The following is a 72,089-nucleotide window of genomic DNA, read 5'->3' on the forward strand; positions in this document are numbered from 1 at the left end:
CCGAAACCCATTTTTGAAGTTAATGATTTTTTGAGCTTGTTAGTATATTGTTTTGATCGCTTATTTAACTTTGTCCTCATTCTTAATTATTATTAATAAAAGAAAATGCAACTTTTTTTTTTATCTTGGTTGTTCGAAGAAAATGAATGGTTATCACAAATCAATATAATATAATCTGTGTGTTAAATTCGTTTCAAAAATATTTATAATGTTAATTTGTAAGCCACAAGTTTTAAATATATAACACTTTATGCATAATACATCAATGTTTATTATTTAGCATAGTAAAGTTCGAGTATGATCACAAACTACATTCTCTTTGTTCTAATTATTTGAAATTCTAGACAATATCTAACGATCAAACAGTTTTAGTAAAATATATGCAATATCAAGTATTACATGGCTTTAAACAAATAATAATAATAATAATAATAATAATAATAATAATAATAAAAAATTGAACTAGTTTATTAAGATATATAAATATAACTTATAAATAATCATATTTTATGATATATTTCATAAGTTCTTATTTCTCCAATAAATATTATTTCCATATATAATAAATTCTCAATTAGTCATGAGGCGAATTACCCGACGCATGACCTAGAGTTAGGGGCGGTTGTTTTTGCCCTCAAGATTTGGCGACACTACCTCTATGGGGTCCGTTGTACCATTTACACGGATCACAAGAGTTTAAGGTACTAGATGGACCAGCCAAATCTGAACATGAGACAACGACGGTGGTTAGACATGGTGAAGGATTACGATTGCGAGATCCTCTACCACCCGGGGAAGGCTAACGTTGTGGCCGATACACATAGCCGCACGACATTCGTGGCCCCGCTCAGAGACATCTGCCTGAGGATGACAATAGTGACTCCGATTTTGGAGCGGATTCAGGAGGCCCAACAGGAGGCTATGAAGGAGGAATGTCGGAAGAGTGAGCGTATCATGGGCCAGATTTCCTCCTTCGACTATGATAATCACGGGCTGTTGACACTCCATCGCAGAGTGTTGATTCTGTACGCGGGCGGTGTGTGCCAAATCCTGATGGAGAAGGTGCACAAGTCCAGATTTTCCATCCACCCCCGGGTGACGAAGATGTATAGAGATCTCTGTCCTGATTACTGGTGGTCCTGCATGAAGCAGGATGTAGTCTGGTACGTCGAGAGGTGCTTGAACTGTAGTAAGCTCAAGGATGAACACCAGAGACCTCACGGGAAGACGGAGTCGTTGGATATCCCTGTGTGGAAATAGGAGGATATTACTATGGATTTCATTTTGGGTCATCATAGATCGGTAGACCAAGAGTGCTCATTTCATTCCAATTCAGGAGAGCATTTCGACCGAGAAGTTGGCTGACATCTACATCAGAGAGGTAGTAGCTCGACACGGGGTGCTAGTTTCCGTGATTTCTGACTGAGATCTGCGGTTCACTTCTAGATTCTTGAAGAAATTTCATGATGAGTTGGGTACTCATTTGCACTTCAACATGACTTTTCACCCGCATACGGATGGTCAGAGTGAGCGGACCATCCAGACCTTGGAGGATATGCTACGAGCGTGCGTTCTAGACTTCGGTGGTAGCTGGGATACCTACCTTCCCTTGCAAATGTTTTCCTATAATAATATATACCACGCCAGCATCGACTGTCCTCTCTTCGAGATGCTTTATGGGAGGAAGTGCATGACCCTGATATGTTGGGGTGTGGTGGGACAGAGGGTAATGGGGAGTACCGAAGTGGTACTCAAGATGACATAGAAGATCCAACAGGTCTGGAATAGACTCCAGACGACCTAGAGTCGGAAAAAGAGCTACGCCGATAGAAATCAATCAGACCTAGAGTTTCAGGTAGGTATGGGATATGGTCCTCCTGAAGGTGTCACCTTGGAAAGGTGTCGTCCGGTTCAATAAGCATGGCAAGCTGGGCCCCAAATACATTGGTTCTTTCAGGGTCTTGGCTCGGGTGGGCCAGGTTGCGTATCGAATGGATCTACCAGCCGAGCTTAGTCAGATACACAACACTTTTCATGTCTCCCAGCTACAGAAGTGTTCAGTGGATGACTCTGCAGTTGTGCCTTTAGAGGATATTTAGGTGGATGACAGCCTGAACTACATCAAGAGACCAGTAACCATCCTCGACAGGAAGACAAAGGATCTGAGGAACAAGAGGGTAGAGTTGGTGAAGGTGCAGTGGCAGCACCGCAAGGGCTCAGAATGGACATGGGAACCAGAGGACGGGATGAGGGATCCCTACCCAGAGCTATTTCCATCCGCAACAAACTTCGAGGATGAAGTCTAAGATAAGTGGGGGAGATTTGTAATGCCTAGTTTCTGGTACGTATTTAAAATCATAATTTATTCACTTTCATTGAGGATCTCGACGAGTTGGGAGCCCCAGACTCGTCGAGTAGGAATAATTTGGGATGCGGGTTAAGAAACCTACTCTACGAGTTGAGAGGCCTCAACTCGACGAGTAGGCTGGCAAAAATGAAACCCTAATTTTCAGGGTTTTGCACCCTATTTAAAGGCCTTAATGTTTCATTGTGGCCTCCCTCATCATCCCCCAGTCCATAGAAAACCCTAATCGTGCCTCTTTCCCCATTTTCAGTGTGTGTGAGCCTTAAGAAGTGTTCTTTGGTGCTTTTCTTGAAGGAGTGTGAAGTTGGTGGTGCAAGGTTGAAGGGAGAAGCTTTAGATCTGGGATTTTTAGTGTTGGTATAACCATTTGGAGGTATATAGTCGATACCTTGACTATTTATTTGCTAGATCTCTTATTTGAGAAGTTTATGGCCTTTAGTAGCTTGTTTTGGTGTAATTTATGGATTTGAGCATTTTATGAAGTTATGACCTCAAATCTAGACTTTTCATGGCCTATTGAGACTTACTGTTGCCAGCTTTATTTTATTGTATGGGCCTAGACACCTAATCCAACAGTCAACACCCCACTCTTTGGTCAAGATCTTGAGTACGCTAAGCATACATGCTGAGTATGCTGGCATACCCAACTAAGTCAACTCGGTTGACTTTTTGACTTTTAGCCTTGACAAGATTTTAACCTAGTATAATGTAGGGGTATTTTGGGTATTTTGATTTATAGTTAAGTTTGGTCATTTTCCCATGAATAGGTGACTGGTAGAGCTGATATTTAGAGCAATGTCCTGTTCAACTATCTTTTCAGACTAAGATGTGACTTTTTCCTTATTGTACTTGTGGGTCGAAGGTGCTAATGCCGGCCCACTGAGTTCTGTATCCTAGTTAAGAGGATGTTGGTATGTTGTATTCAACTGTTAGAACTGATTCCTGGTATATAAGATGTTGTTATACGGTAGTGGTCTGTAGATCTTCCTGTGAGTTTTTTGACTGCCTATATGATTAAGTGTTTGTTGAATATTTGTTATCTTTTATATGTCGACATAGTGTGGTTGGGTTGAGACTGTACTACTTTGTGCGATCAGTTAATATACCCGGGGAAATCCAACCGGGAGGTTGTGGGCCAGGGCAATCCAATCGGGAGGTTGTGAGCCAGGACAATCCAACCAGGAGGTTATGGGTCAAGGTAGTCAAATCGGGAGGTTGTGGATCCAATATGAATTACGTAGGGTAACTGTGACAACCCGATATTTCGAATCAATGTAACGACCTAAAAAATCAAGAATTGTAATCTCTTTTGATATAATGAAATTATCGTCAAAAATAAAATGTTCAAAAGACTCTACTGGATTGCATAAATGATAGATATCGTGTCAAGGGTTTCAGAAATATAAAGAACAATAAAATCCGAGTTATAACGAAGAAGTTATGACAAATCTAAGAGTCACAACAAAACCTTCAATACTGTTAAACGTAAAACGCGAAGTTTCAATACAAACATTTGTAGCCTTAGGTATCTAAATGAAAATTGTAGATATCATTAAACCGTAAACGTACGTGAAAAGAGCGTCCATGTCTTACTGCTTATGAGGAAGTTATGATTTTTCCAAGTTCCGGGTATAGTAGTAGACAGCTAAAAACTCGAAATAAAGATCGAGAGACTTTTGGCCGAAACAACCTAAATGAGAATCGAAGAAATCAACAATAGTAGCGCAACGGTAAAAAGTCTGACGAAAACGCACGTCGGATGAAGAAGTTATGGATTTATGACGGAGTTTTCGTGTCCTGGCCTGTTAAAAATAATTAATTAAAAATAAAGTCAAAATTAGTCGATGAAGTATAAACGATAGTTGTAGAGCATATTCTCACCTACGCGTGCATATATAGAACGTCGAAAACGGAGCTTGTACGTGCAAATTATGGATTTTACAAGTTCGAGACACAAAATCCGAGGTTGTCAGGCTGGCCACGACGTGGCACAGATGGTCACGACGTGGGTCCATGACTGATGGGTTTTCAGGCTTGGCAGCAGACGTCTCGTCCATGGAAGGGGATAGGATCGACTCCACGACGTGGGCAACCCTTTTGCCACGATGTGGGACCAAAAAATTGGGCTATAAATAGAGCTCAAAGGGTTCTGGGTTTCATTGCTCAATTCTCTTCTTTCTCGTGCCGAAGCTCTGCATTTAAACCCTCGAAGCCATCCCGAAGCCCCGGTCTTCACATCAAAGTTCCGAAAGAAGCTTTTACACTCCCGAGATTCCCAAGATTCCCGAGAAATCAACTTTCTCAAGTCGAAGTTCTGCCCAGTTATCGTCTCACCTTCTTCAATCTATGAAGTGAGTTCATACCCCTATAACTACGTTTTCAAATGTTTTGTAAATGCTTTTATACACTTTTAGGGGGGGTGGAATACAAGTACACACACGGTTATCCTCGTGTGAAAAACATCAATCTTTTGCTATACTTTTGTTATATAATAAATCATATGTGATTTATAACTATCGTACGAAAACGTTCTCATACAACATATCATGATAACACTTGTCTTTTTGGAATGAAACATGTTGTTATATAAATATCAAACACTTTATTTATATTTTGATTATATAAATGTTCAATAATGTTATTACAAATGTTATACTTTACATACAAAGTCGACACTACACTAGGGTTTATCATACGAACGAATCAGACTTTTGGAAAAACTATAATAGGTATAGTTTACTAGATATTCATGAGATGTCACATACTATAAGTACTATATCAAGGAAATACTTTCATACACAAGAACGAATGGATTTTTCATACGTAAATCTATTTGATACTAAGTTTTGTGAGACATTCAACTTCATGTACTTTCAAGTATGCAGTTAAAGTCATGTATTATATACTATAATCTCTTGTAGGGAGAGCATGATACTTGTGTATAGATCTATACGGGATTGACAATACCGCACCTAAACTGTTAGCTATAGTTTGACCGACATATCTGGGGTGACACACATCATAACATTCCAACTCCTGAAGAACGTTGTTACAGGCAGTCTGGGTCAATAGCATGGTTATAAAACTCACATGGAGTATTAAAATCACGTTGATTTACGGGGTTATGAAATGCCTTAGTGATTTTATACGTACATAAATCTACTATTCTAGGCATGAAAAACACTATTGCATTATAGTTTTGGAACTTTTAAACTACCACACACTTATGGAAAAATATAGGATTTCTAGAAGCAAACATTCAAAAAAGTCGGGTCTTGGTAGAAGACTACTTTTATAATAGTAGGGAATATGGGATTTTCTAGGAGTTTTCAATCATCTACAAACAATTTCATTCAAATTTATACAAACATTGACATCAAATACTTATGAACTCACTAGCTAAAATGCTGATCTACTCTTTCAAATCTACTTATGTTTCTCAGGTATTCAGTAATACATGTAAACTTCAGCTTTTGGAGAAGTGACGCTAAGGCTTCGGTTTAAAACTCATTTTGTCATCATATTGTAATTTGTTTTGAAACAAGTATCATTCAACAATGTAACTTTTCAATTATATATATGATGGTTGTTTTACTTTCTTTACTATGTATTCAACTGTTACGATACTACATGAAGTCATCCGCCCTGAAACGATTCCGCCGTTTTGGTTTGGGGGTGTGACAGATTGGTATCAGACTATTGTTTATAGTGAATCAAGTGTATCAACCCATAAAAGATATACAAACTATAAACACATCGGGATTAAAAATACTCTGATCAAGAGTTTATACTTTTAAATACTAAAATATTCAACCAAGTATACATACTTGCATTTAGACTAAAATCAGTGTCACTAGGACAGAACAAAAGTATTACGATTTTTGAACATCACAAGTAGACTCGGGGATGTATGGTCAGTTCTAGGAGTGACATAGCCTGATCAACTATATTGGACCGAGAAGTGATTAGCATATGCCCGAGAATGGTTGTGATGTGGCAACAAGTCTAAAAACTTACTAATACTACTACAATGAAAACATTAGAACAAAACATAAACCTAAAATACTATAGGAGTATTTTGTGTTACCATAATTACTTACATGAGAACTAAAGGTCTTCATTAGTAGGTCAATAGTTGCTAAGTGGATACGCTAAGGTTATATGTCACTAGGATGGCATAGACTTAGAATCTGTGACCTTTGCTTTACTCCCTGCTCCTTGTGGATTTGGAGTTAGGGTCACTTATTCGAAGGTCTATCATGTTTTTATTACATATAACTGGTATGCGCTATACAAGTATTGAGGTAACTGATAAAGATCATCTTATAAGTATCCAATTAGTACGTTGATTAATTATTTCTTTATCCCCATTTCTCGCGAAGATAACATGGTTGGATTCCATCCCCACGACAACTCGTACTTCCATAACCAAGGTAATGGAGGATGGTCTGAAGCAGAGCCAGAGGATGATCACCCAATCCCTTTGGATGATCACCAGGCTGAAGGCTTTTCTGATGGTTCGGACTCCGAGCCTGAGGTCAATAACCTACCTCTGGTGGCTCCTGTCCCAAATCCTAACCCTTGTACGGCTTTTCAAGGCCCGACGCCTTCATGGGTGGAAAGCATGGAAACATGGAGCCAAGAGCATAATCAACCCACGCCATCCAATGGAGACTGAAGCTTTTATGACCTGAGCAAAGGAGGCTCAGCAGACAAAGTCTTGCCAATCCTGGTCCATAGAGTTGCCCGAAACGAAATACAGGGCAGGACAGCTCTCCATCGAATCACGGAAGTTAACGCCAATGTGAGAATGCATACCATCCGCACCACTCAACTGGAGGATGCTCATGAGAGATCTAGGGGAGACCACGAGGCCCTACAGCAAGAGCTAGCTGAAACTCGAGCTGAAGTCATAGAGCTCCGAGTACGCCAAAGCATGTACGAAAGGCACCTGCTTGATGTGGAGCATCAGCTGGTTGAACTAAGGGTTCACCCGAGGGATAACCGTCACCAGTAGGAGATATTCTACCTTTTTTTCCCTGGTATAAGGAATCGGCTTCCTATCTATGCTCCAAGTAGCACTTTTCTAAGTAATTATCCTTGTGATGTAAGTACTTTTAGTTAGGCCTTTATGCTGTCAAAACTTTTCTACTTCAGATATGATGTAAGACCTACTCCAAGGTCATTTTTCCCAAACTCATTACATCCTAAATATCAATGATATTGACAGTCGGCAAATTTCTGATGGGTTTTGAGCATTCTAACACCCTTAAGTGTACATGCAACCCTAGAAAAACCTTGGATCTATGTTTGTCTAAAATACATGCAAAATATGATTTCCAAGGTTCATAATCCTATCTAGCATACATGGGGAACTTTTATCCTAAAAGGATGGCTAGAATTATATACCTTGTAGTTGATTTTGATTCCTTGAAACCTTGTGAGCCTAGCACCCCAAGTGTGATGCCTCAAATGCTTCACACAACACCAAATTCCTTGGAATGACTTTTGAGAGAATGCACACACTTGTAAAATATGCCTAGCCCTCTTATGTTATTGTGTAGCCGATTTTGGTGGAGAAGGTGTTACTTATATAGTGTGACACATCTAGGGTTACACCATGTAAACCCTAATGTGTCATGACTCTTCATTTCCATGACCCATGGGTTTGTAACTCCCATGGGACATCCATGGAGCATCCTATGGGTTTAACCCAACTTGATAACCGATGGAGCCTTTTAGCCCACTATACAAGTTATGGATGATTTACATAATCAACCCACATATTTAATTAGTTATCTTTTGATCACTTAATTAATTCCAAATTAATTCTTGATCAATACTAATTAAATAATACTATTAATATATTAGAACTTATAATATATTAATAAACCACAAGTGTTATTTCTCTCATTTAGTCTATCCAAATGCATGATGCCATGCAACCCAAATGGACCATGCCGGGTCGGGTTAAGTACATACCAGAAATAGTTATGGACTTAGACACCTTATCCAACAGTCTCCCACTTGGATAAGTCTAATAACTATAACTTCAAGTATGAATTCAGGAACCGATCAGCAATCGTAGCTCTTTCAAGGTCTCTCGGAACTGAGAAGATGATGACACTCCATTTAAGATACGTGATCATATAATCCTCTCTTCTAGATATTAGCCGGACAAATACATGGAACAATGTCTTACTTATTGTCCAGTAGTTTGTTTCCCAATTTCTATTTGTATGACAAAGAACTTAATTGAACACATCAACTTAGTTCTGACCGGGCCGTGTACATAGGTCAAAACAAAATCATCGAGGGGCCCAAATATCAGCTTCTAATCCAAGAAGGAACAGATAAACTTCGACTCATATGTTTTCTCTACTACTTACTGAATTATACACAAAAGCAAGTTTTATAACATCGAGTTACCAATGCGTTTTCGTACAATCAATGCATAACCAACTCATAGGCAACAAATCATATCTCTAGGTTTGAAGACTTATATGATATTACCGTCTCACGATCACTTGAGATAAATTCCATGAAGTGATACCAGTGAGCGTGGGTTGAGTCCAATGCTTAGAACTTATGAGCACTCATGAGTGTTGTAGCCATGTCCAACAACTTAGACCTCTGCAACCAATCATGACAGTCTTGATTCATACCTACTTCCAACATATGATCGACTATGGAGGTTCGAATAATATGATATACCAAACATAATTATTCTGGAAGTCAAAACATGCAAAAGAAATATAGTAAACGATTGACAAGAGATAGCAACACTTTACTAATAAATAAACACAACTTTTATTCATCATCAAATGTCAATTACACTTTACAAATTTCAAAATTATCTAACTACTAAAACTAATATCATCCTTCAGCCCTATGCTCTGAGCATGCTAGAGATGCTTAACCCGAGTCAGTCCCTTCGTGAGGGGAACTGCTGGATTCTCATCCGATGACACCCTCTTTGCCACGAGGAGTCCTTCTTCTATTCGATGTCTGATGAAATGGTATTTTCTGTCAATGTGTATGGATCTCCCGTGATCCCTTGGTTCCTTGGCTAAGGCAACTGCACTTTCACTATAACAGAAAATTTCCATTGGCTCCTTTATAGCTGGTACAACTCCAAGGTCTCCAATAAAGTTCTTCAGCCATATCGCCTCCTTTGCTACCTCGCTTGCTGCTATATACTCTGATTCGCAAGTTGAATCAGCCGTTGTTTCTTGCTTGGAACTCTTCCAAGAAATTTCTCCTCCGTTTAAGATAAAGACCCAGCCTGAATGAGAGTGGAAATTATCCCTATCAGTCTGAAAGCTCGCATCACTATACCCTACAACTCTCAAGTCATCACTCCCACCGAGGGTAAGGACCCAGTCCTTAGTCCTCCGTAGGTATTTGAGGATATTCTTTACCGCAGTCCAGTGTGCCTTGTCAGGGTTCCCCTGATAGCTGCTAACCATGCTTAAAACAAAGGCTACATCAGGTCGAGTACACATCATAGCATACATGATCGATCCTACAGCCGAAGCATAAGGTACTCGACTCATTTATGCTATCTCAGCCTCAGTACTTGGGCTTTGTGTCTTACTCAATCTGGCGTTACTCTGGATGGGTAACTCTCCTTTCTTGGAGTCCTGCATGCTGAACCTCTTCAGCACCTTATCCAAGTAGGTACTCTGACTAAGTCCAATTAGTCTTTTACTCCGGTCTCTCAAGATCCTTATCCCTAGAATATAGGCAGCTTCTCCTAGGTCCTTCATAGAGAAACACTTCCCAAGCCAGGACTTAACTTCCTGCAAAGTTGGGATGTCATTTCCTATGAGTAGTATGTAATCCACATATAATACCAAAAAGCTAACTATACTCCCACTAGCCTTGACATATACACAAGATTCATCTTCACTCCTAGAAAAGCCAAACTCTTTGACTTTCTCATCTAATCAAAGATTCCATCTGCGAGGTGCTTGCTTTAATCCATAAATGGATTTCTCAAGCTTACACACTCTATTAGGGTACTCTGTATTGACAAAACCCTCTGGCTGACTCATGTAAACATCCTCAGCCAACTTTCAATTAAGGAAAGCGGTTTTTACATCCATTTGCCATATTCCATAGTCATGAAATGCAGCTATGGCTAACATAACCCTAATAGACTTAATCTTGGCTACTGGAGAAAAGGTCTCATCATAATCAACTCCCGAAGTTTGAGAGAAACCCTTTGCAACCGGTCGTGCCTTATAAGTGTGTACATTACCATCCATTTCGGTCTTCATCTTGAAAATCCATTTGCACCCTACAGTCTTACGACCTGGTACATTCTCAACCAAGTTCCAAACTTGATTGTCATACATGGACTGTATCTCGCTGTCTATTGCCTCTTTCCACTTGGCTGACTCAGGGCCTGCCATGGCTTCCACGTAACTGTTAGGTTCATCCAAACTTACCAATGTCTCATCACTGATAAGTGTCTCACCTTCCGCAGTAATATGGAACCCATAGTAATGTTCAGGTGCATTCCTAACTCTCGTGGAACGCCTCAGAGGTATAGACTTGTCAATTGGCTCAATAGGAGTTTCCTCCTCAGGTTGAGTGCTAGGGTTTGAAGTTCCTTCACCACTTGACTCTTGAATTTCTTCAAGGTCAACTTGCCTCCTACTGTTTCCTTGGCTTATGAACTCTCTCTCTCTCTCTCTCTCTCTCTCTCTCTCTCTCAAGACAGCCCTCGTAGCTACAAAGACCACATTTGCACTAGGTCTGTAGAAGAGGTAACCAAAGGATTTATGTGGGTAGCCGATGAAAATACACCTCTCACTTCGAGGTTTGAGCTTATCATGAGTCTCGCGTCTCACGAAAGCCTCGCAACCCCAAATCTTGATGTGGTATAGTTTGGGTACTTTACCAGTCCACATCTCATGAGGAGTTTTGACAACTTTCTTTCTAGGGACTACATTAAGGATATGGGCGACAGTCTCTAAGGCATACCCCCAAAATGAGATTGGTAGCGAAGCTCGACTCATCATGGAACGGACCATATCCAACAAGGTTCGATTACGCCTCTCAGCCACACCATTCAACTGCGGTGTCCTGGGAGGTGTCGATTGTGAGAAAATCCCACATTCCCGTAGATAGTCAAGGAAATCTGAACTAAGATACTCACCACCTCGACCGGATCGAAGCATCTTAATGTTCCTGCCCAATTGATTCTCAACTTCCTGTTTAAATTATTTAAACCTTTCAAAAGTCTCTGACTTATGCTTGATTAGGTAGACATATCCATATCTACTGTAATCATCAATGAAAGTCAAATAATAATGATTAGCATCCCTTGTGGCATGTTTGAAGGGTCCACACACATCCGTGTGTACATGATCCAACAAACCTTCACCCCTCTCACAAGTACCAGTGAAGGGTGACTTTGTCATTTTTTCAAGTAAGCATGATTCGCAACTATCATCTGACTTTAGGTCAAATGACTCCAAGATTGCATCCTTTTGGAGTTGGCCTATGTGTTTCTTGCTTATATGTCCAAGACGACAATGCCATAATGATGCTTTATCCAAGTTATTATCATTAACATAATCAATACAAAATACATTATTTCCTAAGTTATCAACCACAAATACAGTTTCATACACACCATCACAAGGTAATGCTTTAAAATAAAGAACATTATTAAAGAAAGCATTAATCGAACCAACTTCATTATCAAATGAAAAAGGTGAAACCTTGTTTATACAATGCATGAAAGGAAATAATATTTCTTTCCATTTCTAGCAAGTAACAACATTTATTCAAATCTAAATTAAACCCACTACTTAGCGATAAAGTATAAACTCCAATCTTGGTGACAGGTAAAGCTTTCTTATTCCCCATGATTAAGTTTATTCTTCCATGCTCCACATTCTCACTTCTTCTTAGTCCCTGCAAATCAGAACAGATATGAATACCGCAACCGGTATCAAGGGCCCAAGAGTTAGAATATGGTGAGTTATTAGATAAGATAGTGTAAATACCTGCATGGTTGGGTTTAACTTTCCCATCCTTCACATCTTGCTGGTTCTTTGGGCAGTTCTGCTTCCAATGAGACTTTTCATGGAAATAGAAGCATTTAACCTCTTTTGGGTCAGAAGAAGGAGTGATGAAACCTTTCTTGGTTCCACTTGAAGAAGAGCCATCAAGGGTCCTAGCCTTGGTACCCTTCGAAGAGCTCTTCCTATTCTTCCTTCTACCTTTCTCGATTGCCAAGACATGGGCAGAGTTTGGAGTAGGAGTAGGAGTGTTAACAACTGACTTACCTTTAAGACCTGTTTCTGCGGTCTTGAGGAGTCCCTGAAGTTTGCTGAGTGTGACTTCTTCCTTATTCATGTGTTATGTCATGCATAATTGATCATAGCACGACGGTAAGGAGTGCAAAATGATATCTATTGCAAGTTCCTCAGGGAAGTTCACATTAAGCTTCAACAAACGATCCACATACCTTTGCATTTTCTGCGTGTGGCTCGTGACAGAGTCTCCGTCCTTCATCCTGGTTGTTATCATGGAGTAGATGATTTCATACCTCTCTTGTCGTGCACTTTGATGGTATTTTTCCATCAAATCTTGGTGCATTTCAAAAGGGTAGAAGTCCTCATAGGACTTTTGGAGTTCTGTTGTCATGGTGGCCAGCATGATGCATGCCACTTTGGTAGCATCCCTTTCATGTGCTCGGAAGTTAGTGATCTCCTAGGGAGTTGCAGTGGTCTCATCAATCTCCTTAGCTCCTTATCGAGGATATATTCTTTGTCCTCGTAGCGGGTAATCATCCTGATGTTTCTGATCCATTCATTGAAGTTGGATCCATCAAAAGTGACTTTCCCACACAAGTTCATATGGGTAAAGGAGCCATTAGGATTAGAGCCAGAAGCAGCATTGTTTGAAGACATCTGAAAGAAGAGGACAAGATTAGTTTAGATATTAAGAGAGTCCTTAATAAAACACTCAAATGTAATATTAAGGCTAGGATCCAATCACAAGATATTATAACTTAGAAGAGGTATGTCGTAATCCAAGCTATAACATATCTGAAAGGTAGGTGAATGACGATTCACCAATTTCCACCATGAAAAACGAAATATAAATATTAGGTTTTTAATTGGTTCTTAGAAATTCCTAGATTCTTTTGAGATTCAATGAACTTTTCAAAGATATGTTTCAATCTCGAGTGTGCCCTCCAAGTTTTGTGACTGGGATACCGAGGATCACAAAACGAGGTGTGAAGTAACCATGCAAATCACTTGGTACCCTTAAAATTCATCACTCAATCGATGTGCCGGTTAACCACACACGCTCTGCCGATACTATGATAAACCTTAAGTCACCCTTTACCTCCCTTGTTAAGTCCAAGTTAGTGTGCCGGTTAACCACACACGCTCCACCAACGACTTAAACAAAGTGTAAAGTGTAATTTCATGGATTAGCACCTTATTCACATTTTTCCTAAAGTAACTAAGATTGGGAATTTAATAAAACATTTAGTTACTTTATAATATTCATTATACTTTTAATGAAAGTTTATAAGTCCTTGTCCTACCCATTCGGCTAACGACCCTCCACCGATCAAGGAAGCGGTGGGTGAGAGTGGACACCCATTAAGTTGCCATTTTATAGGCAACAACCTTATACCCCCCTTATAGACCGACTTCGTGAATGAGGCATACTAGCGGTAAGACGACTTGATCTTATATATATATATATATATATATATATATATATATATATATATATGTATGTATGTATATTATTAACTTATAATATTATAAAGTATAAGGGTTTATTTTTAACTTGTAAAAATCTAAGGGTTGGAACTAAAGTTTATTAAGTGACTTTACATGTTCCAAAACGTGAGGGCAAGTTTTGGAACTTTACAAAACCTTTCACATTCATAACTTATTAGTCATTAAAATGAAGACTCTTCATTTTATAACTTATGTGTTCTTTTAATGGCTTTTAACACAAAGAGACTTTTGGTTATCCACTACTAGAAAGACAGCCTTTTACGACGCTCATTGCGCGTCGTAAAAGGCTCAGACGACACGCAAATGCGCGTCAATGAAGGCCCTGTCATAAAGAAAGACGACGCACATTTACAACGCTCATTTACGACGCGCAGTTACGACACGCGTTTACGACACGCAATGCGTATCAAGGAAGGCCATGTCATAAAGGAAGACGACACGCATTCGTGTGTCGTAACCTTACGACGCGCGTGTTAATGACACGCAATGCGTATCAAGAAAGCCCCTGTCTAGAAAGGGCATGTCATAAATTAAGATGACACACATTTTTGCGTATCATAATTTTAAATGTTTAAAAAAATATATTTTTTATAGATTTACTAATTTTCAAATTAAATTTGCATTTAATGCCTCATAATAGAAAATAAAATATCATATACAAAAAATATAATTCATTTCATAAAATTTAATGTCATACAAAATATCATATACAAAAAATAGAATCCTTTGCATAATATTTTATTACAAATTTGACATTTTTTTGTTTCCGTACTTTGACAATTTGTGTTGCTGCTGATTCCGGAGCCAATCCGGGACTGCATTCCAGAGCTGATTTAGTGGAAAGAGCATCCCAGACTCCATCACTTGAAATTACAAGCCGCCCACCAGCAGAAGATAGCTGAAGATCATGAATAAATAAAAGTTGTTAACAAAGTGAGGAATAAATTGAGTTTAATTACTATACTAACCTTCACTTGTTTGACATGAGGGACTGGAATAATGAACTCCCCAACATCTCTATCTCCAATAGATCTTGAAAGGCATAACCCACCTCGCCAACATTTTAAAGGACCAATCTATCATAAATATAAAAACATTGGTAAATTAAGTGAAAACATTGGTAAGTTAAGTAAGATCCCATTTAAGTTGTAGCATATGCAAGAACAATTTGACACTATCTATGGAACTCTAGGATAACAAATTTTCTACAATTACACAGTTATTCTGTATCTATAGTCCTGCTTGCTCTGCAAGATTGATGTTTTCATAAAAAAAAAGTTGGGAATTTAGAAATTTTATAAATTATACCAAGTATTGATGTATATATCTGAACAATGTGCTTGGAAAAGGCCACATCTATGGTAGGAATTAAAAAATTAATACACTCGCACAAGATTATTAAAAGTTAATTTAGAAATTTTATAAATTATACCAAGTATTTGATCTATCTGGTCCCCATATGCAACGGTTCACAGATACTGCTGCATCCTTTACCAAAGTTGTCTAGACATGAATTTGATGATAATTCATGTTAAAGTTACGCCAGTTTACAAAATAGTTAAAAATGATAGAATAAGTAATAGAAGCTTACCTGAAAAGGCATTGAACAAGTAGATAAATCCCAAACCTTGAAGGGTTTATGCACCATTCTTTCTTGAGTTCCAATCTCCCAAATGCTTATTTCACCAACATTTTTTCCAGCTTAAAGCCATGAACAATCTCATTACCTCTGTTTTTAAAGGAAGGAGGATACAAAAGATTAAATCAATTTGAGAAATTGTTAGGAATTGAAGCAAATAGATTGAGGACCAACCTAAGGGAATAGTTTGGTGTTGAGGATGGAAGTCCATTGACATGACATTTGAACCCTGGTTAAGTAACTGAACCACAGTTTTTGGAAGATCATCTAGTGACTATGAATTGGGAGGATGAGTTGAACCAGAAAACGACACCTATTCAACATATTAGATGATATCAGTTTTGAAGGAAATATAACAAAGATTAAACCAAAAAGGGAATCTTTTTTTCTTCATTTTTGGTCCCTATTTCGAGGTCTTTTTTCGGTAACTCGGTTTTGTAAAATGACCATTTTGCCCCTACTTTTATAACTAGAGTAAACTGCAAATTTGGCCCCTTTGGTATCTAATTTTTATATAATTATTTACAATAGTTGTTGAGTTTATAAGGAACATACCAGAAGGAAAGTACGATGCTGTAATCGTTGATTCTTCTGATCCTGTGGGTCCCGCTCAAGAGCTTGTGGAAAGGCCTTTCATTGAGATGTTAACAAAACCTTTAAGGCCTGGTGGTGTTATTTATAACATGGCAGAAACAAAAAATAAAGAAAGATATTTTTTTAATGCAAGTTATTTGGTTATGCAGTGGTGTAATTGGATTCATGTGGTTGTTGTAGGGATTCTTGAAATACAGCCATCAAGGGGTGTATACCTATATAAAAATGAAGATGATGATTATCATGATGATGATGATGGTAGAAAAATGATGTCATCTACCATGAAGTTTTTGCATGTGCATCCTCATCACATATAGGTGGATTTTTTACTTTACGTGATTCATAACAGGAAGAAGCTTTTTGCCACTACTTTCCAGCAAATAGATTCAGTCAGAACAATCATGGCTGCAGGAATTTTAAAAGAAAAAATTTAGGATAACAATTTATTAATGAAACTACATGAAAAAAAACAAGTTTAGCGCAATTTGTATACACACATTCCCAAACTTTTTTTATCTCTTTCATCATCACGATAGACTGGTGTAGCAGACCAGATAAAAACACCCCCAGGCCTTAGAATCCTGTTTAACTTCAACAATGGTTTTCCACCTGTAAATTTATTAGCAATCAACATTTAATTTTAATGGTGCAAAACTTATTATTTAAAAAAAAAAGAATGAAAGAAGTAATCAACTGCAATGGCCTCGAAGTTTGTGATGGTGGTAACTAGGTTTCAGGGGCGGAACAGGAGTCGTCGACCACATAGATTACAAGAAACAGGAGCAGACGCGGCAACTATGGTTTTGGCTAAGGTTTCATGAACAGAGGCTCTGATACAAATCAAAAAAATACTAGGAAACCCTATACTTTAAATATATCTAACAGCATGTATTATTACTATCTACTTATCCAGTAATGACCTCAATTTATATACAATCTTTGGCAATATACTTTACTTTACCCATATAACTAGCAATGTGTTATCATTTTCTTCACACATAATAAATAGCAATGTACTTATAATTATTATCCAAAATAGCAATGTAGTTACAATTATTTACCAATAATAGCAATATCAAACAAATAAAGTACAAAGCCTATATCAGTAGCAAAATATGTAAGTGCATGCTATTATAGTAGATAAAACAAAAGGTACATTTTGCTTTTGATTATAGAAATGTAAGTACATTTTGGAAACATTATTGTAACAATGACACAAGATAGTGAAAAAAGTGAGTGTAGGAAATATAAAATCACTACACGGCATCGGTGTTGTCCGGAAGCATCTATCCATAAAACACGAACAAGAACAATCTCTTGTTGTGTAGAGTTAAGCTCCTGATTATTGGACTTTTTTAAGGTGTCAGAAACATGTCTAAGAACCCTAGATGTGGCATCACTATCAATCTTGTAGAATTTTTTTGAATTTTCAGAAAAGATATCAGTAACAGCTTCAAGAGCTTCAGGAATCGAGAGATCACCCTCATTGCATGCATCACGTAGAATAGAGAAAAAAACTTCTCGTTCCCTCTTTGCACCTGTCATGCCAACATCTCTTTTAAATTCCTCTTGTTATATTCGCAAAATCCGGCGGAATTGGAATTCAAGATTCCATTCCATGGCGTTTCTAGTTGCCAGATGGACATAATTCAATTGTGTCATCAAAATCCTTCAAAGTACATGTTTGATGGATATCACTATTCCAATGGGAGGGTGGGAGATATTCAGTTCTGTTTTTTTATTTATATTAGAAGACCAAAATACCCTCGTTATATATGTACTGAAATAAATAAATAAATAATCGATTATAGTTCAGGTTTCACAAACCTAAGTAAAACGTTTCAGGAAATGCACATCCATCGGTGCTGAACATCAGTTGTATATACCATTTTGGTCCAACATAAAAAAATGAGTTTAATCAAATGACACGTATTCAAAAAGATAGACTTAAAACAAACACAAGAAATAGAAAAAGAAATGGAAACGGAAATAAATATTTTAAATGTAAGAAAAATCTCATTATCACCTTTTTTATTGGCGCTAACTCTAAAAGTTCTTTCACTGTTGATATCATGCCATGGACACTAAGCTTTGGAATTGCCAAACCAAAGTCAAGGTAAACCTGAAATCGATTATGCCACTTCTTTTATAACCTCATATATTGATCTCAGAATTAGGATCTCACTTATTTATCCTTTCATTTTAAAATTTTGACCTGATGATATATGGATGCCAAATGTGATGCTTCTCTTGAAAAAGGGTAGGATGCATGTAACAACACTATTCGAGAGTCCAAGAATCTAGGGTCTTTTAGAAGATTCTGAAGATGAAGGGGATTAGCCAGCCTTAAATCCAAATCTTTGTCTCCAAAGCTACCAAAAAAAATCAATACATTTTATTCAATCCTAAAATATAGGCACATTTGTATCTTGTAATCGTAAACATCAACCAAAAGTAAATGATTACCTTTTGCACTGGACAACAATAGACATCTCGAAATAAAATGAATCCAAAAAAGAAAGAAAAATATTTTCTTTGGTTTAGCTCCAAAAAGGGATCTTTTTATTACATTTTTGGTCCCTATTTCAACGTCTTATTTCAGTTTTGCGCCTCTCTCTCATCCCGTGAGTTGAAGTCCGTTAGACCCATGTAAAATGGCCATTTCACCCTTAAATTTATATTTGTTAAAAACATTTTATAAAAAAACATATAAGAGTAAGCACAAAGTAATCATTTTCCAAGGTTTAAAGGACTTCAACTCATAGTGCGAGTAAGGAGGAACAAAACCGAAATGAAACCTCAAAATAAGGACAAAACATGAATCTTTATGAGTCAAACATACCAATTTCCCTGAAATGACACAAAGTGATTCAGTGCTTACTGCCCTGCTTTCCCTGCAAAGTTAAACTCATCAAGTAGGTTTGGTTTGGCTATATCTATTTTTTCATGAATCTGTAGGAGTCAAACATAATCATGGAATTTGCAGCATCTGGATTTGCAAGTAGTTGTTTTGCAACAATGTATCCTGCAATTGACCATGTTTGAAAAAGGCGTGCTTGTTTCCCGATAAATCTTCCTCTTTTGGTGTCATAATATTTGGGCCATTTGTCTCTTTCTATTCTTCTTTCAGCAACTTTTACTGCATTTTCAGCAATTTCAGGCCTATTCATCTTTATGCTTGCCACAGTCAACTGAATAATAATAACACAAAGAAGAAAAAAAAAGTTAGGAATTTGTATAGAAAGGAATGAATGATTCCATTACTTCTTCAATTTCATCAATCCAAAGAATATTTTTTGGACGTTGTACACATTAGCCCATCTTCCTTCTTTGTACACGTGGGCTACATAATGCCCACACTGTATGTTGCTGCCTATGTGGCTCACTAGCCCAATGAGTCTATATTCTGCACACACACACACAAATTAAAAATTAAAAAAATAAACTAATTTTCCTAAATATATGCAACAAAAATATTTAACATCTTAAAGGAGAGACTTAAATAAACTTACTTCCATTTCCATCAGGTAATGTGGAGTCCACAGTGGTAGTAGTGGGTCCATCTCATTCAGTGCTGAGCGAATTGCTTCAGCATTCAGTCTGATGTTGTTATCATCTCCTTCAAGGAAACTACCAGAGCCCCCAATAGGAGATAAAGATCCTACAACAAGTCAACAACACTTTAATTAAACACAACATACTTAACTCTTTTTAATTTTCAACTTTTGATATATATATATATATATATATATATATATATATATAACTTAGCATCAACAGCAACCAACTTGTTATCAGAAATCTCAGCAATGGGACAAACAACTTCAACTATGTAATAAAGAAAGAAATAGATGGAAGAAGAAGAAGGTTGCTATATTTCTTGCACTTAAAGTAAAGTATAAAAGAATGTTGAAATTGTAGTTACATCTGGGATAAATTCCTTTAGCGGAGCATCAAACAATGAATCCTCGAAGGAATCGAAGAAGTCGGACTCTATGATACCGGTTTTATGGGCCATTTCAATCGAGATGGTTCTGCTTCTGTTTCTGCACCATACCCATCAGCAGGATGTGGCAGGATTACAATTCCAACTGTAGAAACTGGTATCAAAAGAAAGAGTAGTAATGGTATTTATAAAAACCAAAATTTTAGGATGTTTGTTTTGTTATTAGACCAAAAAAAGGAAATCTGAAACTTACTTACCAACATCAGGAGCATCAGATTCCCCTGAAGCAACAGCTTCTGCAGCACAGGCTTCTGCTTGAAGATTTCAGAGACTGATTTGTCCTACTTAAGATTTCGGAGATGATTTAAGCCCTCTGATGCTACAACTTGGCTCAGAGGAACCAATCTTTGCCTTGCACATTACATGATGATGATGTTTTCATCTTTTCTTTATTACTATTATTATTAATATTAATATTATGGTTCATTTTCTTTCTGCTACTGCTACTACTTTTTGTTTCAGCTCCTTTTCCTTTAGATATGCTATATCCATCATCTTGAGTAATTATGGTACTCATGAAATCCATCTCACCAAAGATGCTCTCTTCTTCCCTTTTCGACCTCCTTGAAAGAGATACTACAGATTCATTATACCACAAAATGAACATCAACAGATTTTTTATAAGGCTGCCTGTATTTCTTACAAGGACAAACTACGTCACTTATTTACTTTTGCTTATACCCATCCATAGCCAAACTATGTACACAACCCAACCCACTTGTTGCTGGGATGACAGGGCCATAACTATGCCACCATCACCACAATGCATTTCACACATTTTTAGTACATACATGTATTCTTCAATGAACTGTAAATCTAGAGGCAGGCACACACACACGTAATATATATATATATATATATATATATATATATGCGTATAAACAACACTGGAGAAACAGATCTTGAAGTCAACACATACGATTAATAGAAACTAATGACATACATGATTCTCTTAAATTTAACATTGAAAAGTTCACATAACATATTGCAAACACATAATCCAGATCCACCTACCCATGGTGGCAGGAGGTGTCACACACCGGCGACAGGAGGTCACCGGTGGTGGTCTTATGGTGGTTCACAGTGGTGGACAAAAAGAAAAAAAATCATGTACACACAAGCTAATGAATTAGAATATGAATCTGAATACCATACACATTATAGCACCCACACATACAAGCATAACCACTTAATGCTGATGGGTGGTGGCAGAGAAAAACGCCAGAAGCCTAGGCTGCCGACCATGGTGTTAGGTGGTGCTTCGCGGGGAAAACATAAAAGAAGGAGAAGAAAAGAATAGGCATCGATACCTTAGGCTGGAGAAATTTTTTTCCCGAGGTCCTCTTCCTTCTCCTCCCTCGACGGTGACTCAAAAATCCGATAGCCTCATACAAAGACTTGAACAACTCCTTTTCTAGCCGCCAAGACGAACGAACAGAAGATTAGGGTTGTTTTAGGTTGCTAAGGGTTTGGTTAGAGGGGATGTATGAACTAAATATGAGCAATCGGCCCTAACAGAAAAAGCCCTAGGGGACCCCAACGTAGAAATGTGGCCACCAATTAGGCTTTCATCCCAAGGGTACCTGACGTCAAAATGTGGCTGCCAATTAGGGTTTTTTCTTAATGTGGAGGATGTAGTTGGAGGTTTTCTTGTAGAGAAAGCTTTGATTGTGATGGATGATCGAAGAAGGCTTGGGGGTGCTGGAGGTGGGTGAAGACGAAGGCCATAGGGCTTCTTTCTTGCTAATTCAACGGCAGAAGGTGGAGGCATCAGCAAAGGGAATAAGGGAGACTGAGATTGGATCGAATGGGGGGGTTGTTTTAATTTTTGGGGATTCCATTTCCCCCCAAGGCTATTAAAAACGTGCGGTGCGTTAAAAAATTATAAAGCGACATGCTGAGATGACGCACATTTTATATTAAGCGCCCTCCGTGTTTTTATTCTGACACAAATTGTAGGGCGCGCAAAAAACGCGCGTCCTAAATCCTTCAAAATTTTGAAGACATGAGATTATTTTTACCTCACACACTTTTACATATCGTAAATCCGTGCGTGTCAGAAATTGCGCGTCATTAAAGGCCTATTTTCTAGTAGTGACCCATAACTTGAGGACAAGTTATGGACTGCATTAAAACACATAAAGATCATGAATTAAACATTTAAACAAGTAATTCCTATGATCTATTAAAAACTCATAAGAACATGAATATTCATATCAAAGTTTCAAGAACATATGAACACATATAATCAAGAAAAAATGATATTAGCCATTGTAAATGGATTAGAACAACCATTACACCATCTAAAACAAGTTTTATAACACCAAAATAGTTTAGGGTAATGTTTCTAGTCCATTTCCAGCAGCACAAATCGAATTTCTGCATTCTACATGTCCAACTCGTCGAGTGCACGAACTAACTCGCCATGTTGGTTGCATTTTCACTTGGACTCGTCAAGTCCTCCCCATGGACTCGTCGAGTCCCCTGAGCAGACAACAAAAAATCGACTTTCAACACTGTTTTGCATCAAGTATTCACAAACAAGCCTAGGCTCTAATACCATTGATGGGTTTTGAGCATTCTAACACCCCTAAGTGTACATGCAACCCTAAAAAAACCTTGGATCTATGTTTGTCTAAAATACATGCAAAATATGGTTTCCAAGGTTCATAATCCTATCTAGCATACATGGGGAACTTTTATCCTAAAAGGATGGCAAGAATTACATATCTTGTAGTTGATTTTGATTCCTTGAAACCTTGTGAGCCTAGCACCCCAAGTGTGATTCCTCAAATGCTTCACACAACACCAAATGCCTTGGAATGACTTTTGAGAGAATGCACACCCTTGTAAAATCGGCCTAGCTCTCTTATGTTCTTGTGTAGCCGATTTTGGTGGAGAAGGTGTTACTTATATAATGTGACACATCTAGGGTTACACCATGTAAAACCTAATGTGTCATGACTCTTCATTTCCATGACCCATGGGTTTGTAATTGATGGGTTTTAGCCATAAGAACATCCTATGTGCTCATACAAACCCTAATGCTTGGATCTAGGTTTCTCTATTGTACATGCTATTCATCAAAGACTTTAAAACCCTAATTCTAGCATACAAGTAATCATATTAACATAAGAAATAGGTTTAAGATATTACCTTGATTGTTGTGTTGCAATAACAATCTCATATCCTTTTTGTATTGACTTTAGAAAGCTTAGAGTCACAAATGTCACTCCTCCAATGGCTCACAAACACCAAGAGCAAGAGGATGAAGAATAAGGAGAGAGAAGACACCCAAAAACATGTAGAAACCCTAAGGATTCAGTTGCCCACGTTTTTTGGTGCCCAAGGGGTCCTTAAATAGTAAGGCTATTAGGGTTATCTAACAAGGAAACCCTAATTTGGATGCTTAGGCCCTAAGCAATCCATGGACTCCTTTCTTAAAGGCCTAGGACGATTTCTAATGGGTTTCCCCCATAGAATTCTTCCACTCCTCTAATATGGAGTCCATTAGCCCAATATTCAACTATCATACAATTGACAGTTTTAGTCCCTTAAGTTTAATTAATGTCTTTTAGCCACAAACTTAATTCTTATTAATTCTTGAATAATATTAATTAAGCAATATGATTTCTCCTTTAATATATTATTCTCATAATATATTAATAAATCATAATTAATCATTTCTCTCCATAATTCATCCTATCAAGTTGCTTTGATGAAGGCAACCCAAAAGGACCATGCACCATCGGGTCAAGTACATACCAAAATAGTTATGGACTTAGACACTAATCCAACAGTCTCCCACTTGGATAAGTCTAATAACTATTATGCGTATGACTTCAGATCCTGATCTGTAATCGTAGCTTTCCAAAGCCACTGTCTACTCTGATCTTATCAGATACGCTTGTCCTTTAGATAAGGGATCATATATTCCTCCATTCTAGATATTATCATATAGATTGAGACATGGATCTAAATCATTCTCTCTGTCTATATGCTGTTTCCCGAATTCAGATTTATAACGACTGACAACAGACTACAATTGAACACATCAATTTAGTCCCGGCTTGGCCAAGCGCTTAGGTGTCATCACTAAATCATCGAGGGGCCCACAGATATCGCTTTTATCCTACTTTGGATAAAAGGAACGGATAAACTTTGACTCAATGCTCGCTTGCACTTACTCACCAAATCACACACAATAATATGTTTTATAATACCAAGTTACTGGTGCGTTTACATATTATCAATGTGCAACCGACTCGCAAGATACAACTCACACATCTTGGTTTCAAGAATATAAGATGTTATCGTCTCACCAATCACTCGTGATGAAATCCATGAAGTGATCCAAGTGAGCGTGGGTTTAATCCAATGCTCAAATCATATTCATAAGCACTCATGAACATTGTAACAAACAATTGCTTATGTCTAATACTCTTTAGACAATCCACACACCAATTCACGACAGTCTTCTTTCATATCTACTTCCAACATATGAACGACTGTGGTCTGTTTGAATAATTTGACTGTCCTTAACCAATTAAATTATTCAGGAAGTCAAAACATGCAAAGTGAAACACAAGAATAATACTAATCCCATATGGCCTCAAACCTTTGGGTATAAATAAAACACCTTTTATTTATCACCATATCGATTACTCATTATTTGTTTTTTCGGGTAATCAACTTCTTACTTGAATTATTACACTTGTCCCATGCTCATGCACACAATGTTTACCTATGGTTCTTACTTTGTGAAATAGATCAAATGAACACATTTCCAATCTCACTCATTTCACAACTCCTAATCCTTTTCACAAGTGAAAGAATATCAAATTCTTGCCACTTATAGAATATGTTAGATTCTAACATTTTATGCGATGATCCTTTCGTAATGTCACTGCACTAAAGTCACAATGACTATTACCAATGATATTACAAAGCTCTCTATCGGAAATTTTTACAAGACAATTCCGTAGATGTGATGTCTCTCACTCAAAGTACATTCCTTTGAACATCCTTTTGCATAAAAGTTTCTAATCTAGACATTGATTCTCAATATCCAACTCCCAATATGGAAAGCTTTTCATACTTACCATATCACAACTCATTCTTAATAGAATCTTGTCTATTCATAATAATGTCGATACGCTCCATCCAATATCATACTTCCAACTAGTCACAAGCGATCAATCCTCAGCAAGCTTTGGATCGTCCTTTGATAGTTGTTTAATTATCTTAGTCAAAACCGATTCTTGTCCTTTTCCCTCTAAATGTGCTGGACATTTGGAAAATTTTAGAATGGTCAAATATTATAGCATTTGCAATTCGATCTTATAGCCAAAGCGTACGGGACACGATGCATAATGTCTTACATGAAGATTTAATACTTTATCAATCTTCTGCCATAATATTTTATGTGCTACGTTCTCACATTTCGAACTATGAAGAGGAATGCCGTAATCATAATCGAAATTTAAGAACACACTATGTATCTTTGACTAAAAATATTAACATTCCACAACCTAAGCCTTTAGATTTGAAATGAAGCATAATATTCTCTCCCTTAATTATAGAAAAACAACTTTACATCCTTACTACTTTGCAAAGTATGACTCTTGTTTTCTATAATTAATATTGCTAACTTGCAATACTTGCCTTAATAATCATACCAACACAACTTTTATGCTCCCACTATCATGATGATTATTATCAACATAACACTTATGCTCCCACTAGCTTTGACACGTATTCAGAAACAACTTAACTTTCAGAAATAACAATGCCTATTGAATTTCTTTAAGTTCATATTTCTAATACCCAATGCTTTGATAATCTTTTATTAAGGATTCTTAAACTTATACGCCTTTTCCTTAGATAGCTCATATGTGTGTCTTAAACAATTCAGACTAATTGCCAAATCTCACAATTCGAATCACGGAAAGGGATACCTTAACCATAATCGAATTCGAGAATACAATTTCACAATCACTATCTTCTTAAAATCCTCCTTAGTGAAAGCATTTCCTCACAGTCGTTTTAATGAAGGAGGAAATCTTATGACACTTCGATTTTAATGGTGTATACGTTCCTATCCATGTGAATTTGTTAAAAAAAAAAGTTTATGACAAATTCAAACTCATATGGACTGAACTTTCTTAATCTTGATTTCTTGCCTTATGGTAACATGGCTGCCCACCATGTCTTCCAAGTAGTTAAGCAGCTCACCATTTCCCATCAATGTACTTTTCATTGATTAAGGTCCTTGCCTTTTATGCACTCAAATGAGAACTTATAGGACTCACATGCTTAATTAACTTAATATGGAACCGCAGAAGATAGTGTCAACAAGATAGGTTATAAACCTCAAATCGTGTGCTAGTGATGATCGATAAGGTTTATTCTTGATTAGTTCTTAAACTTTTTCAAGACCATTAAGACTCCCACTGACTCCTTGACATATAAGATTTTCTTGTCAATAAACATTTCTTGACAAATAAATATTCAAGAGTTAGTGTAGCTTTTATCAAGACAAAACACCATATAAAATTGGTCCTAGTTGGTCTTTGTCTTATCCAAGACATCACAACTTTCCAATTTCAAATGTACGAAAATAAGAAAATCCTTTTCCAAATTCTACACTTGATGAATATTGTAAACCTTCTTAAGACTTGTCAGTCAATGTCACAATCTTAACTCTAAGACTTGTTTTGGAACGAAGTATGATTGACTTCTTTGATTTAACCATTTCATCAATTCTTAATTCCTCTTCTTAGACATACAATTGTACTAAGATTTACTTAGAGGATCAATTGAGATATGGTTCTTAATCATTAAGACTCATCATAAAAAGTACTCTCCCTTCTTAGAATAGAGAACCTTTTATCTTTCTGCCTACTTGATTCTTCATATTCGTTCTGCTATTGATTTAAACCTTTTCAATCAATTCAGAATTACACTTAATCTTATAAATATAATCATATTTACTAAACGAATATTTTTGTTACTCTTGTGGTGGACTTGATCAACACATAACTTTGTGTACTCGATCTCCTAGTCCTTCACTTGACACTTTGTCAACGACTTAGTCTAATTTCCAAATATGAAATTTCTCATTCATCGTGCAACCAAGTTGCATGATTCCAAGTTTCTGTCCAATTGAAACTTGGGCGATGGGAAACTCTCCCTATTTGGTAAATTCTTGACATTTCCACAATTAACATAATTAAGAATCACATCCATTTATTGTAGAAATATGCAAACATCAATTTTTCATAACGATTTTATTGCAAGGAAATAACTAAATAAATAAATGAGTCAAACCAAAATTTATTTTTATTTATAACAGCAGCGGAAAACATTTGTCCTTACAATGCAAAATCAACTGAAAAACTATGTAATCAAATATTCCTAACAACTCTATCATAACTTTCTAAGCTCAAAATCTAATCTTCGAATCCATGCGATCGAGATCCATTTCTTCGTGATTAGACTCATCTTGCTCTTTCATCAAGCTTCCTCTCTTTTCACTGATCCTGCAAAACATTCAAATGCAATCTTATCAGATCATGTATTAAGAATCAACGAATAGGAACTTAATAAAGTTAGATAGTGGATTTTACCTGAAGCACAACCATACTCTTTGACTCTCCCATCTTCTGGACTCTCCAGGCTCTTAGGGCAGACTTGTATCCAACGCCCTTTCTCTTGGCAGCAAACGCAGGTCATTTCTCCTAGAACGTCCTCGGAAGCATGGTTGGTTGACTTTCCCAACAAATACGCTCCATCGCTTTGCCAAATCATTTCTGATTCAGCAACAATGAGCATGTAAGTTAGGTCAATGACGTTTTTGTCATGATCCATCATATAATACTTTCTTTTGAACTCATTATATGATTCAGGAAGTGACTGCAGAACCCAGTTCGCAGCCAACTTATCAGGGAACGACACACCCAACATTATCAACCTATCGATGTATGATTTCATTCCTAGAACGTGGGCACACACGGGTTTACCATCTTCATGTTTCATTTCCAATAGGGCTTTAGTGACATTGAACCTTTCAATTCTTCGATCTTGTGGGTTAGGGAGATCAACGGGAGGTGGAGGAGGAAGTGAAGCATGATTTCTTGTTCCTCGATCGAATCGTGGAATATCATCTTCATGTGGAATGCTTGTTCCACGGGATTTGGGAAGACCATAGTTGTCGTACTTTGACATCTACAAAACGGGAGAAAACAAATTCAAGTTAGTTGATTGATTGAGTCCTTAATAAATCACCCAAATGAGATATTAAGGCTAGGACACAACACAATACGCTACAACCTAAAAAAGGGATGCCGTAATCTAGTTGCAGAATATTTGAAGGTAAGTGAATGACGATTCACTAATTTCCACCATTAAAAACGAAAAAGAAATTTAAGTTTTAAATCTATGAAAACTCCTAGATCCTTTGAGATTCATTGAACCTTTTCAATGGCATGTTTAAATCTCAATATGCCCCTCTAGTTTGTGATTGGGATGCCGAGGATCACAAAGCGGGTGTGAATAACCATGCAAATCTACATGGTGCCCTCACATGTTACAGTCACATATTCGATGTGCCGGTAAACCACACATGCTCCACTGAACTATGACAAACATTGAGTCACCCTTTGCTACCTTTGCTTAGAACCATTTAGTGTGCCGGTTAACCACACACGCTCCACTAGCGTCTTCGCAAGGGTATAAAGTGTAATTTCATGGAATTGCATCAATTCACTTTTGCCTAAAGTAATTAAGATTGAGAATTTTGAAAAAGCATTTAGTTACTTTTATACTTCATTATACTTATAATGGAAGGTTTCTGTCCTATCCTACCCGTTCGGCTAACGACCCTCCACTAGTCAAGAGTGCGGTGGATAAGAGTGGATACCCATTCAATCGTCATTTTATAGACAATTTCCTTAAACACCCTTATAGACCAGCTTCGTGAATGAGGCCTACTAACGGTAAGACTGACTTTTACTCATACATATATATAATGTTGGACTTTTAATGTTATATATAGTATAGGGTGTATTTTACACTTTTATAATACTAGGTGGTCTAATTTAATAATTATACTTTTAATTTAATTAAATTGTACACCAAAACTTTATGGATTTACTAAATCTCTTTTAATTATACACTTTAATTAATTAATAAAACCATAAGGGTGTGATTTGAACTTTTCAAAACAATACTAGGGTTTTACAATTTAACATTCCTAAATTAAACGTTTAATCAACTTTTAAATTCCAAAACTTGAGGGTAAGTTTGAAACATTTCAAAACATTTGGGTTTAGAATTTAAATATTTCAAAATCAAACTTTTCAATCAAAATTTAAATTCCAAAACTTGAGGGCAAGTTTTGAAACCTTTTTCAAAACATTAGGGTTTCAACTATTTAAATTTCAAAACAAAACTTTTGATTTCAAATTTAAACTATAAAACCTAAAGGGGAAAAATTGAAACTTTTCATAACACAAGGATCAAATAACAAATAATATAAATTAAACAATTTATTTTATCATTATCTATATTTGACCAAATTTTAATTTCTTGCAAACTAAGTTACCCAATTAATACAAATAATCAACTTTAATCATATAAGGAAGTTATTATCCAATCAATTGGTAATTATCTTTTGTTTAATCAAGGATATACTAAAAAATATGCATAAAATCGGATTTTAATGATCTAAAACAGATAAGGCATGTATCCATGAGTAAAACAACAAGAAATCCCGAAATCCCCTCCTTCTGACGCTCAAACTCGCCGAGTACCCCTATGGACTCGCCGAGTCCACAATGGGACTCGCCGAGTTCATCAGGCAGGAGGCAAAAAGTCGATTTTTTAAGGCTTGAACAAATAACCAAGGCATCAATACAATAGAAACCAATCAAGGCTCTGATACCACTGATGGGTTTTAGCCATAAGAACATCCTATGTGCTCATACAAACCCTAATGTTTGGATCTAGGTTTCTCTATTGTACATGCTATTTATCCAAGACTTTAAAACCCCAATTCTAGCATACAAGTAATCATATTAACATAAGAAATAGGTTTAAGATATTACCTTGATTGTTATGTTGCAATAACAATCTCAAATCCTTATTGTATTGACTTTAGAAAGCTTAGAGTCACAACTGTCACTCCTCTAATGGCTCACAAACACCAAGAGCAAGAGGATGAAGAATAAGGAGAGAGAAGACACCCAAAAACATGTAGAAACCCTAAGGATTCAGTTGCCCACGTTTTTTGGTGCCCAAGGGGTCCTTAAATAGTAAGGCTATTAGGGTTATTTAACAAGGAAACCCTAATTTGGATGCTTAGGCCCTAAGCAATCCATGGACTCCTTTCTTAAAGGCCTTGGATGATTTCTAATGGGTTTCCCCCATAGAATTCGTCCACTCCTCTAATATGGAGTCCATTACCCGAATATTCAACTATTATACAATTGACAGTTTTAGTCCCTTAAGTTTAATTAATGTCTTTTAGCCACAAACTTAATTCTTATTAATTCTTGACTAATATTAATTAAACAATATGATTTCTTCTTTAATATATTATTCTCATAATATATTAATAAATCATAATTAATCATTTCTCTCCGTAATTCATCCTATCAAGTTGCTTTAATGAAGGCAACCTAAAAGGACCATGCACCATCGGGTCAAGTACATACCAAAATAGTTATGGACTTAGACACTAATCCAATAGTAACTCCCATGGGGCATCCATGGAGCATCCTATGGGTTTAACCCAACTTGATAATCCATGGAGCCTTTTAGCCCACTATACAAATTATGGATGATTTACATAATCAACCCATATATTTAATTAGTTATCTTTTGATCACTTAATTAATTCCAAATTAATTATTGATCAATACTAATTAAATAATACTATTAATATATTAGAACTTATAATATATTAATAAACCACAAATGTTATTTCCCTCATTTAGTCTATCCAAATGCATGATGTCATGCAACCCAAATGGACCATGCCGGGTCGGGTCAAGTACATACCAGAAATAGTTATGGACTTAGACACCTTATCCAACAATTTTTGTGACAATCCTTGTTCAAATAATTTCATTCTACTGTCGTTAGAATTCTATCTAAACATCAGTTTCGTCAAATTATTGAGATGTGGTAAATTAGCTCATGCATCACTTCCAATTCTTGTCGAAGGTTGGATCATGTTATCCACCAACCAATGATAGCCTAGTTCAAAAATGCAATCGTCTAGCGACCATTCTACGAACTTACTTCAACTCTTTACCAATACTGCATCATAGGGATGTAGGTCAAACCATCGAGAACAGTTTAACAAAACTAAAAATATACATTTACATGAACGAGTAGAATACATCTAGGACCGACCATAATCACTCACAAACTCCTCTTCTTGTCGTATAACAGAATCATGTCGTCATCCAGAAATAGTCAACCGAACAACGAAACCCCGATCCTTCATATAGACGCCGCCACCTTCCAAGCCGCGGTAACAGCTGCCATGACAGCTGTCCTTGCACACTTCAACGTTGGTAACACAATCGAGGCTGTAAAAGGTGTTGACAGTTCAAAATTTTGTAACAATCCGGGAATCAACAAATGGTAACTGTTACAAACACCCAAATCCACAAATTTAAGTATAATAAACGAAGCGTCAAGCCCAAAAGGAGCGCAAGCGATCTCAAAGACTTGCCATGCAATAGCAACAAGTGGCGACCCCTGCCACTTCAGCACCGATCAAACCATATGAGGGAACACTCCCGAAGTGTGAAAAATGTAATTTTCATCATAATGGAGTCTGCCGTGATTTGCAATGCAATAATTGCAATCGAATGGGGCACACTACTCGTGTCTGTAGAGCGCCCACACGAACCATCTTCCAAGCCACTAGCATCGGGGCAGCCCGACTTGCTATGGTTGTGGTGAAACCGGACACTATAAAAGGAATTGTCCAAAAGGGAGGAACAACGAAAGCACTTGTGTCCATATAACTCCGACCCGACACATCACTTCCACCACCGATGCTGGTGCAAGCCAAATATGTCATTTATGCGGTGAGTTAGGACATATCAAGAAGGATTGTCCAATAACAAAGAACTCTGTCACAGACGGAAAGATACTAAGGATCACTGCTACAGGAGAGACTACTCCAGACCCATGTTGAAATACTAGGGCGTGTCGTTATAGTAGACTTATAAACTTTCAAAAACTAGTGCAACTCGAGTCATATCTTTTTGCGAGATCACGTCAGTCAAGGGACTCTCATGCTGCGTGTACTTGCTTTTTGTAGTATACCTTATTCGTAGAAGTAGTCTTGTAGATAAAACTAAAGTACTGAAACTCTGTCAAAGTTGCATCGTTATGTTTTTATAACACCTTTCTAAACTAGTCTAACGCCTTTTATTCTGAGTAGTCTGACATTATCATTTAACTTGAGTTAATTCGATCCTCACAATGCCAGTTTCGTGCGCCAATTTCTTTTCCCTGTAATCGCCTTTCTAGCAAAGCCGTCATTCCAGAACTCTAAGGTACTCATGCGTAGAGTATCTTATGTTTCGGATCCTTCCCGAAGAAACCTCAACAAACCTCTCCGGAATACCACTCATACAGTACGTCAAGTTCAATCCGAAGACTCGTACTGTTAAATCTATCGCTGAGGAATGTATACGCAAGGGTGGTATATAATCATGGTTCTACAGGCTTAGAATTGATGATTCCGCTTTAACTTCTTTTCCTTGTATGGATATGAGCTTAGAGAAGAATCATTTACTCTACGGCCTTTTCAATCTTAATTATATACGACTCGTATACGCGAAGCTGTGATTGATGAACCAAATATGACTTCTAATATGAACTTTAGGACGGAGACTACTCAAGACTACGAGTGATCGCGATGCCATGCGAATAAACTTAGGAGCTAAACAAATGCCTTTCCCACTGATCAAGACAAGAGATACAGATAGAACAGAAGTACCTATCCTTTTTCCTTACTTCATGAGTAATCGTACTTTCTTTTGGATTTTTACGACATCCTTCCAGAAGAATTTCCAGGATGAGCTCCTCGACGTCAAAGTCGAGTTCAAAATCGACTTATTTCCAGGGGCTACCCCAGTAGCCAACTCGCCCTATCGTCTAGCACCAACTGAGATGCAATAACTATCCGATCAACTTAATGAACTGATCAGCAAGGGATTTATAAGACCAAGCCTCTCACCATGGGGAGCACCGGCCTTGTTCTTCAAGAAGAAAGACAGATCGTTTCGTATGTGCATCGACTACGGAGAGCTCAACAAGCTTACCGTTAAGAATCGTTACACTCTTCCTCTCATAGATGATTTGTTCGACCAACTTCAATGGCTGAGTTACTTTTCAAAGATAAATCTGAGATCCAAGTATCATCAGTTACGAGTGCTAGAGGAGGATGTCCCGAAGACAGTCTTCCGAACTCGTTACAGAAACTACAAATTTTTAGTGATGCCATTCAGATTGACCAATGCGACCGCATTATTCATAAACTTAATGAATAGGGCATGTCGTCCTTACTTGAATCAGTTCATCATTGTCTTCATAGACGACATACTTATCTACTCTCTTAGTAAGGAAGAGCATAGTAAGCATCTACGTCAGATCTTGGAACCATTACGATCAGAGAAGCTCTACGCGAAGTTCTCTAAATGCGAGTTTTGGATTCGAAGAGTTGAATTCCTGGGTCACGTTGTTAGTGAAGAGGGAATTCATGTCGACCCTTCCAAAATCAAAGCCATTGAGAACTGGTCAGCACCGAAGACGCCTACAGAAATTCACCAATTTCTAGGCCTTCCTGGCTACTATCGTAGGTTCATTCAGAACTTCTCTCAAATTGCAAAACCTCTTACGACTTTGACCCAGAAGGGCGTGGCCCTTGACTAGGAAGAGGAGCAAGAGAAAGCGTTCCAAATGCGGAAGTGAGCCTTATGCACCGCACCGATACTATGCCTCCCAGAAGGAATAGAAGACTTCGTGGTCTACTGCGATGCATCCAATCAAGGGCTTGGTTGTATTTTGATGCAACGAGGTCAGGTCATTGCCTATGCCTTCCGTCAACTTAAGACACTCGAAGCCAGCTATACAACACACGATCTGGAGTTAGGGGCAGTGGAAATTGCTCTGAAGGTCTAAAGATCATTCAGGAAACGACAAATAAGATTGTTCAGATTCGTGAACGATTGAAAGCCTCTAGAGACCGACAGAAAAGCTACGCTGACAAGAGAAGGAAACTTTTGGAATTCCAGGTGGGAGACCGCGTTCTTTCGAAAGTCACACCTTGGGGTGGGGGGGCTTGATACACTTCGGAAAGCGTGGAAAGCTAAATCCAAGGTATATTGGACCATTCGAGATCCTTGCAAGGATCGGCTCGGTAGCATACAAACTTCGACTACCACGGGAACTCAATAACGTACATCCTACCTTTCATGTGTCAAACTTGAAGAAATGTTTGTCCGATGAGACCCTCTTCGTCCCTCTAGACGAAATCGAAATCAATGAGAGTCTCCACTTTTATAGAGGAACCAATTGAGGTCATGGATAGGGAAATTAAAAGAACAAAACAAAGTTGCATACCCATTGTGAAGGTCCGCTAGAATGCAAAGCGGGGACCTGAATATACTTGGGAGCGCGAAGATCAAATGAAACAAAAGTACCCGCATCTCTCTCCCTAATCCACAAATATTTACCTTACATTTAATTTCGGGACGAAATTCCCTCTAACAGGGGGATGATGTGACAACCCGATATTTCGAATCAATGTAATGACCTAAAAACTCCAGAATTGTAATCTCTTTTGATATAATGAAATTATCGCCAAAAATAAAATGTTCAAAAGTCTTTACTGGATTCCATAAATGATAGATATCGTGTCAAGGGTTTCAGAAATATAGAGAACACTAAAATCTGAGTTATAACGAAGAAGTTAAGACAAACCTAAGATTCACAGCAAAACCTTCAATACTGTTAAACGTAAAACGCGAAGTTTCAATACAAATTTTTTTAGCCTTAGGTATCTAAATGAAAATTGTAGATATCATTAAACCGTAAACGTACGTGAAAAGCGCGTCCATGTCTGACTTCGTATGAGGAAGTTATGATTTTTCCAAGTTCCAAGTATAGTAGTAGACAACTAAAAACTCGAAATAGAGATCGAGAGACTTTTAGCCGAAACAACCTAAATGAAAATCGAAGAACTCAACAATAGTAGCGCAACGGTAAAAAGTCTGAAGAAAACGAACGTCGGATGAAGAAGTTATGGATTTATGACAGATTTTTTGTGTCCCGGCCTGTTAAAAATAATTAATTAAAAATAAATCCAAAATTAGCCGACGAAGTCTAAACAAGAGTTGTAGAGCATATTCTCACCTACGCGTGCATATATAGAACGTCGAAAACGGAGCTCGTATGCGGATGTTATGAATTTTACAAGTTCGAGACATAAAATCCGAGGCTCTCAGGCTGGCCACGATGTGGCACAGATGGTCACAACGTGGGACCATGACTGGTGGGTTTTCAGGCTTGGCAGCAAACGTCTCGTCCATGGAAGGGGGTAGGATCGATTCCACGACGTGGGCAACCCTTTTGCCATGACGTGGGACCTAAAAATTGGGCTATAAATAGAGCTCAAAGGGTGCCGGGTTTCATTGCTCAATTCTCTTCTTTCTCGTGCCGAAACTCTGTGTTTAAACCCTCGAAGCCATCCCGAAGCCCCGGTCTTCACATCCAAGTTCCGAAGGAAGATTTTACACTCCCGAGATTCCTGAGAAATCAACTTTCTCAAGTCGAAGTTCTGGTCGGTTATCGTCTCACCTTCTTCATTCTATAAAGTGAGTTCAAACCCCTATAACTACGTTTTCAAATGTTTTGTAAATGCTTTTATACACTTTTAAAAGGGGGGGGGGGGGGGAATACAAGTACACACACGGTTATCCTCGCGTGAAAAACATCAATCTTTTGCTATACTTTTCTTATATAATAAATCATATGTGATTTATAACAATCGTACGGAAACATTCTCATACAACATATCACGATAACACTTGTCTTTTTGGAATGAAACAGGTTGTTATATAAATATCAAACACTTTATTTATATTTTGAGTATAAATGTTCAATAATGTTATTACAAATGTTATACTTTACATACAAAGTCGACACTACACTAGGGTTTATCATACGAACGAATCAGACTTTTGGAAAAACTATAATAGGTATAGTTTACTAGATATTCATGAGATTTTACATACTATAAGTACTATATCAAGGAAATACTTTCATATACAAGAACGATTGAACTCTTTATACGTAAATCTATTTGATACTAAGTTTTGTGAGACATTCAACTTCATGTACATTCAAGTATGCAGTTAAAGTCATGTATTATATACTATAATCTCTTGTAGGGAGAACGTGATACTTGTGTAAAGATCTATATGAGATTGACAATCCCGCACCTAAACTGTTAGCTACAGTTAGACCAACAGGTCTGGAGTGACAAACGTCATAACATTCCAACGCCTGAAGAACGTTGTTACATGTAGTCTGGGTCAATAGCATGGTTATAAAACTCATATGGAGTATTAAAAACACGTTGATTTACGGGGTTATCAAATGCCTTAGTGATTTTATACATACATAAATCTACTATTCTAGGCATGAAAAACACTATTGCATTACAGTTTTGGAACTTATAAACTACCACACACTTATGGAAAAATATAGAATTTCTAGAAGCAAACATTCAAAAAAGTCGGGTCTTGGTAGAAGACTACTTTTATACTAGTAGGAAATATGAGATTTTCTAGGAGTTTTCAAACATCTACAAACAATTTCATTCAAATTTATACAAACATTGACATTAAATAGTTATGAACTCAGCAGTTTAAATGTTGATATACTCTTTCAAATCTACTTGTATTTCTTAGGGATTCAGTAATACAGGTAAACTTCAGCTTTTGGAGAAGTGACGCTAAGGCATCGGTTTAAAACTCATTTTGTTATCGTATTGTAATTTGTTTTGAAACAAGTAACATTCAACAATGTAACTTTTAAATTATATATATGATGGTTGTTTTACTTTCTTTACTATGTATTCAACTGTTACGATACTACATGAAGTCATCCGCCCTCGAAGGATTCCGCTGTTCTGGTTTGGGGGTGTGACAGTAACCTAGCTGGGAGGTTGTAGGCCAAGATAATCCAACCGAGAGGTTGTAGGCCAGGGTAATCCAACCGGGAGGTTGTGGACCCAACATGCAATATGATTATCTATTTGATTGTGTGTGGTACTTTAAGGGAACTCATTAAGCTTTGACTTATAGTTTCAGTTTTATGTTTCAGGTACTTCAGATGACTGTGAGAAATTGAATGCGTGAACGTGCACATCCTCTTGGTTATGATGATACTGATTTGGGACACTCTGATATATGATTTCTATTTTTGAGAAAAATGTTTTGTAAATGTTTGGTTTTGATTTTTGATTTGTCAGAAAACAACGATTACTCACGATTTAAAAATGAAAAATTTTATCATAATTTTGATGTTACATTTATAAGTAATAATAAAGTTCAATATTAAAAGTCTAATAAAAAAGAATCCATTATCAAAATTATTACTTTCAAATTCAAGCTCTCTAATTTAATAGAATAATACAACATTAGGATAATGAATTAAAAGGGTAATTTATTTTTCGATTTGTACACATTTTATCACTGAGTTTTTTTTGTGCACATTTACCCCCTTCAACTTGTAAAACTGTACACATTCCGTTCTTATGACCGACTATTCCATGTTAGCCGGTAAAAATGACATAATAGGGTAATATATTTCTTACTTTGTACACATTTAGTCCTTAATATTTGTATACACATTTAGTCCTTAATATTTTTTTGTTGCAAAATAAGTCATTTTTGTTTTTGTACTCATTCAGTACTTATTAATGATTTCTTTATGTTTTTCTAACGATCCTACGTGGGACAATCATTAATGAGGTGATTGAGACTTTTTATGCTTATGTCCATCGTGAGCTCTACTACTTGGTTGCTTAGGTCATGTGTTCTGAACATCATAACTTATTCATACGATCTTTATATTCATGTGTTTATATTTTAGTCTACTACAACTTTCATTTAGATTACTCCCGTTAAAAAGTAATATACTTTTACTTATGATCTTTATATCCATATGTTTTTTTATGAATGCATGTATGAATTTTTTTTTTATAAAATCGTAAATAAAAATGTATTACATTTAAATAGGAGTAATCTTAACGAAAGTTGTAGTAGACTCAAAAAACGAACACATTGATATAAAGATCGTTAAAATGTTATATTTTATGAAGAAGTTACGACATTTAGAACACAAGACCTAAGCCAAACAGAAGGCCTACGCAACCAAGCAGTTGAGGTCGCGATGGACATAAGCATCAACAGCCTCAAACACATCATCAATAATTGTCCCACGTAAGATGTCGTGAGAAAAACCTAAAGAAATAATTCATTAGTACTGAATAGTACAAAAACAAAAATGACTTATTTTAAAACAAAAAAATATTAATAAGTAAATATGTATTAAATATTAAAGATTAAATGTGTGCAAAATGAGAAATATATTACCCTATTAAGTCATTCTTTCTGACTAACCTGGAGTAGCCGGTCATAAGGACTGAATGCGTACAGTTTAACAAGTTGAAGTGGTAATGTGGACGAAAAAAAACTCAGTGATCAAATATATACAAATTAAAAAATATTTACCCTTTTAAGTCATTATATTGAGATATTAAAGAAATTAAAGAAATATTTGCCCAAAATCTAATAAAATAATAGTACATTATAGTTATCAAAATCAAACAAAAGTTTGATGAAGCAAAATTGTTTGGAGGTCAATTTTGGCCATCGCACTCCACAAGTGCCAACAACCATACCGCCATCTTCCCCTCTTCACTCAGTAGCATGGTTTCTTTGAAAAAACGGATATACATACAAAAATTATATATGTATAATATTATCTCAAGATATCACAAGAATATACATACTACTTTTTGTCTACTCCATCTCTTCGCTCTATATATACAGCACACCCATTTGTTCTCTCACACACTTCATAGCTCGTCGCCAAAGCCACTCACTCACATTTGACGAGTTTTAACAAATACTTACATACCGAGGTACTTAAATTTCTAATAATGTCTATTTTTATGTTATTTCAGGTGTTTTCGCGTGTTTTATGGTTCGAATTTGTCTCTTGAGTTGTTTAGTGCTTGATCCATCTTATATGATTTACTCGATATTTCCGAGACGTACATGATTTGATATGTTTTTTTTATATAGGAATCCATGATTTTCGGGTTGAGATTTTTCAATTAAGTTCGATTATCAGATCTGATTAGTGGCTGTAATAATAGTTGGTTTTTTTTTTTTTTTTTATTGAAATTCAAGCTTTCTATGGTAGTTCTTATCCAGAAGATCAGGACTATTTCACTATTTGCATTGATCGTTAGAGATATGATCAATTTTGTGTGGTCTGATTTTATGGTGTTGCCGAATCAGTGTGATTTAAGTTCTACTGATCCCCTTTGTTTGAACTTTGATCATCCTTATCGTTACAAAAGTTGGCTGATTTTGATTTGAGTTCAAAAATCTTCTAATTTTATCAATTACTGAAGGATCGTCATTTGAAATGTCGTTTCACGCTTTCTGTGTTTCCATTTCTCATTTCTGGTCTCAGTCTCATTTACCTTACTTACATACAGGTGACCACCATGGCGACTGGACAAATATTCTCTCGTACAACACAAGCATTGTTCTATAACTACAAACAATTACCAATTCAACGGATGCTTGATTTTGACTTCCTTTGTGGTATATCTAAACTTACCCTATAAACTTTTCTGTATTTCATATTCATACATCTTTAGCTTGCAACTAACATTACTTCAACTTTTTATCAATCTTGAAGGGAGAGAAACACCTTCAGTTGCTGGAATCATCAACCCTGGTGCTGAAGGATTCCAGAAACTATTCTTCGGGCAGGAGGAAATCGCTATTCCAGTGCATTCCACGTATGTTATATATATATATATATATATATATATATATATATATATATATATATATATATATATATATATGTTTATGTATTTCCGATTATAACAAGATAAACCTTATCTTTAATACTATAAATTTACATCCATGTTGCAGCATTGAAGCAGCTTGTGCTGCACATCCTACTGCTGATGTATTCATAAACTTTGCATCATTCAGAAGGTTAGTTCTAGTGTACTAGTTGTATCTTATTTCATTAGTGGTTATGAAGCTTTTATTTCTGATTTTGGTAATTAAATACTTTTATAAATTTATACAGTGCTGCTGCTTCTTCCAAACTTGCCCTCAAACAACCTACCATCAGAGTTGTGGCCATTATAGCTGAAGGTGTTCCTGAATCAGACACCAAGGAGTTGATCTCCTATGCAAGGTCAAACAACAAGGTACGAAATTATGATAATACCCTTTAACAACTTTAATCGTAGTTAACCAATGATGGTTGTTCTTGCAGGTTGTTATTGGTCCTGCAACTGTTGGTGGGATTCAAGCTGGAGCTTTCAAGATTGGTGACACCGCTGGAACAATTGATAACATTATTCAATGCAAATTGTATAGGCCTGGATGTGTTGGATTTGTCTCAAAATCTGTAAGTATTTTGACTTTAATTGACCATGTATTAGTAATTGTGAGAGATAAGATAATTGTTAAAATAAAATTTTAAATTACAGGGAGGGATGTCTAACGAGTTATACAACACAATTGCACGTGTGACAGATGGAATCTATGAAGGCATTGCTATTGGAGGAGATGTTTTTCCTGGTTCCACCCTTTCTGATCATGTTTTGAGATTCAACAACATTCCACAGGTATATATAGAATTATAAATCTCTCATCTCTCTATTTATTTAATTATTTTTGACATTTTTTTATATATTTTTCAGATAAAAATGATTGTTGTGCTTGGGGAACTCGGTGGAAGAGATGAATATTCATTAGTTGAAGCACTTAAATCAGGAAAAATCAATAAACCAGTATGCGCTTGGGTCAGTGGAACTTGTGCACGTCTCTTCAAATCAGAAGTTCAATTTGGTCATGCAGTAAGTTTATTATCTTACTTTCTTAAATGCTAAATTATGCAAGAAATAGCAACCTTTCACCAATATAGACAATGGTACTTTACTTTTTAGTTACCCTTAATATCAATATATACATATCTTTATCCTGTCCATAATAGCAACATACTTGCATTTTCTTTACCAATAATGGGAATATGTAATGTAACAAATAAATAGCAAAAAGTATGTTGCTATTATAATTTATAGGTAAAATAAAGTACACTGCTATTATCGATAAAGAATTCAAGTGTGTTGCTATTGTGGGTAAGAAAGAAAGTACATTACATTTGCTATTTTCTCTTTCTTTAATTTGGAAGGGTAATTTCGTAATTCTGTTGATCATGTTTAATCTTTTACGCTTACCCATTCATTAATCAGGGAGCCAAAAGTGGTGGTGAAATGGAGTCTGCACAAGCTAAAAATGAAGCACTCAAAGATGCCGGAGCAGTTGTCCCCACTTCATTTGAATCATTTGAAGCTTCAATCAAGGAAACATACGAGAAATTGGTAAAAATCCTAATCCTAATCTTTTTTATATTCCCATTTTGCCCTTCACGAACTCAAAAAATTTCGTTGTTTTATTAGGCTGGGGAGGGAAAGATTACCCCTGTTAAGGAAGTCACTCCTCCACAAATCCCTGAAGATCTTAACTCAGCAATTAAAAGCGGGAAAGTACGAGCACCTACTCATATCATTTCAACCATTTCTGACGATAGAGGTACAATTTTTTTTTAAATAAAAAATAAATTAAGGGTATAATTCATTTATGAATATTTTATAGAGATTAATTATTTTTTAATTTCAATTTTCAGGTGAGGAGCCATGTTATGCAGGGGTACCAATGTCCACAATTGTTGAAAAGGGAATGGGTATTGGTGATGTTATTTCTCTGTTGTGGTTCAAACGTAGTCTTCCACGCTACTGCACACATTTCATCGAGGTATGTTTATTAAATTTTCAAAAAACCCCCTCGCATTTCTAGAGGTTTGTCACTAATGGACAATTTTCTCAGATTTGCGTGATGTTGTGTGCTGATCACGGTCCGTGTGTCTCTGGTGCTCACAACACAATAGTAACCGCAAGGGCAGGAAAAGATTTAGTATCAAGCCTTGTTTCAGGTAAACTTAATGAATATTATGAAATTTGTTTTTTAGGATGTAGGGGTAAAATGGTCATTTTAGAAAAACACATCTTATTATATTTTACAAAACTTTGAGAACAGGTTTGCTAACAATCGGTCCACGTTTTGGTGGTGCGGTTGATGATGCTGCTCGTTACTTCAAGGACGCTTATGACAGGGTGAGTTTAGTTAACTATGGTCAAAGTCAACCGTGTTTGACCTCAAAGGATCCTTAATCTTTTTTTTTTTTGACAGAAACTTACACCATATGAGTTTGTTGAGAGCATGAAAAAGAAGGGTATTCGTGTACCAGGAATCGGGCACAGGTTTTTTTTTCTTCTTTTACTTTTTAATTAAATTATTTGTGAATGAAAAGTAATTGACATGTTTGGATTGTTTTTTGTGGTTAAAAAGGATAAAGCGAGGTGATAATAGGGATAAAAGAGTGGAATTGCTACAACTATTTGCACGAACGCATTTTCCATCAACAAAATACATGGAATATGCAGTTGAAGTTGAGACTTACACTCTTTCAAAAGCAAACAATTTAGTGATGAATGTTGATGGGGCCATTGGTACCCTTTTCTTGGATCTTCTTGCTGGAAGTGGAATGTTCACAAAACAAGAAATTGATGAAATTGTGAATATTGGTTACCTTAATGGCCTCTTTGTATTGGCCCGTTCAATCGGTCTCATTGGGTAAGTTTGTTATATATATATATATATATATATATATATATATATATATATATATATATATATATATATAATCTCTCTTCAATGACTAAAATACCCTTTGACTACATGTAGGCATACGTTTGACCAAAAGAGGTTGAAGCAACCGCTATATAGGCACCCATGGGAGGATGTTCTTTACACCAAGTGATTTGTGTTTGTCATCATTTAGGAAGTGCGCACTTTACTTTGTTCATCAAAAGTGTTTTTTTTTTAATTCAAGTTATGTATGTTATTTGTTGTAATGACCTTTCCTTATGTGCATTGTTTGTTTGTATTTGTCAATGGAAGTTATAGAGAGAATTCTCTATTTATATTCATTAACAAGAGTTCAAAAATTGGCAAGTTATTTTCCCATCTGGATACTCTTGCATATTTGTTATGACCAAATCCTAAAAGATATTGAACGTGATATCGACAAAAATGACCATATCAAAGATTAAAATTATAGGATTTGAGCTCTTTTCCCCCTCTTTACTCATATGTCTGGAACATAGCATTCCGGATTGCGGACAATATATAAAGTGGGTATACATTTCATTTGCACCAATCCCTCCTCAAGTATTTTATTTTGGCCCTTACCTTGAATTTTTTGGATTCATCGGGTTTTATTTGAAATTGCAACATCTAATGCTCTTAGATCGTAATGTACTTCTGTCATTGATAAGTTGAGTTTTGACGATGTTATTCTGCATTTATTTGGATTTGGCACCCATAATGACCCACATAAATTTTTTTTAACATTAAAGTAACATTTTTTTTATTTGTATGCTTGATATATTACATTTTATTTATCAAACAAGTTACTATTAAGCTGTGTTTAAAATAGGACATTTTGGAGAATCGATTCAGATTTGTCTTCTTCGGATTATGAACAAGTTCATTGGATTCCATAATAGTATGTAACACCTCATCTTTTTGTCATTGAGACTAGCATGCAATATGGGACATTATTTTCGATAATGTCACGAAATGCCGTTGTGTGGTCCATTCATATAACACATTTGGAACTATGTCCAAAATGGGGTTTACGAAGATCATCAAAACCATGGAGAAACCCATTTCTAAATTGACGGTAAACAATTACATGTTCTAGATATTTTCACAAATGAATTGATGAATAAAACCTTTTTTTGTTTGTACCATTATTGTGTGAAATCCTATTTTGTTTTTGAGTGATCTTAATAAAGTGTTCTCAGCCTAAGACGTTTCTTCCTAGAAGATCTAGATTATTTTTCTTGATATTTCCTTAATATTCAGCCACTTAAATAATTTCCAAAGCATACTTGTTCTTATGGCTACACTGGTCAAACAAGTATTTCTCTCAGATTTTCGGACTTATGTCAAGTTTCAGAAGTTGGTTGAAGCTTAAGCCAACCTTGCAGCTTACTTAAAAGAAGCATTTCACTATTTATTAACTAGTAGATGATTGTAATTCAACAGGATACCACACAAGAACTTTAGAGTCTCTCTTGACTCAGAAGGAAGAGATCGTTGCCCGGGATCCATCCGATTTCATGTCAATTTTATTTGACATCATTGAATCCCATAAAATATACTTTGATTTATTTATTTTTCTTTGGCACACACTTGCACATAAATCTTTATGTTTGGTTCTAATTCTGAATGATTACTTTTAATTCAGAGAACAGGTCTTCATGGATTGGGTGTTAATTATGAATGCATTGAACTGAAACGACGGATTTATTGGGGATAAGGATTCAAATCAGGCGTGTCATTTTCAAATCTCTGGCATTACGCATGTCAGTTACAAGGGTCTGACACATGATAAACTGTCACACTATCCCAAGCTACTCTTACAGGATAATGGAATGTCAATCGGTGGTTTTCTCTCACCACTCATCACATGACGTATATAAGGGTTTTTGACAGTTTGTTTTCTCTCACCACTCACACAAATTTCAAAGCAAAAACCCTTTTCTCTCTACTATTCACCTTCTTCCTCGAAGCTTCAATGGCATGATCATCTGAAACCACTTCATTCACTGATCAATAAACATCTGTTGTCATGTTGAACATCAAGCCAATTCAAAATCTAGTTCTTGATCTTGACTCCACTCGCTACCATGAAGCGCTAAAGACGATGATTGAATGTTTAAGGTTTTCGCCAGTGGATCAAGCATTAACCATGGCAGAATCGGTTCCTCTGGTCCATCTTTCTAAGGCATATTCTTTTGCCACCTACATGCAAGCTGATGGAATCATTACCTTTGAGGTTGCCACTAACAGGACCTCAATCAACAAAACTAGTTTTTGCAGAATTCTAGGGCTTGTTTCATATGAAGGACTCGTCGATACAAAATCAATCTCCACTGTTGCACTCATCGAGATGTTTCACCAGATGGGATATATTGGAGACATATCTCTTTTTTCTAAGTTTAGGAAGCCTTTTCTTCCTCCCATGTGGAATGGGCTCGCTACTCTTCTATTCAAGAGTTTTTCTGAACTAGTTTATGGATCTGATAGAATAAGTAAGCTATTCTACACCATTATCTATACTCTCTACCACGACGTCAGTCTTGATTATGGTTCAATTTTGTGGACTCAACTTATTTAGAGTACTTCTTCTACTACTCGCAATATGGAGATCTCGTGCGCTCGATTTTGATCCATAACAGTCAAACCTGCCTTGACTCATTACAAGGTTCCCCTGGTGCCTGATTCAATCGTAGCTGCAATTCCGATTCTTCAGACTTCGACTTTTATGATGTCTGAACCAACCAGTTTCGCTTTTGTGGGTTCTATTCCAGAAGCAATGTTGGGAAAAGTCCATTCTGATAATGCGATTGTGAATGAGTATCGCAAGCAACCTACATCCGGTATTCACCCCATGTCAGATGAACTTTGGAAGGCAATAGAGGAAACAAACAAACCGAAGAGGGGAGGAAAGAGAAAAGCGAAAGCTGCCCCTTCCGAAGAGGTGAAAACTCCGAAGAAGGTTAAAAAGCAAGCAAGAAAACCGAGATCACCATCTCCAGTTGTTCAAGAGGCTTTGGAATCCAAAACTCGTATTGATATTTAGGATGATGCTACTGTTCAGAACGAGGTAGAAGGCACAACGGCTACTTCAGAAACAACTCTAACTGAACCAATTCCAAAGGTATCTATTCCACCTACTTCTTCTACTCCCTTTTCTGATTTCTTATAGATGAACACTCCTCCATCCTCTCTGATAACCACTACAATTTTTATCTCCATTACTCCAGTACCACTGAAGATTTCTGTGGGTGTTTCTCTTCCACATATCTCTATTCCTTTTTCTACACCTATCTTTACTGATTCCACTGTTCCTCCTACTTCTACAGTTACAAGTACACTAGAAGTCATTGTCACCTCCGTTTCAGAGGAGGTACATACTCCCGGTATTCATGTCAACGTATCTGATACGGGGGCAGATGCCAACATTGGGGTAACAAGGGAACCATCCACATCTACAACTTCTCCCACCTTTGATTCTGATCCTGATATTCTTTTTGGGGATGATCAAAAAAACTTCACAAACTTTGTTTTCAGCCCTTTCACCATCAACCAAACTAGTGACGATGATGAAGCCCTAAAGACAAAAGGGCAATTTAAATAGCTTAATGAGAAGTTGGATTCTCTGTTAGAGTCTTCCAAATCCTCTTCTGACTATTAGTATTTAAACCTTGTATTTTGAAAAAGTTTTTAAATACACCTTATATATTATTGAAAGTTAATTACTATATGTATAAGACAAAGTCAGTAGAATCGTGTTGAATCATAAAAAGTGACCCTCTTGAACTTCAACTACCGCAACCGTCAAGCCCCCGCAGTCAAGCTTCTTCATCAGCAACCGCAACCGCAGTCTCTATCTACCGTAGTCTCTTTACTAGATTACTTACTTGTATTTTATTAATACTCTCTATTGTCCAATATGCCTTGCATGGCTACTCTTAGAGATGTAATCTAGTGTACTTCATGAGTCTCTATAAATAGAGCTCATTCTCTTGTATCCAAAAACTTACGCATCTAATTCTGAATTGCAATCTATGAAGTTATCTTTTCTATCTCTCTTACTCACTCTTATTATTCTCACATAATAACAATCTCTCTTCGGAGAAAGTCTTTTGAGACTTAATCACTAAGTTTGATCTCACTTATTAACTTGGTTTGAATGCATTCCTCGTTATGAATTAGCTTAAGTGTATACTTGATATAACAATTGTTGTCGTTTCCATTTCTTTACTTTTCCATAACTAATTCTCTAACCATCTAACTCTAAATTTTATTGTTGAGCTTTTAGATCATTCGAGATTAACTATTCCGCAATATACTTGTTCTAACGTTTGTTCAAGTGTGTCTCAATGTTTTTCTCTCAACAATTGGTATCAGAGCCATAGTGGTTGCTTTTTGAAAATCGGAACTTTGATTTTTCAAAGAGCCTTCTATACCATTGAAGCTCATTTTTTAAACAAAAAAAAACTTTAAAAATATGGCACAATCGTTATCTTTGAATGTTTCCAACAGTGTTGGTGGTTTTAATCGAGCCCCAATACTGGTTGCAAATGAATATCATCAATGGTCACAATGAATGGAAAGATACTTAAGGAGACTTGGTAGAGATGTATGGCGATCCGTAGAAGAAGGACCAAATGTCCCTGTCCTTACACCGGTCCAAACTGACGGAGCCACAACAAGACTAGGAGGAGGTCAACCAGCTATGAACCGTCACACCAAGGATGATCTCGATAAAATGGAAAATGATGTTGTTGCTTTTTATGAAATCTCCTGTGGAGTTGCTCCTGACAACTTCAATATTATCATAAATTGCAAATCAGAAAAAGAGATCTGAGATGTTCTCGAGAATCTATACGAAGGCTCAGAACAAGCACAAGACAAGAAGCTTACAACTGCACTCAATGAGTTCAACAACTTCAAAGCTCATACGGGCGAAAGTTTGGAAGACTCCTTCAAAAGGTTCAACCTGATTGTCACTAAGTTATCCAATGCGGGCACCATCCGCAGTAACCATGAAACAAATCTTCAGTTTCTTAATGGCTTGGGAAGACATTGGACTACTGCTAAGATGATAGTTCAAGGTGATAGAAAGATTCATTCCTTGTAACTCTATAAACTCTATGGGGAACTGTAAGCACATGAATAAACCGTACTCAAAGACTGTGCTGACTTCGGAGGACCTCTTGCTCTCATAACACAAACTCCACATAATCAATCTTACTCTCCCTTGTATAACACTTCACCCCAGTCATACGAAGCTGATTCAGAGTACGATGATGAAGAAGAATTTCAAAAGGCAATTGCTCTAGTTAGTAAACAATTCAACTGACTACCACCTCACTCTTTTCGCAAAAATCAACAATTTAACAAACCACCCTTCAATCGTAACTTCAACCCACAAAACAATCACTCTCATTATCCTAAAAGTTCTCATCCACCACCTCAACCTCACAATTCTTAAACAAAGGAAGCACCGCAGCCTAATCAAACCACTGACTCCGATACTCCCTCAGAAGACAAGACTAATGTTGTAGTTTGACACAAATGAAACAAAGAGAATCACTTTGCAAGAGATTGTAAGGCCAATGTAGTTAAAGATAGAGAATTCTACCTTAGAATGGCTCAATAGTTGGAAGAAAAGGAGAAAGCAAGGGCATACGTAGCCCATGTCAAAAGAGACCATCAAGTTTGGTCATCCGGAGACGAAGATGAAGCCATCAGTAGTGTCAAAGAAAAAGGGAAGATCTGCATGTTGACGACTGCGGATGATGATGGGTCTACAAAGATAGACAAAAACTACTGCTATATGGCAAAGGATGGAAGTCTAAGCATCGTCGAACAGGTAAAACTCATGATCCAAACTCTAAACTATAGCGTTCATGATTGTCAACCTTACATAGAGAATCTTAATGACACATGTGCTGCCGTCCTTACAGACTATAACAAAGCCTTAGATGAGAAGAACATTGCGTCCCAGGAGATGTTCCATGTGAGAGGACGACTGGATAACAAAAGACTCAAAATGGCTATGTTAGAAAGAGATTTAGAGTTAGAAAAAGATGCAAGAATGTTGAGTGAAACCCAATTAGAGATAACATTGAACCAGAGAGATTTAGCTCAAAGTGAAATTGTACGCTTAAATCTCATAATCGAAAAATTGTTTAATGAAAGTGAAGCTATTGAAAATTTAGTAAATAATGGAATCGTGGACAACACATACAATTGGGGTTGGTCAAATGGATATCCTACCGCAATGGATTCATCACCCCGATTCAACAAAGATAAACTGTATGTCCCTCCAGACCGAGAATTTCATTTCCCAGTCAATGACAAGACCTTTCCCGAAGATATCAAAACTCACTTCGGTAGACTGCATAATCTAAGCAACAATTGTGTCATTGAGGAAATTATGCCTGAGGTTTCGGGTCACACATGTGATCAAATTCCTATCTATGGCACTACCTTCCCAAACTCTCAAAACTCATCCATAGTTAATGAAGAAATTGTTATTGAGGACACTAAAGTCTCGAAAGACTTTCCATCCCTGTCCTCAGACCGCAGTGTCCCTCACTATAGTCAAAAGTCCCACAAAAGCCCCAATGAAGTACCAAATAAGACTTACTCTGTGGTAGTCAAGTCATCCCTACCGCAGTCTTCAAACAAAAGTTATGCCACTCTTCAAACGATTCATCATGAATTACCTATAGAAAACTTTGAAGTGGGTCAATTTTCTCAAATCCCAGAATCTTCAAGTTCTGATGACTCAAGCCCACGTTTTCACAAAATTTCAAAGGGTTCTAGGAAACCGCAGTTGAATAACAGAGACTACGGTTCACCAAAATCCTTAGGTAAAAAGGCTTTCAAAGAAGAAATTCGCTCCCGAGGCACAAATAGACAAATGTTTTCGAAAAACAAAAAGCATGTCAGATTTCAAAAATCCAAAAGTCCAGAAAAATTTGTTTTCTCTCACTATTTTTCTCAAAACTCTACCATCAAGAAAACATCGAAAAAGGAATGTACAGTTTCAACAGTCATTCCTAATTCATTTGACACAACTTAAAAGAGTGTAAAGTCTTTTCGAAATCGTGTTTTTCAAATCTATTCCTCAGATGATCCGAAATGGAAAGGTATTTTACCCACTCCAACACATTTAAAGTCACATCAAGATTTTAACAAGTGGAAGGGTATTCTGCCAAATTCAACAAAAAGGACACAAAGATCTACACGTGCTAAACCTTTTTCAAAACAAACTTTTCAGAAAACGAACAACACTCATGTCAGATCTTTTCAACCTCGGACTAGTCAAAAGCCAAACAACTCATCCTTTAGACTGCTGACCAAACGTGGTGTCAGAACAAAAGACAAAATCTCAAAACTGTGAATGTCAGTGTAGTTTCCAAAATCAGAAACCTCGTAACTTTGCAAATACACACAGCACTCCATAACTACACAAACACCCAGGACTAGGTTTAAAAGTTGACACGAAACCAGTCCCTGAAACCTCGGTCCATGCATCACTCAGAAACTCATCTGTTGTTCCAGGCTCCAAAATAGTTTGGATACCAAAACTAACCGTGTAATTCTCAGGCTTTGTGCAAGGAGGAACAAGAAGATGAATGGTTAATTGATAGTGCTTGCTCCTTGCACATGACCGGAAGGTTAGAATACCTTCGGGATTTCAGGCCAATTTGCAACGATGGAAATGTTACATTCGGCAACAATGCGAATGGAATCATTCGAGGTTACGGTGTACTCACTTCGGGGAACTTCTCAATTCAAAAGGTTGCTTATTTAGAAATCCTTAAACACAATCTCATCAGTGTTGGCCAACTATGTAAGGCAGGCCATCGAGTTGAATTTGATGATCAATTATGTTATGTAATGACAAGTGATAGGAGCACCTGTTTGATCAAGTCTCGATCTGAAGGTACCATGTATCCTCTTGATGTCTCTCTGATCATTGGCAAACCACATTTGTGTTTCCTTTTCCAAAGCTTTATCCGAATTCAGCTGGCTGTGGCACCGCAAGCTCGCTCATCTCAACTTCAGATACATCAACACTTTGGTCACTGGAGAGTTGGTCAGAGGACTCCCTATTCTCAAGTTCAGCAATGACACTCTCTGTCCTGCATGTGATTGTGGTAAGCATTCCAAGGCAAGTCATCCCATGGTGATTGACTCTTCAATATCTGAACCACTTGAGCTTCTACACATTGATCTCTGCGGTCCATCAACCGTAGCCAGTCTCCGTCACAAAAAGTACATACTGGTTATAGTAGATGACTTCACTCATTTCACAAGGGTTTTCTTCTTCAGACTCATATCCGAAACACCGCAAATTCTCATCAACTTCATCAAAGAAATAGAACTTCAGATCAAGCTACCAATAAGACGCATTCGCAGTGATAATGGAACCGAATTCACTAATCATCCTCTCAACAGCTTCTTGGTGTCTAAAGGTATCACTCACAACTTTTCAGCTCCTTATACACCACAACAAAATGGAGTAGTAGAGAGAAGGATCCGTACACTAATAGAAGCAGCCAGATCCATGCTCAACTTCCAACACCTTCGTTTTTACTTCTGGGCTGAAGCAGTAGGAACCGCATGCTTTGTACAAAACCAAAGCATAGTGTGCAAACGTCTCAATAAAACACCATATAAGGGCCTTAACAACCGCAAATCAAATGTTCGTTTCTTTCATATCTTTGGGTGTAGATGTTTTGTGATCAACAACAGAGATCAGCTTAACAAATTTGCAACAAAGTCTGACAAAGGCATCTTTCTTGGCTACTCAACGAACAAGGTTGCTTATCGGGTTCTCATTAGACGTACAAGGCTAATCATTGAAAGCTTTGATGTGAAATTTGATGATTCTCACATCCGCAACGCCCCTCCATCCACTGAAACCACCGCAATCATGGAAAGCAATATTCATGCTTCTTTAGGTCCTTTAAATCTAGTTGAAGTCAATTATGACAATCTTTTCGACCCTGTTGAAACGGAGAAACTATCCGAAGTTCTTGTGCCTCCAGCTGCTCAACAACAACATGTTGATGTTTCTGGTCCATATCTACTCGATGTAGCATCTCTCAATACTTTCACCTCTCCGGTTGAGGGGAAAAGCTCTACTCCGGATCAAGCAACAACCATCGAGGTTCCAATACTTGATGATGTTCAAGTTCCTATCCACAGCAAATCATTACCATCAAACGTATCTTCGGATTTAGATGATGAACTCATAGAGAACATTGACACTAGAACCGATTCAAGGATTATCTTTCTCCCATACGCAGACCAGGGGGAGCCTTCTTAGGTTCCAGAGGACCTCCCATCAGCAATCCAGGGGGAACCTCTCCAAACTGCTCAAGAAAATTCCATACTCGTTCCAATAAGCCAAGATGATTCCGCAGGATGTTCTCAAATCCAGGGGGAACTGCCATCTCTAACCGCAGAAACTTCTGATATTGAAGACATTCCCTCTACCGTAACTGTTGATCATCTTCAACCCTGTCTACATGTATATACAAAGGACCACCCACCAGGTCAAATCATTGGCAACCTATCCGCAGGTATTCAGACTCGATCTGCCAAGGACTTATGTGATCACTGTCACTACACAACATTTATGTCCGCAGTCGAGCCATGATCGATCAAAGAAGCATTATTGGAACCTGATTGGATTTCTGCAATGCAAGAAGAACTGGAAGAATTCAAAAGGAATAGGGTGTGGCAACTCGTTCCCATACCGCAAGGCCACATTATTGTGGGTTCAAGATGGGTGTTGAAGAACAAGTTAGATGAATATGGTGCGGTCATCAGAAATAAGGCAAGACTAGTTACAAAGGGGTATAGTCAACTTGAAGGTGTTGACTATGATGAAACATATGCTCCGGTGGCACGAATGGAAGCCATCCGAATCTTCTTAGCATATGTAGCCCATAAAAACATCAAGGTACACCAAATGCACGTTAAGAGTGCTTTTCTCAGTGGGGGAATTAAAAGAAGAGGTTTATCTTCAGCAACCTCCCGGCTTTGAAAGTATTGAATTCCCTGACTACTGCTAAAAGCTTGAAAAGGCAGTCTACGGTCTGAAACAAGCCCCAAGAGCTTGGGATGAGACCCTTTCTGAATTTCTAGTCTCTTCAGGTTACAAAAGAGGAGTGATTGATCCCACTTTATTTAGAAAAGAAAATGGTGACCACCTTATGCTTGTACAAATATACGTGGATGATATCATCTTCGGATCGACTTATCAAGGAATGGTGGATGAATTTGCCAAGCTCATGACCAACAAATTCCAAATGAGCACTTATTAGATTATGTTGCATGCCTTCTACATAAGCTACCTTCCAAATGGAGAATTCTCCATTTGAGATCATCCTATAACCTTTTATTTCTCTGGTAGAGTTGTTTCCAAACATTACTCTACCACCATCCTTTGATGATTTGAATTCTCTTAGTTCTTATCTCCTTCCTGTCACGTGACGAGAGAAGCACTATCGATATACCATTCAGAATCATACTGTTCGTCATGCTTTACCTACAAGAATTAGAGAGATTTAGGTACCCAAACCATCTTGGTTCCTTGTGAGGATTTCTTAAAAATAGGAAAAATCTTAGTTTTGTCAACCCAAAAAGATTTTCTTTTCAAAACATGGTTCTTCCCCTTTTCGATTTTGAAAACTTCCACTTTGTGATCGCAAATATTTATTTCAATAGGAATTGTTTTTCGTTGAATAAATTCTTTGTGTTTCTAAGCCATATTTTTCGCAAAAGCCTTTTCCTCCTTTTTCAAATTTGCTTCGTATTCCTTGAGAGAAATCTTTGGTTCCGAAACAACTTTACTTTTGCCCTGTTTTGACAGGTTTTGGGGAGAACAATTTGATTTTGGTTTTTCAAATGGTTTTGAAACATGTGTTTTTGAAACGTGTGGTGTTGATTTTTGAAGTTTTGAAAAGGATTTTGGTTGTGGTTTTGGAATGGGAGAAGAATTCGTATTTTTATTTGAAACTCTTTCTGAATTAACAGAATTTTGATTTGAATTCTTATTTTTCCAAAAACGTTTTCTTTCTTTCAGAGTCTTCCTATATCTAGCATTCTTTTGCCTTTTGTTTTCAATTAATTCAACAGCAGATTTGTGAATGTTAGACTTTGGTTTTTCTTTTTGGATTGGTGTATCAGTTTGTTCTGAAGAGGTTTCACTCGGAAAATCTTTAGTGCCACTAGGACCGGACTTAATGTAACAATGGTTAACACGATTCAATGGTTTTAAAACATATTTTCCCTTTGTTTTCCATGAGGTCATTTCGGGAAGACCTTTAGTTTCATCTACATTGTCGATTGATCCTGACCAGAAGAATTCGTCTCAACCTTTTGCATTATCACTATCAACCAGAGACGTTAGTTCTGAAGTAAGATTTTTGTTCAGTCTGGTTTTTACAAAAACTTGGTTCGGAACAGTTTGTACTTTTAGAAAAACTATTTCTTTTTCATTTAAAACACTTGAACCTTTATTTTTTACAATGCGAACGAATTCGATTTAATTTTCAGAAATCAAATTTTTCTTTGGTTCAACATCATTTTGTACAAACTCCGAGCAATCAACTTCATCCTCTACGTAAATCTCACTCATTTCGCTTTCATCGAATTCAGAAGTATTCTCAGAATTAAGAGTATTTTATGAATTCAACTTCTTGCATAACAAGTCATATTTCTGCATCGAAGTCAATTTGATTTCTTCCTTATCTTTTCAATTAAAATTTCTTTCAACATATTTTTGTGTTCTTTGGACTTAATGTACTCTTTTATTTTCTCAAGTCCAACACGATAAGAATCAAAAACATCATCAGAAGAAACAGTGGATTCGCACTTATAACAATATGCAGCTATTTCATCCTCTTTCAACTCAATAATGGGCAAAATTATTTTGTGCAATCCTTTTCCTATTTCACAATCAAGATGCAATTGAGTAATATTGAAATACAAATGCTTAGCTATCAAACAAAAAATATTCCTTTCTTTCAAAAGTGCACAACTATCTCTCTGAAGATAAATAACATCATCATGTGACCTAGTAAGCCCTAATTCCAAGGCCTCTATTCTCAATCTCTTCTATTCACTTTTAAATGTTGCTCTGTTAACTTGATCAGTCAAATTAGAATTACTTAGACGAGTTTGTTTTAAACTATCACTGAAATTAGAGACATTATATTTTAAATCGTCTAGTTCATAATCATAACGAGAAACAGGAATGTTAAGATATATGGGTATAGAATGTACCTCATCAACCACCTTCTCGTATCCTTTTACTTTCTCTGAAACTGTCTTCACAGTAAAGCAACTTTTAGAAGCTTGATCACCATCAGTAGCATACCCTCTTCGTTCCGAACCTCCGTTCTGAACCATTAAGCATTTTCCTTCATACTCCTGCAACTCTGACTTTGCCATAAAGCACCTGCCACGTGTGTGTTTTCTGACCTCATCATCTTCAGAGTCTGTTGACCACACTTCAACTCTTCCATTTTCATCACTTCCTTCCTGAACGATCAATGACAGCTTTGCATTTGATGCACTCCTTTTTCTTAGTTCCTCTATCTTCTAAAGATAGTAGGCTTCATCCTTCTCAGTTTCTTTCTTTTCATTCATCCTCCTAATAATGCATTCCTTGGCAAAGTGATTCTTGCCATGACAGTAGTTGCAATCATAGCCTGAATCACCCAACAACTTCTTATCTTTCTTCTCTCCATTGTTTCCTAAGTTCTTGAAAAACTCATCCCTTGGATTTTCTGAACTTGAGTTACCTTTTCTGAACTTGTTTTTGTTACACGAGAAATTCTTTTTATAGAACTTCTTGGGATTGGACACCAAAAGAGCTTTGTCTTCTTTTGAGATTTCGCTTTCCGAAAGATCTGATTCAGAATCTTCCTCTGCTGCTTTCTTAACTTTCGCTACCAAAGCCAATGAACCAAGACTAGAAACAATCTTCACATCCTTCGTATCTTCGTCTTCATGGGATCTTAGAATTCCCACAAGCTTGGCCAATGAGTAGTTTTTGAACAGTTCGTGTGCCTTCACAGTAGACACAACAACTTTCCAATCAGATCTCAATCCATTCATGAACATTAATTTCTATTCAATGACTTCACGCTTGAGATTGTGTTTGAGCATTCTGCTCAACAGATGATTAGATCGATTAAACATTTGATCTACCTTCTCATCTGATTTCTGTATAAAGGCTCCAAACTCTGACAATAGCAGTTTTCGCACGAAGTGCTCCAAATCAATGTCACTTGAATAAAGCTACTTCAATCTATCCTAAATTTCTTTTGCAGTACTATAAGCGCTCACAAGACGAAACGTATCTATAGGTAGAGCAAATCGGATAATTCTCATAGCTCTTATGTTGCTCATAAGCTTGTTCTTCTCATCGGTAGCAACATCTTTATGTTCAAGAGGAGTGTATTATACTCAGCCAAATTTTTGATTGGCTCTCTTGTACCGGAATACGTGAATGTTTCATGCGTCATTGAATGCCATATAGGAGCACCATGTTCTTCTATTCCAAGAACGTAATCTTCAAAGTGCAAAGCCCACACTTCATAGTCTTGAGAAAAGAGTATAGGGATCCTTTTCGTGGATCCAAATACTACTGGAATGATTGAACGAAAGAGTATGAGGATCTTTGTTATTCATAATGTCAAGAATTCACTTAAACAGATATAGAATCAAATGTGTAAAACCTTGAATCGAGTTCAGGGGAAAAACTTGCGATATGGATCTAGAGTCTACAGCTGATAAGAGTGATTAAGACTACAAGAACAAATCTAAGTATTACGTAAAACCCTAGAAAAAATCGACAGAAGAGTAGTGATAATTACACTATCTCCTGATCTGATACCAATTGTGGGAACAATAATTATGATCGATAGATTCTATATTAAATAATGAGAATTGAATGACAAGAACAAAGATCAAAACAGTGTTGAATGCTTTGATTGAATAGCTCTAGAAGAGTTCAAGAAAGAACTTCCCTTTGAATTCATAACTGAGATACTCCTTGTGCCTATCAGAACAAAGTATCTTGATTTTCTTGCCCAACTGGTTCTCTACTTTTCTTTGCATCTTCTTGAATACTTCAAATGTCTCAAACTTGTGTTTAATCAGATAAACATATCCATATCTATTGAAATCATCAATAAATATGACAAAGTATCTTTCACCATGTCTAGTGATGTGTCTGAACGGACCTCATACATCCGAGTGAATGATGTCCAAAAGATTTGTGCCTCTCTTAAAGTTGCCTATGAAAGGAGACTTTGTCATCTTCCCAAGTCAACAAGACTCGCAATCTCCATTCAAATCAATGTTCAATGATTCCAAGATTCCATTCAACTGGAGCTTGGTGATTCTCTTCTTGTTTATATGGCCAAGATGGTAAGGCCATAGACATGATTGATCTAAAGTAGATTAACTAACGTTTAAGATTAAGTTATTGTTTCTCTTACACCTATCACATATTCATATATATTTCATTGCAAGGATTTGCTATAAAATAAGAGTATTATATTTGTAAGCCAAAATACTAGCATTGGCATTTCAAATCCAAAAGTAAAACCATCACCCCATAATGCATAAAATGAAATGATGTTTCTTTCCATGTAAGGTGATTAGCAATAATCTGACAAACTAATTGATAAACTAGGTGAGAATGAAAGCTCATAATCTCCAATATTGGTAACAGCTACCATTCTCTTATTCCCCATGATTAAATCGATCTCTTCATGCCTTAGCTTCCTTCTTTGTTTTAGTCTCTACACATCAGAAAAAATGTAGGTTTCATATATTAGTGTTACGTATCCAATTGTTAGAAGTCGAAGCTAAATGAAATTCAATTATGAACATACCTGAAGTGTCAACGCCCTTGGCTTTGTTCTTCTTAAGATCCTCCAGATACTTAGCGCATCTACGTTTCCAATGGCCCTTTTCTCGGTAATAGTATCAAATGGCTTCTTTAGGTTGGAATTGGGAGTACCAACTTTCCCTTTTCCATTTCCCTAACAATTAGGATGCGAGGACCTTTTTCTCTTGATACCACCTTCCCAAATAGTTGTAACAGGAGCGGTTGAACTTATGTTCCTTGGTGGAATAATGTTTTCCTTATCTATGTTGAGCAACCCATGTAGCTCCATAATACGCTTTTCCAAACCATTCATATAGTAGTTCATAGTGAACTACTTGTATGCACTAGTCAAAGAGTTAAGAATGACATCAATATCTAACTCTTGAGTGAATAAGAATCCAAGATGTTCAAGTCTGTTAAAGTACCCTTTAAGGTTTAACACATGGGTACTCACAAAACCATTCTCATGTTACTTGCAACCTAGAATTGTTTGTGTGCCTTTGAATCTCTTAGTTCTATCTTGCTCTTTAAACATGTATTTGAGTTTCTCGTTTATGTCATATACCCCAAGCTTCTTACAACTCTTTTGGATTTTAGAAGACATGGTCACCAACATCAGACACGATACGTTGATAGAGTGATAGCGATGCTTTTCATGTTTAGCAGCCTCTTCTTCACTTTCATCGTCAGGAAGCTCTTCTTCCAGATACTCATCCAAGACATACTTACTTTTCTCGTACCTCAGAGTGTTCCTCAGGTTACGAATCCAATCAGGGTAGTTAGGACCAGTGAGCTTATCGTGTGAGAGAAGTTTAGTGAGAATTTTGATAAATTGGTTGATGTAGAAGGAGGAGTGGAACCTAAACCAGTGGTCAACTATTATTAAAAGAAACACGATTAGGTTGATCAAAAACTCTTTTAAAATAACTACCCAATATCAAATTATTAATCAAAAGACTAGGATCTATATAAAGATTCACTATGCAAAGTGGATTAGCCGAAATTACACAACAAAGTTATTTAGGTGGACAAACAGATGTCGATCTCAATCTCTATAAGATTCCAGAAAGATGAGATTTATTAACTTGTGTCAATAGCATGTTAATCTCTTCTAATGCTCACTTAGCATTCATGATTGGATTGTCCGAGGATCATGAATCCAAATGTTGAATCGACCATGCGAAATTATAATGAGATTCGACTTAAGTAACGCTTGAGAATCGCAATCGCTATATACCTTTTGTGGACTATATTCTTCTCATGACGAGTCGGTAAACCACATATGCTTACGTCAAAAAGAATATACCACAAGGCGCAATTTCCATGGGAAGCATAAGATTCACATTATTATTGTAAAACTTGATTTTGTCCTATTACGTATTAAGTTAATACTTTTAACTTTGCACAATTGTCCTATCAAACAATTTTGGTAACTTTATTTCAAACCCAAGAAGATAGTGAGGGTGGTGAGCAATAAATGTCACTTAAAATCCAACCTCATTAGAAATCAAAGAGACCTACCTTAAACCTCCCTTATAGAAATAAAGTAGATGAACTTAGTCGTGATAAGACTAACAATGCACATTTAAGAAACACGCGAGAACGCAATGTTTGTATATTAGTGTGATACATATAAATACAGTTTTAATATATATATATATATATATATATATATATATATAATTTATATGTCTTTTAATTCTATTGACCAAACAATGTAAGTCAACAATTAAATTATCTTTTATCTTTTAAATAATCTTATAATTAAATCAAGTTTACTTTATCTTTTAGTATAAAGGCAAGTTTGTATGTGTTTTAAAATCGAAAAAGAATGAAGCGACCAAAAACAAGGAACAAAGTTTATAATTTTGGAATATCGGGTTCCACAACGTGGGGAATGCACAACCACGTCATGGGACACTGGAAAGCACAAGACTATTATAAAATATTAATTTAAGTTTTCAACAACACGCCATGGCGTGTCCATGAAGGGACCATAATGTGGCGACGAGGCAATCGGGATTTAGATTTAGCACCAACAGGAACCATAACGTGGTGGAGGACCAACCACGGTGTGGCGAGTAGGCAAAACGTCCCGAAAGTCAATTTTTCAAGCATAAATATATCCGATTTTAACAAGGAAAATTTCTAGAAAATTTAAAATGATTTAAACACAGAATCCTATACATACAAACACTAACATATGATCAATACAAAGTCTAAGTGCAATAGACTTGAGTTAATCTGACTCTGATACCACTGATGGGTTACAGGCCTAGTGAAAGACCAAATCATGACAGCAGAATCAACAACTTTTTCTGATCTATAAAGTAGAAACATGCATATCTAACTCAACTAATATATGCAACATTAATAAACATAAAACAAGTAAATATATCTTAATGCTCTTCTTGGACTTCTTTGGTCTATCCCGTTAATCGAGTTTGAAAACCCAATGTAGAGTTCCTTTCTTGTGATCACACCCAAGACACAAAACTTCACAGATCTAAGACCTCATTGAATGGCAGCATGTTTCTAGTTTTCGATGCACATGAAGTCCATGGTTATATATATATATATATATATATATATATATATATATATATATATATATATATATATATATATATATATATATATATATATAGACCCTTTTTTATCAAGTGTGTGATGTAGTTCCATGCATGTTTCTAGTTTCGAATGCACATGTGAATCCTATTATTTTTCTATATTCTTTTACTAGGTGTGAGACTCATCTATTACATGGGTGTATTTAAAAAATATATATATATGAAATTTTAACAATTTAAAAATTTTGAAAATTTGGAATTTTTAAGAAAAATGAGCAAAATTTTGAATTATTAAAATTAATGAGACTTTAATGTATTGAATACATTACATATATAAATTCTTTCTAATAAATATCTTACATATATATTACCTTACATATTAAATGTGGAATTTTAATTTAACAAAATGAAAAGTACAATAAAATGACAAGTGGAAAATAGAAAATTCAAAAATTCTAGAAAATGTCATGTGTCCAAATGAATGAGAAGATGACGTGGCAAAAAGTTCTTTATTTATTAGGAATGACTTGGGTGCATCATATACATGGTGTGCTAACTATGCTCAATGATCTTTAGGGGCGGAACTAGCTAGTAGCTACTTGTTATATGTGCTACCCCTCAAATTTTTCGAAAAATATAAAAGAAATTTAGAACTTTTAATATATATATAGATGTAACTTCAGGAGAAAACAAATTGTATAACACTTCGGTTAGTCCAAAAAACTAAATTAAACAAACCCACAATGTTAGCTAATTACTCCATAATTCATTGGCCCAACTCTATTAATCTATTATTGGTGTATTAGCTCAACCTATTAGCTAAGTGGAGAGTAGATGTGGTACAAAGCTAGCGGGATTTTTTTATAACCGGTTTGACTAAAATTGAATTGTCGGTTTGATATAGGTTTAAAAATGAAAATCATTTTTTCCTGATTTTTTTTTAAAAAGACGAACATAACCAGTTTTTAAACGAAAAATAAACCGGTTTTTTTAAACGGAAACAACTTTAATCATATATTTTAATTGTCATCGTACAATAAGTGAGATGGAAAACGGTCAACAAGCTGTATAGTTAAGCCTTTTTGAATGGTAAAACTAATTCTTTTAAAGACCACATCCGAAGATCTAGGGGATATAACATTACTATAAATGATTCGTTGTACTCTTTTAAGAAGCTCTACCGCATCCGGTGCGAGGAAACCGAACGTATCAAATGCAAATGGTATGAACGCGTGTTGATTTTTCATGCATGGTTTCTCATGTTTAATGACTTTGCCTATAGTTGCTTTTAAAGCAACATGTCCCGCCGCGAAACCCCCAGCCCTCAGGCCCAGGAGAGGGGATACCCCTGTAAGATCCACACATGCGTGTTTTCCTCCGATCCATCCAAAAATCAAAATGTCAGCCGGTCTGAGGGTTGACTTTCCTTCTGTCGGGTCAATCAAGAAATTAACATGTGCCTCTTTCTTAGCGGAAACCCCAACACGCTTAAATATGTCAAACAAAACCATATCGTGCCTGTATTTGAACCCTAGGAGTTCTTTACAATGAACTACATGCTCTCCAAAAGAGTCCAAACATGCCTTGCGAATTTTGTTTTTTTAAACAAAATTCAACTTTCAAAAAATCCGAATCAATTATAACCTACACCAATAACCAATTTTCTTAAACTGAAACCAGTTTAAAAACTGTATTTGTACACCTCTTTGGTGAATGGTGACTGTGTGTCGCCTCTAAAAAAATCGAGTCCGCCTCATGACGATATTGCTCCCTTGTTGCTTCATCATCATGTTCATCTACTCCTCGTGAGATTGTTGGGGTATTTTGGGGAATGAGAGATACTCGTGAGATTGTTGGGGTATTTTGGGGAATGAGAGATACTTGGAAACTATTTCATTAATCTCATGTGAAATGATTTTTAAAAGGGAAAATGATTTAGGAGGGTAACTACCTTTTATCCGTGTTCACATATTGGCAACCTCTTCTTTTTTGAACATAATAAAGCAACTAACTTGTTTTAACTGTTTAAATTACACCAATATTACCGGCTAATATTTGTTTTAACTGGTAACTAAAAGAGAAAATGACTTAGGAGGGTAACTACCTCTTATCCGTGTTCACATGTTGGCAACTTCTTATTTTTTGTACATAAGAAAGCAACTAACTTGTTTTAACTGTGTAACATCCCAAAAATCATGACCAAAAATTTCGTTTTTAATTTAATATTAAAATCATAATTGTCAAACCATTAATTTAATACTTCGATATCGGGCCCCGCCCGGCATCAGACCCTTCCTCGCATTGAGCCTCGCTCGGTATACAGGTCTGTCTCTCTTAGGCCCCGCCTGTCTCCGGGCCCCGCCTGCTAAACACATACAATCATATAACAAGCTAACAGATAAAGTAACATACTCTACTATATCCATGTCCTAAGAAACATACTCTGCTAATAATGAGATACAAAACATCGTCCGTACTCAGCTAGTGATGAGATATGGGACCTCGCCCACACTCACCTCCTTACTAGGCACATACAAGTATCACACAGACAACAAGTATAATCTAACATGCAAACATTCCTTAGGCACCCGCCCGACATCGGACCTTAGTCTGAAATAACATACTAGCATACAATGCCTAGGGCTAACCCCCGGGTCTTCCTACTCATAGACTACATGGGCTGACATTGTGGCCTTAGACCCATTCACACAGTGAGGAGACTCACCTTGCACTGCTGAAGCCCTGGCTGGAATTAGTTGAGTACGGACGAAGTTCCGTATCTCATTATTAGCATATTATGTTTCTTAGGACAGGGATACGATAGAGTATGTTTCTTTATGTCTTAGCATGTTATATGATTGCATGTGTTTAGTGGGCGGGGCCTAAGAGAGATATATGTATACCGAGCGGGGCTCGATGCTAGACGGGGCCTAATGCCGGGCTGGGCCCGATACCGGAGTATTAAATTAATGGTTTGACAATTATGGTTTTAGTATTAAATTAAAAACGAAATTTTTGTTCATGATTTTTGGGATGTTATACAGTTAAAACAAATTAGTTGCTTTCTTATGTACAAAAAATAAGAAGTTGCCAATATGTGAACACGGATAAGAGGTAGTTACCCTCCTAAGTCATTTTCCCTTTGAGTTACCGGTTAAAACAGGTATTAATCGGTAATATTGGTGTAATTTAAACAGTTAAAACATGTTAGTTGCTTTATTATGTACAAAAAAAAAAGTTGTCAATATGTGAACACAGATAAGAGGTAGTTACCCTCCTAAGTCATTTTCCCTTTTTAAAATGAGGTAAATGTATCACGCATTTGACTATTTTGTACTATACATCTGTGTTAGGTTTGGCTTATGTTGTATTTTTTATTCTATTTTTTATTCCCCAACAAGCAAACAAAGATGACATATTCATACAAGTGTTACTTTATTTGACATTTTTTGCATTTCAAAATTAGTTGTTATGTTACTTTCTAAAACGCAACTTGTCTGAAATAAGTAAAATGGGATAATTATACTTCCTTTTGTCCAAAAACATGTCATTTTCTTATATAAAAATGCAAAAAGAAAAAAATATAACAATATATTTCAATTATTAAAAAAAAAAATCCTATTTTCATTTTTTTGATAATATTTTATTTTCAATTTTTGTATTAACACGTTATATTTTTGAAAAAAGTTTATCTAATTATAGTACTGTAACTTCAACTTATATGATTGTGATATTATACCTTAAAAGTTTATTGAATTATATTAATGAAAATTAATTTGTATTTAGATGATATTTGTATGATCATATAGACTTCTCAAATATAAAGATATAATATTAAAATCGGTAAAACTAATGATATAATAAATAGACTAATAAAAATTACAACTGTTATTTTGGATGAATTTTTTTTAAGAAGAAAAATATTTTCTCATTAAAAATACAACTAATATAATTCAATACATATTGATGGAAGGCAAACGGGCAACAAACCGCGCCGTTAGCCCTTTCTGGATGACAAAACTAATTTTTTTGAAAACAAAATCTTTGGATCTAGGAGATACGACATTAGAATGCATGACCCGTTGGACTCTGTTAAAAAGTTCCACCGTCTTTGGTACGAGAAAACCAATGTATCAAATGTAAAAGGCACAAACACATGTTGATTTTCTATACATGAATTCTCGTAGTCTATAATGTTTTTTGCATTCCTATTTATTATTAATATTATAATTATAATAAATGAATAGTTATTTAATCAAATACTTTTACTAAGTACCAACTCATATAACAAAATCAAATATCATATTTTATTTTAAGACTTAATTATGACTATTAATTATACGAGAAGTCAAAGCGTATGCACCCATAATTCATTTATATATTTAGGCCCAAGGTTGCCCTACCCTTAAGAAGTTAAGATAATATTCAATATTCATATTTTGCTGGTGATGTATCCACCTTCTGATTTTATTAATTTAAAGATAAAAAAATATAGTTGAATCTTTGTTGGATGTTGACCTTTTAAGGTCAAAAATTATACTATGTCGATATCCATAAGATATCAACTTTTACAAAGTTTAAGTAATATTTTTTTTATAACAACTGACATATGTATAAATTATTTTATTTTTAAATCTAGATTTTTTTTTGTTTATAAGGAGACTTTAATCCTCAAGTTTTTTTTTTTTTTTTTTTCTGAAAGGCAAATATTCGTTAATTTCTAATACCATTAAGCTAAAATCTTTTGAAACCTTTAACTAAGATTTTAATTTTACACAGGTGTATAAGTTGAAAAACATAAAAAGTTGTAAACATCAATGTGTTCAACATTTTCATAAATATGATATTTGAGAATGTAATGCTTAAACAGAAAGAAGGCATGTAACATATGTTTAGCAGAAAAAAGAAAAAGGAACTTATGAAAGAGTAAAATAACGGTGAGTGTGACACCTTAAGATAATGGATAAATATTACAAGAATTCACAAAGACATTGTCTTATCTCATTTGTTTGAATAGATAGAAACATATTTGATAGCTTCATCGCATTTCAATTTCAAATAATCGAGTTCCAATAGATAAACTAACATATATTTAACACTTTCAATTAACTTTATAATTGGTTTAATAGTTTTATAGTTTTGCCATTTTGGGCTATTTTAATGGGTATAAGTGTTTGGGACTTCATGTAGGATTTTCCTATGAGTTAAAGAATATCATCTACCCCAAGATAACCCTTTTCCAAAGAACCCAAAAGCTTGAATCTCAAGGATACATTTATAATATCTAGAACTTACATTTGGTTGTAACATTAAATCATTTTTCTTTAGGTTGTTCCACCACTAACTCACATACATTGAGGTTTCCATTGTAATCTACATCATATCCCAAAGCCCAACTGAAATTTCCTCATACACTTATGGAAGTGAAAATGTTTGTTTCGACTAAAATTCTGTATTTTAGTTATTTAATGAACTAGTAGGTGGGACTTTGCAGGCTTGGTATGTCAGCATGCTATTTAGATCCTTAAAAGTTATAGAACTTTATGCTTGGTATGTAAACATGCTATTTAGATCCTTAAAAGTTATAGAACTTTATGATTCTGCTTAAGGTGGAGGGTATTTATAATTTCTATCGCTCATAACCAGGCCCGTCTCAGGAGGTGCACGATAGGGACGACCGTTCAGGACCCATTTTTTAAACGGGCCCAAAAAAATTATACACTTTATTAATGATATGTTAGACAAGATCAATTTTTAAGATATTATTAATGATTTTGCATCTCAAAATGCTAGAAGAAGTATTTTTCCTTAAATATATGGATTTTGTAGTCGAAAATGTTATATTTAGAAGCTAGTATAAGTAATATTCTTTCAATTATTGAGTTATTATAAAAACAATTAATGAAATTTGTGTATTTTAAGGACATTTTTTCTCTTTCTTCCTGGACCCAAAATATGTTTAGAACGGCCATCCTACTGACTCACTTGACACATTATCACCACATTAATTTTTCTTTGTTTTTTCACTTTCATCCCACAACACGTGACAACTGATCTTTCTCATCCCCCTCAACCCATTTAATTTTTTATTTTAAATTTAATATAAATTAATTAAGATAATACAAAATTAATTAATAAACGAATTAAAAACATACAAAACTAATTTGATACAAGTCTTAATGCATGATTTACAAGTAACCAAGGCGTGAAAGATAGACATAGAAAAGGGGGGTGGGGGGGGGGAGTGGGTTACGTAACCCGATGAATCTAGCAATTATAAGGTACCTCCAAGGTGGGGCAGTGTTCATAGAGGTACCGGCGGTACCCCCCATCTTTCTTCACCTTTCGGACTACATCATCTACCCTTATACGAGTGAAAATTGTACGCTTCATTACCAAACTCACCACATGTTGTATAGGTTTGTCACTCTTTGTGCAAATTCAAGACAATATGTTTCTCCATCATTCATTTCTCTGACTTGGTATGGATTTGTTTTCGTTCCTTTTCAAAACATGGATCAACAAAAATATTCATGTGAATTAACTAGACATAGTGCGACTTTTTCATGCCCTTTGCAAAGCCTTATTGGCTCGAATATAAAGCTTTAGTCTTTACTCATCACACATGGTATGGTTTTGTCATTTCCTTTGCAAAGTCATATATACCGCTCATATAGTGGCTAAAAACCATTGTATTTAACCTCTAATTTCCATGTAATATTATAAAAGAAATTTATAACAATACATACACCATTTTTTAATATCCATATAACATACTTCAATCATGTCCCCATGATGGGTGCGTAGTAGTTAACATACTAAATTCCATATATATGTCCATGGTTGAAACATTATATGTTGAAAATATAGAAGTGTTCCATAATTAATCTACCATATGGGTTGTAGGGCCGTTTGACATAGACTACTCAAATGATATTGTTTACCATTTTCCATAACATGTATCTATATTTGATATACCCAAAGAGTTCATATACATTCTCACGTAACCAAAACCATAAATGTCATTTTTTCTCATTTAGGAAACATGCTTGCAAAGCTAACATAAAACATTCCATTTCCCAACATCCTTAACTTGACACATCTATTGAACTCAAGTATTCATCATAAATACTTGAGTTTGAAAATAAAAGCAATTTATAAAAGTTTAGGATGTTACACCCGCCATATAGCTTTAAATTAGTTAATGACAACATATGACACACAATTGAGGCTCGTTTTATGGGTGATGCATTATTAGAATTTGATCTAAAGATTAGGGACAAAAGGGGCACAAAAGTTGGTTTTTGATCACTTGATTTTGATAAATATTTATGAGGATCTGACACTAATGAATTATGTGTTTCTCGATAAACACCTGTTTCTATTTCAAAGCATGACTCCTTGGTATGCAAATTTGATGAACTACATGGTGACAAAAATGCTCCATCAATAATTTCCCCTTGTAAAGAGAGACAAGATAACACAACATGCAAGTCATTATAACAATTTCGTTTAAAGTATTGCATGTCAACTCTTTCCTTTGGTGAATAGATTTCCTAAAATATAGTGTCTGAATAATAAATAATTATGTATAATATTCAAAAGCAAAAAGAATGTTGTAATAGTTTCTTCCCAAAAAACATAATTATTTCTTAGATTTAACCTAGAACTATAACCATAGTACGCTTAACTTAATCATTTTAATCTAAACAATAAATGGTGTATACACTCGTAAGAGCTTCATTCCAATTTTATTAAAAGAATAAGAGTAATATAAATAAATGGTCCTTTGATGACCCTTTACTATAGTTATAGTCCAACTTTCAAAACCTTAGCATCACCAGTCACCTTGGTGTAACACCCATACTTTGGAGCTACAGAGAAGGGAATAGCTAGTTTAGATTTTGAAAGAAGGTTTTAAGCCAGTTTAAAGTGTATTTAAGGATTTGAGTTTGAAGCATCCATATCTTATTCATATAGTAGCCTAGGGTTAGGGATATGTATCTAATCCAAATTCTAAAGATAATATTATATTATATTAAATTTCTAGGTCAGATTCTATCAATAGTTCACTAATATATCCGTATTTCTCTTTAATGTTGTTTAGTTTAAAATTTAGGTAGTTTTGAACCCTACATTATTGAAGTTTTGATTGAAGGATTTAGATCACAAACTTTTTGTTAGTTTATTTTAGTAATACGCTCTCTAAACTTGAATGATGTTTATTAATTTAAAATGTTAGACTAATAACTTCAAATTAGTCATTGTATCGATTTCAAGCTAATATGGAGATTATGAGTCAAAATGATGTTTTGAATTTAGTTTTTTGCTTTTCAAGTGGATTGGATCATTTTGAAAATCAATGTATAAAAAACTAGTTTAAAATCATCAAATTGAAGTATTATATGAAACTCTAAAAGTATTTTGGTTGATTAAGTAATTATATTTTTGTTAGAATTTTTTTTCTATGCATTTTAATTCATGAATTTGACTAATATGGTTCAATACATATCGATCGAAGGAAAACGGGCAACAAGCTGCGCCACTAGCCTTTTCTGGATGGCAAAACCGATTCTTTTGAAAACAACATTTGTGGATCTAGGAGATATTACATTATAATGCATAACCTTATAGACTCTGTTGAGGAGCTCCACCGCCTCTGGTGCGAGAAAACCAAATATATCGAATGCAAAAGGTACAAACACATGTTGATTTTCTATACATGCATTCTCGTGCTTTACCACTTTGCACGCAACAGCTTTCAAAGCGGCATGCCCTGCTGTGAAACCGCCGCTCCCCAAATCAACGAGAGGAGAGACCCCAGTAAGATCCACACACACATGCTTCCCTCCTATCCATTCAAAGACCAAAATGTCAGTTGGTGTAAGTGTGGACCTTCCATCCTGCGGGTCCGTCAAAAAGGTTCACTGACGCTTCTTTCTTCGTAGAAATACCAGCATGTCGACAAGCATCAAAGAGAACATCCCGAACCACATCATGTCTGTAATTATACGGAACTTATGAAACACATTTTAGCAATGGTGAATAGTTATCTCATTGTCTTCATATATAGCTTGTAAATCATGGCTTAATGATGATTTTAGATGTTATCTAGTGTTTTAATCGTGTTTTTTTTAATATTACTTTATCTTACTAAGTCATTTGAATAGATTAAATGGAAGTTATGATTAGTATGGACTTGATCGGGAGACTTAACAACACTTGAAAAACAATTTTTTTCATCAGACCTATCCACTCGATTTGACCTTGGTTGAGTGTATTTCCTTTGTAAATTCTACTTAGCCAAGTGGAAACCTAAGGTGGAAATGTTATTTTTATATAATTTGAAAATAAAGTCAAAATCATGTATAGTATCCTCATATACTCATTTATGGTATTATGGATTGTATATGAAGAATAACATGATGTGTTTGTGGTTAAGAACTTAATGGTAATTAAATTATAATTAGTAAGTAATTAACTCAACTATTGTTAACAATAAGAGACTAGTAGGTGCTTAAACTACTATAAAGGTGAAGTGATCTAGTTCTCATACTTAAGGTGAGTATTTTATTTAAGAGTAAATGTCCTTAAACTATTTGAGGTATGAGAAATTTTATAATTTCATTTCTTTGTGTATGATTTGCAAGAACTAATACAATTTTTATGTGTTTGTGCATATTTTTTTTTTCAAAAGAGTTTTAGAGAATAGGGAATGTTTAATTGTTTTTAAAAGAGTTTTAAGCATAATCATTGCATTTATGTAGGATTGGTTATGTATTAAGGGAATTCTTAACCATTATTTTTAGCAATACATTTACATTTATGTAAAATCCCAACTCCTATGTATAAAATTTAATTAATTTATATTCATTATGACAAGCAACTCGACGAGTTGGAGGCCCCCGACTCGTCGAGTAGAAATTGAGATAGCCACGCGGGTTTTAGAGTTAACTCGACGAGTTGGAGGACCCAACTTGACGAATAGGAGCTGAGCGAGAAAATCCTAATTTTCAGGGTTTGCACCATATGTAAGGGACCTTAGGTCCTTTACCCCGCCTCCCTCATCGCCTTAACACCCTGAGAGAAACCTTAATCGAGTTATTATCATCTATGAGAGAGAGAGAGAGAGGGAGAAAGGCTAAGAGTGTGTTTTGGGTGCATTCTTTGAAGGAGATTGAGGAGCAAAAGGCTTGGAACGAGAAGGAGTCCTTGGATCTGGCATTCCTTCAGTGTTAGCGGATATTTGGAGGTAAAAAGTCACTAACTTGATCACGTGTTTGTTAGATCTCTCCATTAGAGAGTTATGGCCATTTTTAGCATTTCCCTTGGGTCCTTATTGGCTTTGAGCTTACCGTGAAGCTAAGACTTCAGATCTGGACATTATTAGACCCTTTAGGCCTAAAGACTTGATCTTTATCTAAGTTTTAGCCAACTTCCATACCATAAACCCTTTTTTTGAGCTTTGGTTTGGCAAACTTAGCCCTAGATGCCATGCATGGACGTAAAGCTTGCCGCTTTACGTGGTATTTCAGCCTTAAGAGGCAAGATAAGGAGTTTTGGGCATGAGTCTTGCTTAAAGACATCTGAATGATAGAATGGCTTGAAGGAACTTGACGAGTTGGTGAGCCAACTCAACGAGTTGGTTAGGGTTTTCCCTGATAGTCTGGACGCGTTACAAACTCGGCGAGTTGGTGAGACAAGTTAGCGAGTTGATTTAGATTTTCCTGATATTTCAAAGAAACGAAGGAACTCGTTGAGTCGCATAGATGCACTCGACGAGTTGGGTCAAAGTGGACTGTTAACTTCCGTTGACTATTAGGGTTTGGTCAAGTTGTGGACTTTGGAGACCATGGAGGGTTAAAATGGTCTTTCACCCTTTCTGAGAGGTAGTAAAAGGGTTAGCTTAACATTTTTGGAGTTGTTGTTATAAACTGTTAATTAGAGATGATTATGATATGTAGGCGGAGTCTAGACCGATCGTTGAGTACGATACATACTTGCTTAGTTATGAGGTGAGTCTTCTCACTATACTTACATGAGTGGTAATACTGTGTGATCGGAGGGTCTTATTTGAGTCATTGACCTGAGGCTCTTATGTGCTTATACTGATTTATGTGATATCATGCATTTTTTTGGTGAT

The 72,089-nt window shown here is 36.0% G+C and overlaps 1 protein-coding gene and 3 long non-coding RNA genes across 5 annotated transcripts; 1 reads left to right on the forward strand and 3 right to left on the reverse strand.

Moving 5' to 3' along the window:
* Window positions 1-14,879: 14,879 nt before the first annotated feature.
* LOC145058796 (uncharacterized) lies at window positions 14,880-16,780 on the reverse strand. Of its 2 annotated transcripts, none has more exons than XR_013686525.1 (7): window positions 16,662-16,780; window positions 16,343-16,596; window positions 15,962-16,100; window positions 15,740-15,849; window positions 15,581-15,651; window positions 15,117-15,224; window positions 14,880-15,046 (listed from the first exon to the last, which is right to left on the reverse strand). It is a non-coding gene; the product is annotated as an uncharacterized LOC145058796 (long non-coding RNA). The 2 variants fall into 2 exon arrangements; XR_013686524.1 differs by having other exon boundaries at window positions 15,740-15,877.
* Window positions 16,781-16,884: 104 nt separating this feature from the next.
* Window positions 16,885-19,312, reverse strand: LOC145058429 (uncharacterized). Its single transcript, XR_013686388.1, has 3 exons — window positions 18,597-19,312; window positions 18,408-18,503; window positions 16,885-16,990 (listed from the first exon to the last, which is right to left on the reverse strand). It is a non-coding gene; the product is annotated as an uncharacterized LOC145058429 (long non-coding RNA).
* A 227-nt stretch (window positions 19,313-19,539) lies between these two features.
* LOC145058428 (uncharacterized) lies at window positions 19,540-20,945 on the reverse strand. Its single transcript, XR_013686387.1, has 4 exons — window positions 20,585-20,945; window positions 20,307-20,481; window positions 19,894-20,042; window positions 19,540-19,787 (listed from the first exon to the last, which is right to left on the reverse strand). It is a non-coding gene; the product is annotated as an uncharacterized LOC145058428 (long non-coding RNA).
* An 18,420-nt stretch (window positions 20,946-39,365) lies between these two features.
* LOC145057346 (ATP-citrate synthase beta chain protein 2-like) lies at window positions 39,366-43,823 on the forward strand. Its single transcript, XM_079005160.1, has 16 exons — window positions 39,366-39,627; window positions 40,213-40,321; window positions 40,419-40,521; window positions 40,661-40,726; window positions 40,824-40,947; window positions 41,016-41,150; window positions 41,233-41,370; window positions 41,446-41,601; window positions 41,998-42,126; window positions 42,205-42,337; window positions 42,432-42,559; window positions 42,632-42,737; window positions 42,842-42,918; window positions 42,995-43,065; window positions 43,154-43,438; window positions 43,550-43,823. The coding sequence occupies exons 2-16, from the start codon at window positions 40,222-40,224 to the stop codon at window positions 43,623-43,625; spliced, it is 1,827 nt and encodes a 608-aa protein (XP_078861286.1). The 5' UTR covers window positions 39,366-39,627; window positions 40,213-40,221; the 3' UTR covers window positions 43,626-43,823.
* Window positions 43,824-72,089: the final 28,266 nt, after the last annotated feature.

Source organism: Lactuca serriola, chromosome 6, assembly GCF_051521515.1.
Source record: "Lactuca serriola cultivar US96UC23 chromosome 6, Lser_US96UC23_V15, whole genome shotgun sequence".
NCBI classification, from domain to species: Eukaryota; Viridiplantae; Streptophyta; class Magnoliopsida; order Asterales; family Asteraceae; genus Lactuca; species Lactuca serriola.

Bases quoted from the DNA above. Each gene is read 5' to 3' on its own strand.
- LOC145057346 (XM_079005160.1), top strand. From the start codon at position 40,222: ATGGCGACTGGACAAATATTCTCTCGTACAACACAAGCATTGTTCTAT. The intron at 40,727-40,823 runs GTTAGTTCTAGT...AAATTTATACAG, and splicing joins AACTTTGCATCATTCAGAAG to TGCTGCTGCTTCTTCCAAAC. The intron at 42,919-42,994 runs GTGAGTTTAGTT...TTTTTTTGACAG, and splicing joins TCAAGGACGCTTATGACAGG to AAACTTACACCATATGAGTT.